The 72089-nt window shown below is 38.2% G+C and overlaps 1 protein-coding gene across 4 annotated transcripts; it reads right to left on the minus strand.

Moving 5' to 3' along the window:
- Nucleotides 1–17132: 17132 nt before the first annotated feature.
- Nucleotides 17133–45089, minus strand: EXO1 (exonuclease 1). 4 transcript variants are annotated; one of them, XM_036918424.2, is made up of 15 exons: nt 44842–45085; nt 44091–44557; nt 43001–43174; nt 40499–40618; nt 37876–37999; nt 36817–36954; nt 35581–35793; nt 34014–34201; nt 33257–33353; nt 28662–28887; nt 26159–26399; nt 23785–24343; nt 23069–23170; nt 20321–20514; nt 17133–17542 (listed from the first exon to the last, which is right to left on the minus strand). In XM_036918424.2, the coding sequence occupies exons 3-15, from the start codon at nt 43159–43161 to the stop codon at nt 17401–17403; spliced, it is 2505 nt and encodes an 834-aa protein (XP_036774319.2). In that variant the 5' UTR covers nt 43162–43174; nt 44091–44557; nt 44842–45085; the 3' UTR covers nt 17133–17400. The 4 variants fall into 4 exon arrangements, with proteins under 4 accessions (XP_036774319.2, XP_036774320.2, XP_036774318.2 ...); XM_036918425.2 differs by having other exon boundaries at nt 26159–26396; nt 44091–45089; XM_036918423.2 differs by having other exon boundaries at nt 44091–45085.
- Between the last annotated feature and the right edge of the window lie 27000 nt (nt 45090–72089).

The raw sequence follows: 72089 nt of genomic DNA on the forward strand, positions 1-72089 counted from the left end.
TTTGCCAACACCAACTGTTAAAGAGGCTGTCATTTCCCCATTGTATGTCCATGGCTCCTTTATTGTATATTAATTGACCATATATGTTTGGATTAATGTCTGGAGTCTCTATTCTGTTCCACTGGTCTGTCGGTTTGTTCTTGTGCCAGTACCAAATTGTCCTGATTACTGTGGCTTTGTAGTAGAGTTTGAAGTTGGGGAGTGAGATCTCCGCCCCCCTCCCCACAACTTTATTCTTCCTTCTCAGGATCGCTTTGGCTATTCAGCATTTTTGGTGGTTCCATAACTATATTTTTGTACTATATGTTGTTTTGGGAGGAGTTCTCTGTCTCTTCTCTCATGCCACCATCTTGAATCGATCTCTCTCCTCCTTTTTATAAGGATCCCAGTCCTATCAGGTGAGGGCCCCACCCCTATGACATCATTTAACCTTGAATACCTTCTTAAAGGCCCTGTCTCCAAACACAGTAACACTGGGAGTTTGGGCTCCAACATAGGAATTTTGGGGGCCACATTCAGTTCCTAACAGTGAGTTATGCTTTTTTTTTTTTGTCTTAAGAAATATTTGCCTAATATTTCACCTTTTTGTACCCTTGTATGTTGGAAAGTTATAGCACTTACATAGTTGGAAACTTTGTTGAGAAGTGTATACTATCCCCATTAAATTGCCTTGGTATCTCTGTTGGAAATCAATTGAATATAAACATGTCTGAAATACCAGTCTGGTTCTGAGTATTATCTCCAGGGCTTACATGGATCTCTTCACTGAGTTCCCATTAGCCAGCAGAGGACACAGAGCAAGGTGTGTGTACCCTAAAGATAAGATAATGCTGAGAATAAGCCATTGATGTTTAAGGAATGATGAGGGGAAGTCTGTTTATATTAACTTGATATTTATGAAGGCACTAAGCTTTATCAGTAGTATATTAAGTGACAGTGTATGTACATATTTTTAAAATATGGACAAACGAATTAGAGCATGAGAATAAAATTTTATTAATTTTGGGTATCCCAAAGTATGAGTTACGGCTGTAATAACATTTTATAATTTTATTAATTATTGAATAATACTATGCTTTGGAATCTCAATAGTAAACCCTGTACGGGTTTTCAAAAGTATTTTCCATGTCACCAGTTTCTAAACCCTTCAGTTTGATCAGAAGTGTGCTGTTACAGGGGTCAGTGTCGTTTCAGGATGTGACTGTGGGGCTCACCCAGGAGGAGTGGTGGCCCCGGGCCCTGCGCAGAGGACCCTGTACAGAGATGTCATGCCAGAGAACTGCAGCCACCTCCATCAGTGGGTGACAGGCCTTACTGTGTGGCACCCCCTAGACTGCAGTTCTGTTAGTTCTCTCGCTCTTGAGCGCTGCCTTTATCATGGGTCACACCCTGTTGTGTTTCTATGGTTGGCTTTCCTCGGCCTCATGTTTCTTCTTTGCATACTTAGTAATTTTTTATTGGATACTAGTTCTGAATTTTTCATTGTTGGGTAATGTATTTTGGGCATTTAAAAATATTTTGGGGCTTTCTCTAGAATAAAGTTATTTGGAAGTAGTTGGGTCCTCTCCAGGTATGCTTTTAAGTTTTTTTTCTGTTGGATTCAAAGCATTTTATTTATTCTAGGACTAGTTTTGCTCTTGTATTAAGACAGACTCCTTCAGGTTACTCTGCTGAATTCTCCCAGAATTAGAGATCTTACTACTCTGGCTGGTGGGATAACAGACTTCCCATCCCTCCCAGTAGTTCTTTCCCAGCCTCTGCTAGTTTCCTTCCATGCGTGCACAAGTCTGTACGCAGCCAAAGACCCAAAAAGACCCTTCTGCTAATCTGCACAGCTCTCACTTAGTGCAGCTCTTTCCTCCCAGTATTTCATCCTGCAAAGTCTAGTTGCCATGCATTCCTAAGCTCCTAACTCTGTCCTTTCAACTTACTGGGACTGTCAGGCTCACTTTAGTTTCTCCCTGCTGTGCTGTGGCCATGAGGTTTTCCAGACTGGCAGTCGTAGGGCTCACCGATTTCCTTTTTCATGAAAAGTTCCTGCACTGCCTGGGCTCCAATTTTGTGTGGTTTTTTATTTGTTTGACAGAAGGAAGTAAACTGGAAGTCCCCATGCAGTCCTTCCTACAAAACCCAACACACCTGGACCATATTTAGAATTTAATATTTTTATTCCTGAGCTTCATGGATTTAAGGAGATTCTTTGCTTTTGTCCCCACCTCAAAAATGAGGACCTCAAACAGGCACCTTCAAGCGTGCAGCTCCTGAAGCTATACCTTCCTTTACGTTCAGAAGTATTAAAGCCCATGCAGAAAATCCAAATCCTGAGTATTTTTTTCCACTTTCGAAGTATTGCTTTAAAAAGCTAGATGTGACCTTTAAGTTGGATGAAGAAGATCTGTGGTTCTTAGCGGATGACTTTCTAAACAGGAGCTTCCCAGGTAAGTTACTGAGTACTACCAGAGGTATATAGTGGGAATTAAATCCAAAGTGATCAGGTAGTGGTGGGAATTTTTAGAGGCCTTTGTCTTTGGAAGCCTACAAAGAATAGATCAGTATAATGTGAAAGATGAAGGTGTAACATTACCAATGCAGTGTAACCATGTTGATTTTCTCATCTTCAAAAGCTGGGAGCCCAAGTATATCATTTATAATTGACAAATCAACTTACAGATTTTTTATTTAATGATAATAAACTAAGAAACATTAGAAAAGGCACTAAAATTGGGGACTAAAGGATATAGAGAGAAAAAAACTAATTTCATCACTGGTTCTGAAACTCAGAATTATTAGATACTGTCTAAGTAAACAGATTAACAAAATACTTTTGTAGTTACAAAAGTATCTAGTAGAGCAAAACTATAACATGCCCAATTATTAGAAGGAAAATTAACAGAGCAGTGAAAACAGTATTACTAAAAAAGCTTTTCTACTTACAAAGACATAATCCAACATAAAGTGAAACAAATGTACCTGCAAATCACCTAATGTAAAGGCGTTAAAATTACTTACTGAAAGAAATGTCAGGTTGTACCAAAGAGATAGACTTAAAAAATAATGTAGAAAGTTTGGAATATAAAATAGTAAATTAGTAAGCCAATAATATACAACTAATTCTGGATTCATTTACATAGCTGCTCAAGTTTGAAGTCAGGAAAAATAAAAATAAATCCACATGATCCTACTATTTACGTAAGAGCACCCTATTCCATTTGGGAAAGAATCATTAGAGGGTATGTGTACCAGGAGGTAGGGGTCACCAGGGGCTACCCTGAAGGCTGGCTGTCACTGGAGTTATTTCCTCTGAGTTTCAGTTTCCTCTTCTGTAAAAATGGAGATGATTATTTTGGCTTCACAGCAATATAGTTAAATTCATTCACTCACTCAAAATAAGTTACTTATTAGATACCTACCCTATTATAGGCAAGTGGTGGGTGCTGAAGATACTGAGGGGAAAAGCTAGTCATTTCAGTTATGGTGTTATTGTCTATCTTCATGTAGCTTACCACCTACTGTGGAGCAAACAATAATAAACACACAAAGGAAAGCAAGCTCACAAGTGTGATGCGCATGAAGACAGTTACCTGTGGAATGGGGGTGAGTTTTCTGACTGGAGCTATATTCTGGCTACTAATTCTTGACCTACCCTCAATCCCCTCCCTTCCCTATCCACTCACATACAGTAAACAACTGGTCACTGTGAGACAGGGAATGTGGATGTAGTCAGAGTAGGGTGAGGGCCTCCGGATATTTGCAGTCAGAGCAATGTAACTACATGCAAGGAAACCCCCTTGCTAAAACTCTATGTTAAACATTGAGCTAGAATCATTCTTCAGTAAAATCAGTTAATGTTCCCCAGATAAAGAAGAGTAGTCCATGTTTTATTATGCTAATCATTTGTAACCATGTGTAAGATTTAATTTAGCATGCTAAAAGGCCCAGGCCTATGTGCTGTCTTTCCTCCTTCAGATCTGATGAAGTAATTTTGCAAACTGGGCAACTAATTTAGCAAGTAAGCCCAGGCATAAACAACACAGTAAAAGGCAGGAAGGATTCCACCTTAAAGATAAGATTGCATTTTAATACCCAAGAAGTTAAGATGTTAGAAATTCTTAACTTACTCTTTAGTAAACAATACCTCAGCCCACCTTGGGGGGCTGAGCAGGTGGCCTTGTTTCCTATGCCCCCAGACCAAGATGCCGGTATCTCAGGGAGAAATCATCAGAGGAAGTTGCTTGTGTTAAGTTAATTCTAAATATTCAGAGACCACTTAACAAGTCCACACCCCTAAGTTTTTTTCATGTTCTCGAAAAATCCTCAACTGTCTATAAAACCCCCTAGACAACGCACCACTACGGACTCTCTTGTCCCCTCCTGGCGTGAGCTGGGAGCTCTGTCCTTTCACTGTATCTCTAAATAAAAGCCTATACCTTGCTCTCCTACCTTGACTGTCATTCTTCAGCTCTGCAAACAAGAACCCCGGCATCAACTGGAACTTCAGAACGAGAAGGGAGACAGGGAGAGAGACTGGCTGTTCAGAAAAACTTCACTGCCTCTGCTGCCTGGAGGTCGAGCCCAAACTCCACTGAAGACCTTTTGCGGTCAGATTCCCATCCTGAATTTCCACCGTCATCCCTCTCCCTGCAGTGCAAACCCTTTGATCCCGTCCAGCTCGCCTCACTTCCCCGCTCTGTGCACCCTGGGCCCCACACTTTGACCAGAGTCCCCACACAGAACACACCCCTCCCCCCAATACCTCTTACCTACCTCCATCTCCAAGTTCTCATCCAAGCCCAGAAAGGTTCCAAACCCTAAGAGGTCCCAAAGAGGGGCTCAACCTTTTTTCAGGAATATTTGCTGTAGGTACAATTCATTTTACGTTAATATTATCAGACATGTTACGTTTAACTTTTCTTGTGTACATGAAATGTAAGTGGCTCATTCCCAGCAAACTCTTCCTTAGCCTTGAGGAGGATACAGAGATAAGTAACGGAGACGGCACGTGCCCTTGCAGAGTTGGCCACACTTGGTCATTCCTTTCTTGCTTCCATTCTCGGCATTGACAGGCACATTTGTTGCTTAGATATAATTCAGCCTAAGACAAAAACATACCTAGGAAACGCTGTAACAGAATGGTATCCCAGAACAATTTGCATTACAGAAGGCGGTTCACCTAAGTGAGTTCAAGAAAAGCTGTCAAATGTTTTCCCCTCTTTTAGTCCCTTTTCTGTGAATTGACTTCATGTATTTTTATGGCTAAGTAAAATTATTCAAAGATGCTTACTTTGGTTTAATAAATTAACTTTGAAATCTCAATTACCAGGGAATCTTGTGAGGCTCTTCACTTTTTTCACAAGTGTAATACCAAATATTCAAGGAAACATTGTTTGAATATTGGGAAAAAATCTAGAAGTCATTAAGAAATGAAGTATGGCACTAAATTTATTTATAATATGTAATAAAATATTTTATGACACTAAGAATAGTAATTAATAAGTTTATGTATGTTAACAGGAAATGTTCATATTGCATGTGGATTAAAGAAGTTTGTTGCAGAAATTATGTTTAAAAAAAACCATTTCATAGAAAATAAAATACCTGCTAACCTGGTAACAGGCAAGGGAATTAGGATTGGGAGTGCCAATCCAAAGAGACCTCAAGTTGGTCTGTAATGTTGGAATTTTTATAAAACTGAATGTATTTGTGCTCTACTTGTATAATTTTAAAAAGTACAAAAAAAATATTACATAAGTGGGTGAGTTTTTAAAACAGGTGCTTAGAATCTCTTTAGACATTGAGCAATGCGAAGGAGCTGCCCTCTTGTGGAGCTTCTGGAATAGTCTTTTTAAACGGTTAGTTTGGTTCACAGAATTTTGGAGCTGCCTTTTCTGAGTTACAGGTCAACTCATGTTTGTCTGTTGAAGAAAAAAGACAACAGTTAGTGGTTTATGCAAAGTCACTTAGAACAATAGGCAAGTCAAAATTACTGCTCAAGTCTTCTGATTCCTCACTGGAATTCTCTCACTCATTCTTCTGTCTCCCCTAAACCAGGAGTCAACAGTGCCAAACACGGAAATGTGCTTAGAAAGACTTCAGATGTTTTACAATATGCAGTACCTGGGAACTACACATCATTTGATAAGAATGTGGAACGTTGGCCATGTTGCCAAGATCTTGCTGGGATTAGGAAATGAAGGTGGATAATTCCTTACTATGCAGAGGACTGTAAAATCTAATAAAATCAGCACATTTAATAATGCAGACTGCATCTAGCCATTAGGCAGGCACCAAATAAGCAACAGCAGCCCAATGCTGGAAAGGAGCAAGGGCAGGGAGAGTGAGCCTTGGAGCCCAGGTGCATAAGGAAGGCTGACAGCTGAGGATGGAACAGGGATGCTGAAGAAAACAGTATCCCTGGCACCACTGCCCCACCCAACCCAAGGTGACACTAGAGGAATTTGAAGTCCTAGAGGTACCCTTCACTATGATCATAGTAACAAACCCAGCCCAGTCAAACTCTTGACTAGACTACCAAACGCCTCACACTAACCACCTGGTAGGAGAGGAGGCATGACCATATCTGGCCACAAATATTCTTTACTTGTCTCTACTGTTTGCTCTTTATCAGCATAGGTGGTGAAGCACTCAATCAAAATCTGACACACACGCACACACACAAACAAGAAAAATGACACTGTGAAAGACACAAGATCCAGAGCCAGATTCAGAGATGACCCAGATACTGAAAGTAACAGAAATTTAATATAACAATGGTTCATACGTTTTGATGGAAAAAGTGGGTAATATGAAGGAGCAGTTGAGGGAATGTCTGTCAAGAGATAGAAACTGTAAGAGTAAGGTGGAAATGTTAGAAACAAAAATAAAAGAGCAGAGATGAAGAGCCAAGGAAAGACCTGATAAACTTGAAAGTATGTCAGTAGAAATGACCCAAACTGGGAGTAAGAAGTCAGCATAGCAGTATGGAGAGCTGCAGGACAGGGTTGAGCAGCCCAAGCTGGTGTGACTGGAATCCCAACAGGAGAGAGAACGGGAGCCTGTGGGCATGGGGCCAGGACCACTCTTCAGAGTGCTTGACCTTTATCCTCCTCTCAGCACAGTGCCTCACTGGCCCCTCAGCTGTGCTGCATGTTTTTTAAGATCAGAGGCTGTCTGGGGACAAATGTTCTCAGAGTAAGCTTTTGCTCTTAGTTGCTTTTGTGCATGAGGGACAGGCTCTGTGGTGTCTGCTGCATTCCATCTACACTAAATATACACTGTAACACTTTTGAATATAGCGTCTTAGAGTTGATGGAGTGTCAATGATTTTTTTTTCTTTTAAAAACAAAATGGTGCATTGATGAAATACAGTACTGTTACCCACAAAACAGCTAAACAGCATAAGAAGTTATAAGGGTAACACCTTACTTTATGACACGGACAGCTTAATAAGCTATTATGTTATTAGAAGACAAACTCTGTCATGAAATACACCACCCAGTGTATTTTAATCAAATAAAACTTTGCCAGCTACTCTTAGAAACACTTCCATGTATTTATCCTAGTATCAATGCCCTCCAGCATTGGAGGAACCACCATCCTGAATTTTGGTTATCACTTCCTGTGTATTTATATTGTTTTATCAACAAAATGTGCATCCCTAAATGATCTAGTTTGGTTTCGTCCACTTTTTGATATGGAATTTCTGTCTCCGTTTCTTTCCCTTCAATTTACCTGTTGAAAGTCTCAGGGCATTTGACCTGTAGTTTCTCCTGTCCTGTATTTCATGGGCTTTGGCGGCAGCTGGACCTGAGGCGGGATCAGACTCATCTCCAGTCTCTTGGCAAGGGTAGAGGATGTTGAGTTCTTTTATTAAAAGGCATAACATGTCTGGTTGTCTCTTTTTTGTGATATTAACAGCAGCTGGAAAAGTCTACATCCATTAATCCACTGGCAGTTGCAAAATGTTATCTTCTTTTTCACTATTAGACCACTAAAAATATTTTCCCCCCTCCTTCTGCTGTTTGGTTACCCAGTGGTAGAGTTCAGAAAAATGCACAGAAGATGCTTTCTCCTTTCCCCCACATTTTCAAGATAATGAATTGATAGTCTTACCATCCTCAAAGTGAACAATTATCTTCATGATGGCTTATCTTTCACATTTCCTTCCAGACTTATTTTCAAGCAGCTCTGGTTTCTTTTAGTGAAAAATGGTGTTTTAAGACTACAAGCTGAGTACAGGGAGTTTACTGGTACTGGATTGGCTAATTTTTTCTAGGTCTCTTAAATGTGTGTGTATATAAAGCATTACATACAATTGTATATACTCTTAAGTTTCTGTTAGTACTTCAGATCTCAAATTCAAAACTACAGGGATTTAAAAAAATTAACCTGTTCTATGTCACATTTGTACCTCCTTTTCCCCATACTAGGAATCCTGGTTCCTAAGAAAATGGGAATGAATTAAAATACCCTGTACATTGGTTCTACCGTACATTATACATAAAACAATCCTAAAATAACACTACCAGTCTACCACCAGCTAACCCAAATGCTTCTTCATATGCTCGCTCTCCCCTTTTTTCAGTTGTACTACCATGTCCTCTGGACATATAGTCACTGCATACCACTCTCCCTTGTAAGTCTAATTGTTAATTACACAAGTTAGTCTATGTTTAATGCTCACCACCAGTCTTTATGGTGCTATTTCTCTATATTGGTTATCAAATGGAGCTCATTTTTTGATAGATTCCTTAGGAAGAGTTTAAGGGAACGCTATTTCCGAAATTCCTTTATGCTGGATAAATCTGTGCCCTTTATACTTGAAAGTCAATTTTGTTGGAAATAAAATCCTCTTGTTTATATTTTTCCTTGAGTGTCTTCAAAATGTTACTCCACTTTCTTCAGGCATAAAGGCTAATTGTGGCAGTGATAACCATCTATTTCTTTCTTACATGTCACCTGCTGTTGTTACCAACTCAAAGGATTTTTTTTTAAAGTAACGTTATTACTTATGTCTTGATATTGCTGTTTTGGATCAATAATCTTAGGTACAAGAGTGCACTTTAAAAATAGTTTCAATTTTTAAACCTAGTTTCCTGAAATTATAATTTCCCCTTTAATCTATTATCTGTATATTGGACTTTTGTCCCTTGTCTTCAGTATCTGTCACTTCCCAATCACTTTATATTTTGTTTTTTTCTATTTATGGCATTATTTATGGTGTTTATTTCCTTGCATTTTAGTTTTGCCTTCATTTCTGAAATGTTTATTTTTAATGCTTTCCTGAGCTTACCTTATTTCTGAGTTTTTCTAATTCTTAAGTTTCCCTCATATCTTCTATCACTTTCTTAATTTTGTTAACATTAATCTACAATTACATGCAGAACATTATGTTTACTAGACTCCCCCTATTATCAGATCCCCCCCAACATACCCCTTCACAGTCACTGTCCATCTGCATAGTAAGATGCTGTAGAGCCACTACTTGTCTTCTGTGTTGTACAGCCCTCCCTATGGCCCCCCACCGCCGCATTATACATGCTAATCATAATGCTCCCTTTCTTTTTCCCTGCCCTTATCCCTCCCTTCCCACCCATCCTACCCAGTCGCTTTCCCTTTGGTAACTGTTAGTCCATTCTTGGGTTCTGTGATTCTGCTGCCATTTTGTTCCTTCAGTTTTTCTTTGTTCTTATACTCCACATATGAGTGAAATCATTTGGTACTTGTCTTTCTCCGCCTGGCTTATTTCACTGAGCATAAGGCCCTCTAGCTCCATCCATGTTGTTGCAAATAGTAGGATTTGTTTACTTCTTATGGCTGAATAATATTCCATTGTGTTTATGTACCACATCTTCTTTATCCACTCACCTACTGATGGACACTTAGGTTGCTTCTTGCTTCCATTTCTTGGCTATGGTAAATAGTGCTGTGATAAACATAGGGGTGCATCTGTCTTTCTCAAACTGGGCTACTGCATCCTTAGGGTTAACTCCTAGAAGTGGAATTCCTGGGTGAAATGGTATTTCTGTTTTGGGCTTGTTGAGGAACCTCCATACTGCTTTCCACAATGGTTGAACTAATTTACATTCCCACCAGCAGTGTAGGAGGGTTCCCCTTTCTCCGCATCCTCACCAACATTTGTTGTTGTTTGTCTTTTGGATGGTGGCGATCCTTACTGGTGTGAGGTGATATCTCATTGTGGATTTAATTTGCATTTCTCTGATGAGTAGCGATGTGGAGTATCTTTTCAATTTTCATAAAATTCCTAGGTATTTTATGTGTCTGTTGGCCATCTGAATTTCTTCTTTGGAGAACTGTCTGTTCAGCGGCTATGCCCATTTTTTAATTGGATTATTTTTTTTTTGTTTGTTGAGGTGCGTGAGCTCTTCATATATTTTGGATGTCAACCCTTTATCGGCTCTGTCATTTATGAATATATTCTCTCATAATGTAGGATACCTTTTTGTTCTATTGATGGTGTCCTTTGCTGTACAGAAGCTTTTTAGCTTGATATAGTCCCACTTGTTAATTTTTGCTTTTGTTTCCCTTGCCCAGGGAGATATGTTCATGAAGAAGTCACTCAAGTTTATGTCCATGAGATTTTTGCCTATGTTTTTTCTAAGAGTTTTATGGCTTCATGACTTACATTCAGGTCTTTGATCCATTTCAAATTTACTTTTGTGTATGGGGTTAGACAGTGATCCAGTTTCATTCTCTTACATGTAGCTGTCCAGTTTTGCCAACACCAACTGTTGAAGAGGCTGTCATTTCCCCATTGTATGTCCATGGCTCCTTTATCGTATATTAATTGACCATATATGTTTGGGTTAATGTCTGGAGTCTCTATTCTGTTCCACTGGTCTGTGGGTCTGTTCTTGTGCCAGTACCAAATTGTCTTGATTACTGTGGCTTTGTAGTAGAGCTTGAAACTGGGGAGCGAGATCCCCCTCACTTTATTCTTCCTTCTCAGGATTGCTTTGGCTATTCGGGGTTTTTGGTGTTTCCATATGAATTTTTGAACTATTTGTTCCAGGTCGTTGAAGAATGAATGCTGTTGGTAATTTGACAGGGATTGCATCAAATCTGTATATTGCTTTGGGCAGGATGGCCATTATGATGATATTAATTCTTCCCAGCCAAGAGCATGGGATGAGTTTCCATCTGTTAGTGTCCCCTTTAATTTCTCTTAAGAGTGTCTTATAGTTTTCAGGGTATAGGTCTTTCACTTCCTTGGTTAGGTTTATTCCTAGGTATTTTATTTTTTTTGATGCAACTGTGAATGGAATTGTTTCCTGATTTCTCTATTAATTCGTTGTTAGTGTATAGAAAAGCCACAGATTTCTGTGTGTTAATTTTGTGTCCTGTAACTTTGCTGTATTCTGATATTAGTTCTAGTAGTTTTGGAGTGGAGTCTTTAGGGTTTTTTATGTACAATATCATGTCATCTGCAAATAGTGAGTTTAACTTCTTCTTTACCAATCTGGATTCCTTGTATTTCTTTGTTTTGTCTAATTGCCATGGCTAGGACCTCCAATACTATGTTAAATAACAGTGGGGAGAGTGGGCATCCCTGTCTTGTACCCAATCTCAGAGGAAAAGCTTTCAGCTTCTCGCTGTTCAGTATGACGTTGGCTGTGGGTTTATCATATATGGCCTTTATTATGTTGAGGTACTTGCCCTCTATGCCCATTTTGTTGACAGTTTTATCATGAATGGTTGTTGAATTTTGTCAAATGCTTTTTCAGCATCTATGCAGATGATCATGTTTGCTTTTGTCCTTTTTATTTATATGGTGGACGATGTTGATGGATTTTCAAATGTTGTACCATCCTTGCATCCCTGGGATGAATCCCATTTGGTCATGGTGCATGGTCCTTTTGATGTATTTTTGAATTCAGTTTGCTAGTATTTTGTTGAGCATTTTTGCATCTATGTTCATCAGGGATACTGGTCTGTAATTTTCTTTCTTGGTGGGGGGGGTCTTTGCCTGGTTTTGGTATTAGGGTGGCTTCATAGAATGAGTTTGGGAGTATTCCCTCCTCTTCTATGTTTTGGAAAACTTTAAGAATGGGTATTATATCTGTATATCTGATAAAATTCCAAGGTAAATCCATCTGTCCCTGGGTTTTGTTCTTGGGCAGTTTTTTTTATTACCAATCCAATTTCTTTGCTGGTAATTGGTTTGTTTAGATTTTGTGTTTCTTCCTTGGTCAGTTTTGGAAGGTCGTATTTTTCTAGGAAGTTGTCCATTTCTTCTAGGTTTTCCAGCTTATTAGCATACAGGTTTTCATAGTATTCTCTAATAATTCTTTGTATTTCTATGGGGTCTGTCGTGATTTTTCCTTTCTCGTTTCTGACTCTGTTGATGTGTGTTCTCTTTTTCTTTTAATAAGTCTGGCTAGAGGCTTATCTATTTTGTTTATTTTCTCAAAGAACCAGCTCTTGGTTTCACCGATTTTTTCTATTGTTTTATTCTTCTGAATTATATTTATTTCTTCTCTGATCTTATGTCCCTCCGTCTGCTGACTTTAGGCCTCATTTGTTCTTTTTCCAGTTTCGATAATTGTGACGTTAGACTATTCATTTGGGACTGTTCTTCCTTCTTTAAATATGCTTGAATTGCCATATACTTTCCTCTTCAGACTGCTTTCGCTGTGTCCCACAGAAGTTGGAGCTTTGTGTTGTTGTTGTCATTTGTTTCCATATATTACTTGATCTCTATTTTGATTTGGTCGATCCATTGATAATTTAGGAGCATGTTGTTAAGCCTCCATGTGTTTGTGGGCCTTTTTATTTTATTTGTACAATTTATTTCTAGTTTTATAACTTTGTTGTCTGAAAAGTTGGTTGGTAGAATTTCAATCTTTTTTAATTTACTGAGGCTCTTTTTGTGGCCCAGTATGTGGTCTATTCTGGAGAATGTTCCATGTGCAGTTGAGAAGAATGTGTATCCTGTTGCTTTTGATGTAGAGTTCTACAGATGTCTATTAGGTCCATCTGTTCTAGTGTGTTGTTCAGTGCCTCTGTGTCCTCACTTATTTTCTGTCTGGTGGATCTATCCTTTGGAGTGAGTGGTGTGTTGGTCTCCCAAAATGAGTGCACTGCATTCTATTTCCTCCTTTAATTCTGTTAGTATTTGTTTCACATATGCTGGTGCTCCTGTGTTGGGTGCATATATATTTAGAATGGTTATATCCTCTTGTTGGACTGAGCCCTTTATCATTATGTAATGCCTTTTTGTCTCTTGTTACTTTCTTTATTTTGAAGTCTATTTTGTCTGATACTAGTACTGCAACACCTGCTTTTTTCTCGTTTGCATGAAATATTTTTTTCCATCCCTTGACTTTTAGTCTGTGCATGTCTTTGGGCTTGAGGTGAATCTCTTGTAAGCAGCATATAGATGGGTCTTGCTTTTTTATCCATTCTACTACTCTGTCTTTTGATTGGTGCATTCAGTCCATTACATTTAGGGTGATTATTGAAAGATATGTACTTATTGCCATTGCAGGCTTTAGATTCGTGGTTACCAAAGGTTCAAGGTTAGCTTCTTTAATATCTTTCTAACTTAACTTGCGTATTGAGCTATATAAAGACTGTCTGATGATTCTTTATTTCTCTCCCTTCTTATTCCTCCTCCTCCATTCTTTATATGTTGGGTATTTTATTATGTGCTTTTTTGTGTTTCCTTTGACTGCTTTTGTGGGTAGGTGATTTTATTTTCTCTGGTGACATCTGCTTAGGAGTGCTGCCACCTAGAGCAGTCCCTCTAAAATACCCCGTAGAGGTGGTTTGTAGGAGGCAAATTCCCCCAACTTTTGCTTGTCTGGGAATTGCTTACTCCCTCCTTCATATTTAAATGGCAATCGCGCTGGATACAGTATTCTTGGTTCAAGGCCCTTCTGTTTCATTGCATTAAATATATCATGCCATTCTCTTCTGGCCTGTAAGGTTTCTGTTGAGAAGTCTGATAATAGACTGATGGGTTTTCCTTTGTAAGGTGTCCTTTTTCCTCTCTCTAGCTGCCTTTAAAATTCTGTCCTTGTCCTTGAGCTTTGCCATTTTAATTATCATGTGTCTTGGTGTTGTCCTCTTTGGGTCCCTTCTGCTGGGGGTTCTGTGTACTTCTGTGGTCTGAGCATCTATTTCCTCCCCCAGTTTGGGGAATTTTTCAGCAATTGTTTCTTCATGTACACTTTCTATCCCTTTTTCTCTCTTCTTCTTCTCGTACACCTATAATGCAGATATTGTTCCTTTTGGTCACACAGTTCTCTTAATATTCTTTCATTCCTGGAGATCCTTTTATCTCTCTCTGTGTCAGCTTCTATGCATTCCTGTTCTCTGCTTTCTAACCCATCAATGGCCTCTTGCATCTCATCCATTCTGCTTTTAAATCCTTCCAGAGATTGCTTTATTTCTGTATTCTCCCTCCTTAGCTCTTGCATATTTTTCTGCAAGCCATCAGCATGGTTATGACCTTAGTTTTAAATTCTTTTTCAGGAAGATTGGTTAGGTCTACCTCCCCAGATTCGTTTTCAGGGGAGACTGTATGGGTTAATCTGGTCTGTATCAAATTCTTCTGCCTTTTCATGGTGACAGAGATAGTCGTGGGCACATGTCAGCTTGGAGTATGTCCCTTCTTGCTAGTTTGTGGCCTTTCTTTCCTGGGAGAACAGCGCCCTCTAGTGGCTTGTGCTGGGCAGTTGCACGCAGATGGGGTTTCTGATTCTTGCTTGGCCACTGTGAAGGAAGCTCCGCATGTGGTTGCTATGGCGGTCCATGCCGGAGCAGGAACGGGCGGGAGGCTGTTTATCGCAGTGAGAGTCCTCGGAGCTGTGCTGCTACCCAGGTAGTTAGGGTGCCTAGAGTTCCCCAGGTTCCCAGCTGCTGAGCTGATTGTGCCAGGACACCTCCGTCCAGCTGAGGTCCCTGTCCCTTTAAGACTTTCAAAAAACACTCTGTTTTGTTTGTCCCAGGGGCGCCGGCTGCGGGGACCCACTTGCAGGTTTTACTGTCCCGTTTCCATAGTATCCAGCACACCACGCACTGTGTGTCTCTGCTCCTGGTGTGGATGACTAGGGCTGGGTATTTAGCAGTCCTGGACTCCCTCTCCCTTCCTGCTCCAACTCCTCTCCTCCTGCAGGGAGCTGGGGTGAGGGTGCTCAGATCCAGCTGGGCCGTGGCATGTATTTACCCCCTTTGTGCAGCCCTGGGTTCCTGCAGATGCAGATGTAGCCTGGCTGTTGTCCTGCGTGTTCTGGTCTCTTTTTAGAATAGTTGTTAAGTATGTTTTTGGGAGATTTCCGCTGCTCTACTCACATCGCTATCTTGGCTCCACCTCTTCTATCATTTTCTTAACTTTTATTTCCAAATGGGCTGGTTTTGGTTTGTACATTATCTGTAAAGTCGTGCTCTTGATTCTTTTAACTTTGTAAGAGATGGATCTAAACATTTTTGTTTCCTTTTTAAAGTAAAGTTGGTTTTCTTAATATTTGAGAAGGAAGCATCATTTATGGGAGCTTCTTAAACTTTAGTTGTATGTTCAAAAAAAGGGTATTGTATGATTCATCAGTTCCTTCTTCCACTTGTACATAACCTTCCTTTTGTCTTTACTGTCCCTCTCCTGCTCAGTTTTGGTTTTACTCCCAGCAGCTTCTCTCCTGTGGGGGAATCTGCCTTAGAAGGGAGCCTTGGCAAATCAGTTTCCACAGTTCGTGTGGACTAGACTGCGTCTGTCTTTCAGCCATTAGAGGCCTCTCACTCATGTACCATTAGAGTGAAGTTTCCAATGCTGTTTCCAGCCTTAACTGCTTGCGTTTCAAGTTAATCCAAGGTTCTGTTCTTAAGATGTTTCAGATCCCTGCTTACCTTCCTCTGCTTCCCCGGAATAGATACCAGAACCATCCTGTGGTCTTATGGCTGCTGGTGGCTTATTGTCATCCACTTAGACTTTGGGATTTAAGGATATCTTATCACCTAAATTTGTTGTAATGTTGTTCATAGGTTTTAGATTTTGCTATCCAGTTTGTTATGTGGGGACTGGAGAACTGAAAGATGATGGTACTGCTGTCCTCCTCCCCTTATACTGTTTTTAAAGGTTTTCGATCAGTTCCATTTTCAGTCTTATCTCAAGCCCTTGGTAACCAGCATGTCTGCATTTATTGAGCTTGTCTAAACTTTTACCTCGTTGGCTTCCGCCACTGGATAAATGAATCATTTTGTTGCTAAGTTACGAATTCCATTTTCTGGCCTGATGTCTTTTCTTCTGTTAAACCTTGTGGATTTATAGTACGTCCTATTCCTTTTCTATTATTTAAGTGGCATTCTAAATGGGTGAGGAGATAAACATTGCAGATATTGATTCACATTCTTAGTTTGTTCTGTAACAGGAAACGTTCATACAGAATTCAAATTTGCTTTTGTTCTTTGGATTTGATCTCTGCAGGCTGGTTTTTATTTTTGCTTGTTCAAATTTTATGCTGTTTCTTACAACTTTATGCTTTTTGTTTCATTCTGACCTTTTTATCTAAGAGTCTTCTAAGTCTCATTTAAAAATAAAAATGCTCTGTTCCCTTTCCTTTATCCTCTATTATCTCAGATACATTAATAATTCCTTACTTCCTGCTACTGACTTCAGATCTTCACGTGCAAAGCGGGTTTTCTTTCCAGGTATCTTCCTACATCTTTGCAGAGTGTACATATCATAGACCCTGCGGTGTTAGAACTTTACATTGCATCTACCACACTAGTTTTAAATATATGTCACAAAATTTTTTTAGCCCACACTTCAAAAAAGACATATTAAGAAAATCTGAGGCTATTTTGAAGTTTAAGAATATTAATGACATAAGTAGTTCCTTTTACATGAGACTAAAATCAGCTTTCCTTCACTGTTAATCTGCAACCCGAACTCTTCAGGGATGACAGAGCACAACGTTTCACTTGTGCAATGATCTTTAACCCTTCCAACTAACCATCCCATCCCAGCAACTTTATTTTAACTAACCCTGAAAGACAGACAGGAAAGGCAGGTGACAATTTTAAAGCTTGGAGAAATAAAGTGATTTCACCTAGGATGAAATAATAAAGACTTGTGGTTTTCATTTGTCATCCTTAAACTTGACAACACTACAGAAATCTTTAAAGTAGATTTTTATAAATTCCAAGGGACTTGTCCAATTAACACTGAAACTTCCAAAAACTATCAAAGATAAAATTATTTCTCTAGTTAGCTTCTTACGAAAATATAAAAAGCTGAACAAAAGAAACAATTACATAATTAATATACAAAATGTGCATTAAAAATGTTATAGATCTAAGAATAAATCTTAGAGAACTGCCTCATTCCCTAATAGAACTTCAAATTGATAGAGGCTTTCTTGCAGGCAATGGCCTCACAGCTCCTCGTTACTGGAATATTGCTCTCTGGACACGTGTACATTCAGATTTGTTAAATATATCCTCTTCTGTTTCTGGAGTCAGCTGGATGTTATCTTTGACTGGAGACAGGGGTTCTGGCTTCTTACAAGAAGGAAGTTTTTCAGCATCTCTGCAAAATATAATACATAAATTTGCTATTTTTGAGGGTACTGATTATCACAGAAATACTACCTAGACATAAAAGAGGTGTAAGAAGAGGATAAGACCCTTTATTGTACAATTTGTCTCAATTCGTTATATGACAAATTCAGGTTCTCCTCTGAATCTGCCTAATAAAATTCAAATTTGGCTTCTTAGTTCCCCTTCCTGCTTCCTACATCACTTTTCAAAGAAGGTGCTAGACCAGTACTAATGTATGCCTGCTAAGGCAGGATGAGTCCCATAGAGAAACTTCAGTTCCTCTCTTTTTAGCGCCCCTCAAGTCTAAGAACTAACATTAGTGAAAATGAAGCACAAACAAATGTTTAACCGCTATCTTTTACCTCCCCCCCAACATTTTTTTCTGGAAGGGAGCTCTGTCTGTAAAAATTCATCCTATTATGCACAAAAGAAAGATAATTGTCATCCGTTAGCAAAAATTCAACACCAGGAAGTCTTATATTCCACAGGCATTTAAAAATACTACCGCACCCTTAATTCTCTCTCGTAGCAGTTCTCAAAGTATGGTCTCTGAACTCCTAAACATTTCTAAGACCTTTTCAGCAAGTTTGCAAGATCAAAACTACTTTCACAGCCATATTTAGACTTTATCTCTTTTCCCCTGTGCTGATATTTGTACTGATAGTCCACAAGCAAAACTGAGTAAAGCTGCTGGCAACTTAGCATCAGGACAACACCAAGCTGTACAGGAAATACTAATAGTTCCATATACTGGCAGTTAAAAAAAAAGTCTCACTTAACATTCTTAACGAAGTAGTAAAAAATCATTAATTTTATTAAATCTCAACCCTCTCAACTTCTTAACATTCTGTAACAAAATGGGAAAAATAAATAAGGCACTTTCATTGCATAGTGAAGTATGATGGTTATCTCCAGTAAAAATTCACTTGTGACACTGTGGTTATTCTAATTTAGGTATTTGGCAAAGGGCTTCTCTAAAACAAACAGAGAACTTGTTTGTTACTTCAACAAAACAACTAATGGTATTTGTTGCCAATGATAAAATTCAAGCTTTCAAGTGAAAATAAGAATTCAAATTTTATCTGTCATCTAATACTCAAAGACTTTGCTGATGATATCATGCTCTTTAAATATTATTTAAAATGAAATGTGTCAACATTTCAAAGACCAGCACAATTCAGTAAACTGACATTTTCCAAATGAGCAATGCATGATGTTATCAAATCATGCATGAGCAAAATATGGACTCAAAGTAGAATATGGACCAATGATCTGTAATGTAAGAGTATGAAAAGTCAATTGACATGGTTTCATACTCTACATTGTAACTAATCTTTAAGAAACTATAGCTTGTTGAATTTTGGTATGATATCAAAGAAGAAAATTCACACTTAAATAAAAAGGCTAGCAAATAGTGACTGTGGCATCTTACTATACTGTTGGGCAGTGACTGCAATGGAGCATGGGGAGGACACAATAACATGGATGAATGTAGTAACCACATTGTTTTTTCATGTGAAACCTTCATAAGAGTGTATATCAATAATACCTTAATAAAATAAATATATAAAAATATATGAAATAAATAAATGAAAATAAAATTAAAAGGTTACTAAAATATACTAGTAAGTGTGGGGCCAGATCGTATTCATATACTTTATCCAAAGCAACATATCATAATAGGTCAAAGACAGAAAGATATAATTATCCTGCTCAGTTTTATTAAACCAAACAGTAAACATTTGCAAAAATTTAAAACAATGTCACTCATCTCACTTTTTTTTTTTTTGGAAAACATGGTCAGTTTTGTAAAAATATTAACTGATTTTAACATGTAATGGGATTATTACTACTTAAAAATAAATAAATAAATATTTTTAAAATGTCCATTTTAATTTTTAAGATGGCTAAATGTTGATATAAGCCAAAGTATTTTTGGGCCGACAATAATTTTTAAGGGTATAAAGTGTTCCTCAAGGCAGAAAGTTTGATAACTGTTATTTGATTTAATCCTAGACTTCACACAATGTTAAAATATATATATAGCATTTATTTATTTATAAAGTGTTTCTACTCATACCATCTTATCTGATTGTTATGACATTTCTATTAGCAAAGAATAATCCTATTGCCCTATATGACTTTTCTTTTAAAAAATTTTTTATTCTGAGCAATTTGCTTAATTGACAACAAGAAAATTAATTAAAAATTGATGCTGCTCTGTGATAATTTTGTACTCTAAGAGAAGGAAGTCTTAATGGTTCAAAAAACACAGATTATATAGAGGGTCAATTCTTTTAAAGCACTGTTTCCCACACACGTTGGAAGTCTGGCAAATTGATCGTAGATATTCAATGATTCTCCTCATTTTAGATGTGATAGAGAAACAAATTGCCTTATATCAAGTAGTATGATACAGTATTACCTTCTCACCACCAAGTCTAAAGCAACTTTATTCTTATTACAATCCTGAGAGATAAGAAGGAAAAAAAACATGAGACATTAAGGCCTGGAAAGGGTACCTGGCTATTAACAGAGACCCCAAAGCCAGATTAAGAAATGAGGATTACTTTGCCATCTTTTCACTAAAAGAAAATGTAGAAGTTGGAGTTAAATAAACTGACAAAGAGTCAGCTAAAGGGGACAGAGGAAAAGAACTAGAGTTAGAGAAGAAAAAATTGATTCATGAGAAAATAAGAGTTGGGAGAACTGAAACTACAGAAAAAATAACTTATCCTATCATAGAGTAAGTTACAAGCCAACTCACTTTTTAAATCCAAAATTTTTCCAGAGCTCATTGATTTTTATTTGCAATCCTGGCTTGTTCTCAGCATTATGATGATTTCTCTTCTGGATATTTGATGGTTTCTTGCTCAGCCCACTGACTCTGGCAGGTACTAGAGGTTTGATCTTGGTTGTAGAAAGATTATCCATAGAACTAGATTTATACAGCCCAGGAACCTGAAGATTAAATGCCTGCTTTAATACTATTCTGTTAGAGCAACTATCTTTAGTTAACTTCCAATTATTCTTTACATGTATATACACTGGAAAAGAAAAATCATCTATAAACAATGTATTATAAAAAGGTACTCTTTACAAATGTCAACTATAGAAATTACTGTATTTTTTAACAAACAATACATGTAACTGGTGCTAAACTCAAGAGTTAGACTAGAGAGAGGAGTGGGCCTCCCTCACTGTCACTTCTCTAGGGATTGCTGTAACGACTTTCCTGTGTCTCCACTAAATCCATTTACACACACACACACACACACACACATGTGAGCACGCACAACAGGCAGCATATTACACACTTGTGTGCTTTGTATTTTTCACTTAATATATCTTGATTCTACTTAATAATATATCTTGGAGACTTTTCCTCTTCCCATGTAGAATTGAATTTTGTTTTGAATAGGTTGCCTGTTTTCCCACTGTGTAAATGTGCCATAATTTACTTAAACAGATCTCTACTGACATTTAGCTTGTTTCCACTGAAGGGCTGACTTTTACACTGTAGGAAATGTGTAGCCATTAGAGTTTTGTTTTTTTTTTGAATGATAAGAGTAAGGTATATAAAACAAGGCTTTAAAATGGATGAATCTGACAGAGGGTGTATAAATGATGGAAAGGTTCACATGTAAAGATGAAATCTTAAATTGAGGTGTTAGTGATGGAAAAATGGAGGGCAAGAAACAAGACCCAGAAATATTAGGATCTGGATGGCATAGTTTTTGGTGTTTTTCTTCACTCCTTGTAGAAGGGCTGAGAAAAAGGATAATCACATGATTTCTAAACTAAATGACAAAGAGAATAATATAATTTTATTTAACAGATAAAAATAAAAATGTTCTGAGAATAATGGTTAGAGGTAAGAAAAAGATGATTTTTTAAAAAAGATATTAAGTATGGACATTGGGGAGCAAGGAGGAAGTTCATCTGGGGAGGAGTTTTCACCAAAAGAGAAGTGATAATTAAAAATTCTTGACAATGCAAATCTCTGAGAGCAAAAATAATAGTGATAAAAAGACAATGATTTAATGTCCAGACATAACTCCTTTTAGTTAAATACTTTTTAATATGTCTAGTCCTGTATGTCACTGCAAATAATTTTGGTATCTTTAGCAGACTTTTACTATGATTATATAAACACAAACATGTATACATGAGTATTTAAAAAATTTTTAACTATGCTATACATATTGTTTAATAACATGTTTTTCCTTTTCACTCAAAAATAATATGGACATCTTCCCAAGACAGTATGTTTGAAAAAAACTTTCTCACTCATAGATTTAAAAAATAGCCTTATTTACATATTTTACACTTATATCTTAATATATTGGGTACTTATATTTGTATAGTATGAGATGGGGCTCTTCTTTCAAATGGACATACAGGCCATTTTATCGAAATTTTTAGTTTTTATGCATTAGAAAAATAATATATGTTCACTACGGAAAAACACAAGTAAAGAAAGAACAGAAAATTCACGTATATTTCCACTACTTAATAACTAAAACGAATAATGTATTTAATAATTCACTCCCTTATTTGTAGATATTTAGGTTATTTCCTATTTTTTACTACTGTAAGCAATGCGGGATTAGATGGTCTTATACCTAAACTCTCATTATTTCCTTAAGCTTAAGTCTAGAATACATTTAACTGGGTTAAATTATTTGAACTCTTTTAATTGCTTTTCAAAAATGGCAGAACAATTGACACTTTCTTAATGTGATTATTCATTTCATATTCTCATAAAAATTGAATACAATTTAAAGTATTTTTTTGAAATCTGAAAGGAAGAAATCATATTCATTCTTTTAATTTGCACTATTTGATTACTAGTGATATTAAACATGCTTTTATATGTTAATCAACCATTTGTACTTCTGTGATTTCTGTTCATGTGCCTTGCTCATTTTTAAGTTAGGAATTAAGTGTTTTCACATTGATGGGTAAGAACACAAGTGTAAAATATACTTTAATTTGTAAGTTTTCACTAGGCAAATATTTATATATTTTGATCAAAACAAAACTGGTTCATCAGACACAGCTTTTAGAGGTCTTTTGGCAGTGTATCTCAAAGTTCAAATCACACATGCCTTTGGACCAGAAATATCACTCATGGACTTCATCCTACCAAACAATTGTGAATGGTGTTCAAATATTTATCCACAAGATGTTGATTGCAGCACTGTGTGCTATAGTAAAACATTCTTAGGATAAATGACAAGAGGATTAGCTAAACTCATACAATGGTATGTTACAGAGTCCTTATAGATAATACTATATAAGTATATGGAAGAAAATCTTTATACTGCAAGAGAATATAACAGGTTTCACAGCCTAAACAGCCACAATAAAGTACAAACATGGTCCTGGAAGGTTAGAAAGTGGACATTTTTGTGTGAATAAGAATATATGCATTTCAATTTTATTTATATTTCTCATTTTCTGGTAATAACCATGCACTGCTTCTGAAACTTAAAAAGAAAAATTGTTTTACCTTGTTCTTTAGAAGTGTGTCTTTTTTCAAAAAATGAGATAAATGTAGCTTGAATTTCTGATTATCTTGATTATCAAATGACTTTAAATTGCAATCAGATTCCTAGGTTCCCCAGGATCAAAAAGTAACATAAAATTAGATTTTTACTACAGAATTTGTATGACTAGTCAATATTCAACAAAATATAAAACAAGTAAAATGAGAACATCATATAAACAAAAAAATTTCTCAGAAAATATAAAAAGCATGGAGTAGTATAAAAGAAAATGAATCTAATGTGGAAAGAATGATGTTCACCAGTTTCACTTTAAGTATCACTGAAAAAACTAACCATCACATTAAGAAGGCCATTTTCTTACAAGGTTTCAAATGTTATCTGGATTCAAGAGTATGTAAAGGATTTAAATATTAAATTTATAATAATTTCTCATTTCATAGTTTATCATTCTGCTTAGATCCTAACGGTTCCACAACTTGAGACATGTATCAATGAATACTTAATGATTCTGGAAATGCAGTTAGATTAAATGTACAAGAATTTAAAACAGGAAAGATGCAGACAAGTCCTTAAAGGAATAAAATCTGAACTTTCTACACAGTAAGATCTAGAATGAAAAATTTCCACAATGTAGGCAAAATTTACCAAACTATCTGATTAAGAACCTGTTTTCTCTTACATAAGAATTTGAAAACAGAGGCTTCATAACATGACTTACCTCTGAATCTGAATCCTTGTTAGAAAGCTGAGAAAGTTTTGATGCATTTAAATTGTGTGGCGATAATTCTAGGCTTTCCTGAGACTGTGAAGACCAGCCCCCTTCATGTGGAGAATGGGATTCATCACCTGACTCATTGCTCTTTAACTGAGTCACAGCAGACAGCTCGTTCATTCCCAGTGGAGAGCAGGGAGAGCCACTCTTTCTACGGAACTGCTGCAGTGCTGTGCTTGGAGATGGGCTTGGCGTTCTTGCAAAATCTTCAAGACTTCCAGACCAACTGAAACAGCTTTTTGGTGTTCCCAAAGTGGGTGGTGAAACAGTCCTCATGAATTTGCTGTTCTCGAAAGATGGAGACACTTCATCAGCAGTCACAGTTACGTCATCTGGAATATGGTCACTTGAATTATGTACATTCGCAGCAACCAGCTTCTTGCCATCTAGACAATCAGATTCATTTAGATTGTCTTCTGTATTGGTGATAGCAGCTTTATCTAGAAGCTGACTGCTTGCTTCCTTTGAAACACAGTCAGCAGAATCCAGAGAACTGCAAAAAAACCTAACAGAAAAAAATGACAGAATGCGTAAGTATTTTAGAGTTTTCTCAGGAAGGTGACAAGATTCAATGGGAAAATGGACCAGTTTCTTTAAAGAAAAGTCTCATATATACATAATTTCATAAATAAAGGCAAAATAGATTTTGAAGGTTTACATTTTGATTTTGCCAACATTCTCACCCTGAGAAATTTATTTATACAATGAATTTTTAGGACTTTCTAAAAGCAGTCATCTCCATATACATGTATTTGGAGCTTGAGTATTTTATCTATACTTTATCATCATAATCTTCTTTCCCCAACCTTTTTCTCCAAGACTACAAGTTCCTGGGGGACAGGCCCTGTCTGTGCCTTTCTATCCTCCTCAGTACCTAAAACAGTGGCTCACAGGTGGCAGAAAGTCAAATATTTGAACAGAAATGAAATACGTAACAGGAAAGTCAGTCTATAACTACTGCCTCATATTTTCTTGAAAGCAAAATGAAAGAAATAAGCTGTTTATCCTTCATTTTAGCTTAATTCTAGTAGCACAACACTGGGGAACTTGTAATGCACTAATCTACCAGCTTTTTACACACCCTATAAACTTGTACACTATTTTGAATACTGAGGCTAAGACTTTTAAATCAATCTCCAAATTCTATATTACTAAAGTGGTATTACTTATTCAGCACAGCCACTTGAAAAAAATGGAAAAAATAATGCCAATCCCGACTATTTCATAATATTGTTGTGAGGAATAAAAGAACATATAAAAGAACCTTGAAGATTAGCCAAGAAAACTAATTTAATAATATCTAGTTAGTTTAGATGTTGTTATGTAATCCAGATCAGAAAATTATACATCAGACTTACTATTTCACCATAAGCTGGAGAAAAAAATTTCTCCAAGCACCTCTGAATAATTTATTAGTGAAACATCTAACATAAATATATAAAACAGCTATGCACAGCCTCAACAGCATTAAGCTTCTACAATGACTAAACAGGCAAAACCTAGAGACACACAATGCTGTTCTCATTAGCTATCTCCAAAGAGTTCAGCATTAAAGGCAGAAAAGAGAAATTCTATTTTCACCCACACAGGAAAATCAAACACAAGTTCCAAAAACTTCTCCAAATAAAAGAAGTCAACTTTCTACAACTTACTAATCAGCATGTATCATCCAGAGCCCTCTTTTCCATCACCCCACAGTTAACAAGCAACTTTCATTAGGTGAGTGGCTTGGAGGAATAAAAAAATCCTTTGTCTTGTGAACACTTCCTTGAGAAGACTCGATGGGAGAAGGGCCTGAAACACGACCTGAATTGAGGCTGAGGGTTTATCAGAGGCTCACCCCCCTACACCTGCCTCCCACTGCCAGAGACAAAACTGGCCACAGCCTGGTTTATTAAACTTGAAAAACAAAAAAAATATTCTAAGTTTTCTAGAGAAACACTGGACTGATTAATTAATTCTCTTGAGTTACTATATTATGCCTAAATAACTTCTGACACTTCGTTGTCACAGGGACTATGGTTAACAGCCAACTGATCTTTCTGTTCCACTTACGGCCCTTGAGAGTCTGTTATTCACAGAGTGCTCAGAGTGGTCTATCTAAGCCAGGAATCAAATTGCACCCCTTCCCTGATTAAAACCCTCTAAATGTTTCCCATTACCTCTAAAGACTAAAAGCTCCTTAGCTTGGCTTATAAGCCTTCCACCTTCCACAATGTTTACTGTGGATTATTCCTGTTCATTGTTTACTCAAGACAATTAAAGATCAATAGAGTATACAATACAATAGAAGCACAACATTCTGTAGCTAAAACTATACCTGCTTCTGGTCCCTGGAACCACAACCGCACCAGTATCTTTTTTTCTCTGTAAAAATGTTGCAAATTTATTTCTTGTCGTAGGTGGTGTACTTAAGTGTTTAATAGTAGTTCCATCTACCAGGTCAGGCATGAATACTGCAGCAGAGTTCAATGATTTATTACCTTCACAGCTATTTTTCTTGGTCTTCTTTGTAAATGAAAGGGCATATTGACTCAATATATCATCTTCTGACAGCTCTTCTAAATAAAAACAAAGTTATCTGTAAGTCTGTTTTGTGTGTAGTTAAGAGACTGGGCCTTATCTTCCCAAAGCATGTCTCATTGTCCCAAGGAAGAAGTCTTATGTTTTTTAAACTATGCCTTACAAAAGGAAATTCAAGGATGACTCAAGAAAATAAATTCCCTTAACCTTGTTTTAATTTCACAAATAACCCCAAATTTAATGTCAGTTACTTGTATATGAAGTTACCCAAGCCAAAACTTCAGTATATATCAATTCTGTAAGGCTACCTATTATACTAAGGGCCTAATTTTAAATGTTAAAAAGTTTTTAAGATAATTTACATGTAAATGTATGATTAATGTATGATTTTAAAAACATTCCAATAAAACTTGTAGCTATTTATACACATCACCTTTATGTTACAGTTTTTGAGGTGTGTATACACACACACACACACACATATGGTTGTCATGTAGTCAAAAGTAATTTGTGCTCTAGTTGTGATCCTTATTACTTAGCTTTGGGGCTAGATAGAGGACTGCTGTGTGGCAGATGCATTCTATGGAATCAGAACAATCATTAAGATGAAATAATACAAAGTATTAAAGGTAAGGACATAGAAATAGCTCTAAGGTGCTTTAAATTAGTCTAATTAAGTCTCAGTCCGAATGGCCTTCACTCACATAAGAGTAAATGCTTACTAGGTACAATTATAGGGGTACCAAAATACTGGAGACAAGAAGATGACATCTCAAATTTTAAAATGCATGATTAAAAAAAAAAGTTTAGATCAGTAAACTTTATTTTGATCCTGGCAAAAGCCTAAATCTGTTTTACTACGTAGGGAATTGTGTGCCCTCAAAGAAGAGGAAAACACAAATATAGCCTGCCTTAATGGTAGCAGAAGGGAAGGAAGAAACTAACATAATATACTATACCTGCTGTTTGCTAGGGGCTTGTATATCTTACCTTAAATAAAATATATACAGATTTGTGAAATAGGCAATTTTAGAAGAGGAAACAAAGGTTCAGAGATAGTACTGTGAAAAAAACTTAGGTTCATAAAAAATTAGGACACTTTGGCCCAACATGAATAATTTGTACTTAAATTAAAAAAAGAAAAAAAGCATAAACTTCAAGTTTACAAAGGTTTTTGTTTTGTTTTTGTCATTAGACTTTTGTTCATTCATTCATGTAGACATCTGAGGGAAAGGAGGGGGAGAAGGAACAGAATACAATTATTCCCTACTTTTTAAACATGTTCTACAATGAGAAAAACAACAACAACAACCCCTTTTCCAGTACCTAGTGTTCCATTTCAGCACTTCTGTTCAATATTGTACTGGAGGTTTCAGCAGGCAAGAAAAAGAAATAAAAGGCATCCAGACTGGAGAAGGAGAAGCAAGACTGTCTTTATTTGCGGGTGATATTATTATCTATACAGAAAATCCTACAGAGTCTACAAAAGAGATACTAAAACTAATGTATGAATTTAGTAAAGTTATCAAATATAAGATTAATATACAAAAGTCAATTGCATTTCTATATATTAGCAACGAATATTTGAAATTAAGAATATCATTTATAATAGTATCAAAAGTGTGAAATAGAGGGATGAATTTGATAACAGATATACAAGACCTACACACTGAATATTACAAAGTTATTACTCAAAACTTAAAGAGGACTTAAATAGATCAGAAAACTCACTATTGTTAAGATACCAGTTCTCCCCAAACTGATCTATAGAGTAAATCCCCAAATCTCAGCAGCCCTTTTTTTTTTTAGAAACTGACAGATTGATTCTAAAATTGTTATGGAAATGTAAAGAGTACAGAATAGCCAAAACGACTCTTCAAAAGAAGAATTTATGGGACTCATACCACTTGATTTCAAGATTTACCATAAAGCTCCAAGGCAGTGTGTCAGGCATAAGGAAAGGAAGAGACCAAGGGTACATAAATAGAGTCCAGAAAGAGACTCATATATACACTCAATTAACTGTCAACCAATGTGCCAAGGCAATCTCATGGGGAAAGGATAATCTTTTTAACACATAGTGCAGGAACAACTAGTCTAACATATACCAAAAAAAGTACACCTTGACTCATACCATACAAAAAAATTAATTCAAAATGGATCGAAGGCCTAAATATAAGAGTTGAAACTGTAAAACTTCTAGAAGAAAACAGGAGAAAACTTTAATGCCCTTGGGTTTAGCAAAAACTTCTTAAATGTGACCAATACTCACTAGTATTTCACAAAAACAAAATACATACCACTTCTTGGTCTTTTCACAATGGATGACTTCCTTGGAAGATTTAACCTTTTAGTACTAACCACTTGTTCAATGGCCACAGTACTTGGATTTTCCTTCAGTCTTGTGGTATCTGAAACCTTATCCAGCTCAGATTTACGGCAGCAATTCCTACGCCAAATGCTACTCACAGTAGATGAATTTTGACATGTTTTGTCACCCCAACTATGACTTCTAGATTGGGCGGGCTAAAATAGTAAAAGGAAAAAGGTTACTTGAAGAAGGAAAACTGTCAAATCATTTCCTTCTGTATCAACATAAATGATAAGGAAATAATTAAATTAACCTTTTGAACAGCTTTTGATGAAACAGCTGTTCTTTAATGATATTTCTACTTTGCTGGTCCTATACTTTTCCATAAAGTATGGAACTTGTCTTTCTAGGTCTGTTTCTCTTCTAATAAGGGTCAAGCAACCATGTTAGCTCATTGCTAAGAAATAAAAAATGAACTTAAGATGAACAGTGCAAGAAGCAAAACTGCACTTGAAGAAATGAGGCCAGAAAAAAAGTACTTCTAAAATTTCAGTATTATTCCAACACATGGTGTTAGATTATTAATTTAATATTCATCTGGCAACAAGCATCTAAATAATCATTTATGTACTCTTTACAAAACATCTGAAAGTCAAAACCATAAAATCATATATTTAAAGTAATCAACTATCCCATCTCTAGAAACTGGTTGAGTTCAAAATGAAAGAATCTAGTTTACAAAGCACTAGTTTTCTATTAGACCCACACTTGGTTCATCTTTAGTGGACAATACAGGGACCCAGCTACTTTGGTCTACACTGACTCTTGCATAAAACTTTCTCTGAGAGTTAATTGCTAAGTACTGGTAAGCAATCATTTTTAATGCTAATACAAGTTATTCACAGTTACAATATTGGATGCCAATGATCTGCTAAGAGGATGCCAGTGATGTTCTAACAGAGTAGGTAGGAGAGGCAAAGGGAAAAATTAACCAAGGCACAAAAAATGCTGGTGCTTAGGGCATGACTTCCATTTGAAAAAATCCCATCTGAACTTGGAATCTAATCTAAGTCTTTCACTTAAAGAAAGGATAAAATAAATAAGATAAGGTGATATTATCCAGGATACACTTTGAGAATTAGCAAAGGTGGCAATTCAGAATATTGAGGAATAGGTATAAAAAAACAGCTTAAATAGAATGGCCCATGGCATTAGATCTCACTGATGGCCTACAGAAATTTCTCTATGAAAAACAGAAAGATCTGATAATGATTTGGGACTATGAAGGTTGGCCATCTTAGCCACAACATTCCCAGCAATATCTAGACACATTCAATGCAACCAACTATATGTGAGTTTCTGAGACAAAGGAAAAACTTAAGAATCATTCCTGATGAAGTCATAATATCAAAAATTCAAGTGTATAAAGAAGATAGCAGAATAAGCACTTATTTTTCATCCCTTTCTTTCAATAATCATCCCCCAAAACATTAAGAACAAGAAATAAACACAAACTCCATCTGCAATAAAATTAGAAGATACCTGTAACTTCCTAACCATAGTGAAGGCAGTATAGATGGAGGAATTCAAACAACCTGGCAGAAGACACATCAAACCCATGTCTGCAGAAGAGAATACCAATGAGAAGTCTACTCTACCTACAAAAAGCTCAGGAATTTAAGGCACCAAGTACCTTTCAGGCCACAGGTACAGGGAGGGCTGAGAGGAGGGGGCTTAGTGACCTCTGGGCCCTCATCTTCAACCTGACCATGCAGCCAATTCACAGCCACCTGCCTTCAGAACAGGGGCAATTGGACATTCAAAACCTAGAAACAGTAACAAAAAACAGTATACACTTCAGAAAGTGGGAAGATCTATTTGTGTAAAAACAGAGATCAGTTGAAAGGCTAATTACTGAATGGTGAAGGATTGCTCTTGTCCCTTCCTGGCCTACCCCACTCACTCTCCCTATCCTGCTCTGGAATGCAAACACCCACATTTATATTACTAGGTAGAGATTGGAGGATCTCTTTTTGGAAACATGGAGCTGTACAGAAAACATGTTGGGACAATTAAGAGTTTGTAAAACAAAACCAGTTTCTTGCCAGCCAGATTGCCTGAGAGTAAAGCCCAAGAAGGCCACCCAAAGCTTCTCAAGCTTCTCGGTGCCTTTCAACAAGGAACAAGTGGACAAGAAGTTCCAGTAATTTGAAGAAAGTCTCTCCTATGAAAGAGAAAAGGCCAAAACAAAGAGAAAAACAAAAAAACAAAAAAACAAATTCAGAAGAGATAATGCAGTGAGCAGAAGAACACGTCAAAAAAAAACAAACCCACAAAATTAACATTCTTAGAGAGACACACACACGAGAAAGAGGAAAGATTACACTCCTTAAAAAGAATTTACTTTAAGAAAGCACAATTAAAGAAGAGCCCTTAGGCATGAAAATGATAGCAGCAATAAAAAATCCACAGAATTTTCTGTGATAGACATGTTCTATGCTGTCCAATATGGTGGCTACTGGCCACTAAGTTCTTGGAGGGTGCCAATGCAACTGAAGAATGAAAATTTACATTTATTGTTGATTAAATAGCCACATGTGGCTAGTGGCTATTGTACTAGATAGTGCAAATTGTTAGATTAAAAAAGAATTGGCACAGAGAACAAAAGATATGAACAAGAGAAAAGTCCAAAATTTGAAGATTAGGAAACCCAACATCTAATTAATAGAAGTTTCAGAGAACAAAGAAAACAGAGAAACAACTAGCAGCCTGACTATAAGGTTCACATGACTTGAGTTCAGGAACATGACATGCTTTCTTTGCATCATTACATAGTTGTGCTTTGGGCACGTGTGCTACATTTCAGCTGACTGTAACGATGTCTTGTCAAGGCTCAGTTGGTCACTGGCTTGTCAGTGGCCACGTTCTCCAGACTCATCCATTTTCCTTTCTCAAGGTACTCTGCTTCCTTTACATGGTAAACACTGAGACATTCTTGACTAGAGTTCCCTTAACAAGTCACCATCTTCCACACATGCTGTTTGCTTCAGCCTGGAATTGCTCACCCATCCTGATAATCCCCCCTGGTCTCTGCACACCCACACGCACATCAGTCTCTGAGGTAGCAGAGAGCTTGGCCTGGAATCATAGCTCCCCTATTTATCAAAGGTGTGACCTGGGGAAGTTACCTATCTTCCTTCTCATTGCTTCATCTGTCAAGTGGGAATAATGGTACTAACCTCAGGGCTTGTTGAAGAGTAAATGACTTAGTGTGTGTTATGTGCTTATTATAATAGTGCTTAGAACACAGTAAATGCCCAATAAATGTTTGTTATTATTACTATGAACATGCTCTCCTTAGTGGAGTTAGATGAACATCCTTTTTTTCCCATGGAGCTTGAACAAACCTCCATTATAGCACTTACCACATTTTATACATACAATCACATCTCCCTCCCCTATACAATAGGTACCTTCCAAGCAAGGATTTTAGTTATTTTCACATTCAAGAACACTAGCAAACCTATGTTTGTTATAGTGCTTAATTAATAAATATTTAATGAAGGACTGATTTAGTGAGCAAGAGTAGAATGACCTAGATTAGACTGGAAGCTGTGAGAAAGAAGAAACCATCAACCAGAAAGACAACTAGAACCAAGAGGACTCACAGTGAGAGCCAAGGCCTATTTCCAAGTTTTCTAGACTGAGAGAATGAAAGAAAATATCTAACTGACACTCACCAGGTAAACGTGCCAACATAATAGCAGTGAAAATCATAAAATCCTGCCTTTATAAAGATTACATTTTGTTGGAAAGAATCCGAAAATAAACAAGAGACATGATTTATGTAGTAATAAGTGCTAAAAAGAAAAAGATGTTATTAGGGAAATCTGAAGGGAATGAAGAGTCTGCTTCTGATTTAAGGTTACAGGAAATCATGGAGAGATCAAAGAGCCATGCAGAACTACATGGTTGATGCACAGACTACAGAACAGGTTAGATGTACAAATTCTCTGCAACAGTGAGATAATTAAAGACAGAAGAACTCACTGAAGGAATAAATAAAAACAGAAAAGAGAACAGAGCCTGAATGAAAACGTGAACAGAAAGGAGAGAATGGCGGGGGAGGGTGGCATAAGGGATATAGGGAAAAAGAAGCGGGGAAGGGCTCACACACGGCAGAGATGCTCCATAAATATTCGCTGAATTGTGAATGAGAGAAAAAGCAGCTTTTATTTCCAAGGACAGTTAGTTCCTAGGTCGGGGTCTTCAACAGTGCCAGATGTCAGGGGCTGAATGAAGCGAGAGAAAAAAGGCACTGGTATATATTTAAATGAGATGTTCAAAACTAAAGGTTTGGGAATATATGTGGTCACTTTTTAATTTAAGGAAATTAACATGCCTACTTATGTCCTAAAAGATTTAATTTCTCTAGCATCAGGTTGTTTTCAGTCTACACTCTGCACAGTGCCTGGATATAGAAATGCTTTAAAGATATTTATTAAATGAAGATTTGCCTTTAATCACAGTTCCTACAACATAATTAAAATGTGCTCTTTTAGAAAGAAACCATTAAAATGTTACCGCAGCTGTGTCTGGGTTGTAGTCATCGATCTGTTCAAAAGTATTTATGTCTTTATTTCCAAGTGCTATTTGCAGAGCTACAGAATCATCAACATACCTAGGTTGGTAATATTAAGGAAAAATGCTTTTATTAACAACCAAACAAATGTACCGTATTAAGATAGAAAAGCATTTTCTATTGTTACAGAAAACCTTCAGGTTTATGACATCAATGGCTCCTACTTCCATTCTATATTCAGCATTACTGAACCCACAGGCATTGTTTACTTGTCTCTATTTGTCCCTGCAGGAATTGGCTGTTTGCCAAAGCAAAGCGCCATCACCACCTCCCGTGAGTTGGGGTCTGCAGGACACTGAGTGCATGTGGCTGTAGCTGTGGAGAGGGCATCTTCAGCAGGCATGCCCATGTGCCCTGAATGCTCCTCCCCACAAATCGAGCTTGCTCGCCTCAAAGGGTTCTCAAGGGCCACCTTTGGAATATGTATCTTGAGTGACTGACTCAGTACGTGTTTCAGTCAAGTCAATTTAAGTATTAAGCACAGTATAGCCAAGGAGCCTCAAGTTTACAAACAAAAAGTTGTTGCAAATTTCCACTGGCATGGTAATTTAAATAAATAAAACACAGATTTCACTATAAAAAAGAAAGCAAAAAATAATTTGCAAGCTTTTTGCTGAATGTCTTACTAAAAATATCACCATAAAAGTATGGGAGAAGTAAGAAATGCCAAATTCAACCATTCTGGATCAGAAAGGATACCGCCCAGCATAGCTTAATGTTTCAGGATCAATGTCATCTTCATAAGCATTTAGAGGGATGAGTTTTCTTTCAATGGGATCAAAAACTAGCTGATAAAGGAAGGTATTATTGGCTCGAATAAATCCTTTGATGTAATCTTCTGGTACTGTTATATTCATTTTGAGATAATGTCCAATTTTCTTGATAACCTAACAATGGATGTAAAAATATTTACAAGTTATCTGCAAAAAGACCAACTGGTTAGCATTAGAGGAGCATTAGGAGGGACAGAAAAATCAACTGCTTTTATCTACATGAAAAACCTCTACCAGCAAACACAACCATATCATATCACTTGAAATTCTAAGTCTCTGTAACAATATTTTCTTTCGTTTTTCTATTATTAATCCAAAGAATGAAAAACTCAGTTACACATTGTGTTTAAATTCCTAGGTGTTAAGTTTAAGATAAGCTCTTCACCTTCAAAAGTCCCTTTATCCAAAAATAAACATACAAAACCTGAGAATTAAAAAAATAGAAATATTCTTAGACCATATTTTTAGAACCAAGCTGACATGCTAACTTCTGTTAGAGTCATGGATGACTACAACTGGAAAGGGAAGGGTCTTAAATACTTAGAGCAAATTCAAAGTCTCTGAAGGGAAGGCCCAGGGTACTGAAGTGATCCTAGAGTAATAGGCTGGTTGGGGCATGTTGCTCTCTTCCCACTGTTATCTCCCAATATAGGAATTTTCCCATTATACTACATCATCCTTAGCCCTTATACTCTCACACCTTGTACTCTAGGAAACAGAAATTGGGAATTCTGTTCTGCAAACTCTAAGGGCTTTAAAGAACTACTCAAAGTGGGGGAAATGAGCTCCCCTAATCTGTGCTTATTTCTTAAGGTAAAGACATCAAAGCAGTAATGTACAGTGTCTCAGAGTTTGTTCTAATGGACACGTGATATTCAAAAGACTGTAAAAGAGACTATGATAATCCAGCTGTCTTCTATTAAACTACATTAAAGAGATTTACATAAAGGTGCAATTCCTCTCTTGATTTTCATTTCTTTTAGAAGAGATGACTGTTTTTCATAAAAATACGCTATTTATGTTAACATGTTATCAATTTGAAGTGAACTAATAAACACTTAAATTTTTGGTTTTAATTTCTAATTCAGTAAATATCAACAGCTATAACAAATATAAAAAATAATTATTGCTACAAAGAACTTTTGAATGTAAAGGGCTCATCAATCCAAAAAGTTTGAGAACCACTACTACAGAGCAGTATGACAGAAAAAAAGGTTGTGCACTTTAACATTAATTCCACCTGACAATATTTTGCCCTAAGTCCCTTTATATTAATCTTCATTTTAAAAATTACTATTTTTGTCAATTGCTGAAACAATGGTTCATCAGTTGTCCAAAGCGATGTTTTTATCAATTATCTTAGTCAATTTCTCTTCTGAAAGATACAATAAAGGCTATTGACATAATAGAATATTTAAAATCCATATTCTGAGTGTGTATCTATTAAGAAATGTTTCAGAAAGTGAATATGACCCTTGGTAAATCACTCTTACTTTTACAATATCTGGATTGTTGGCTAGTCTCAGTACTTTGCAGGCCTTTGCTAATCCAATCCCACGCAGTGATGAGAGATAGTCGCAGCCTGAAAGAATGCACATATAACGGAACTTCTCTTCTGTGAACACATCCCCAAGCTGTCTGCACATTCCTAGACGAACCTGATCAATTTCTAGTCCATTTCCAAAGTGGTCCATTTTTAAAATCACCTTCAAAAGGAAGGGAAAATGTTAGCACATATTAGGGACATTTTTATGTTTCATTATCTAATCCACTGCAACATGTCTAAGAAATCTTTCTTGCTTTTCATCATAACACTGAGAGAGGAGAGATAGGTGGGCTAGTTAATTATTGTGATGTTTGCAATTAAATGATACTGAAGCATGAGCTATGCCAAGGTCATAACAAGAACTGGACAGCCATGGCTCAGAATGCCCTTTCCGCATCTCTTTATTTCCTACTTACATTATAAGGTTGTCATGGTGATCAAAGAGCAATTCATACAAATAACATTTTCTCCTTACCTTCCACTTTTACATTTTAAAATAACTTTTTTTATTAAAGTAATACATATTCATTGCAGAAAATTTAAACATAGAAAACACAGAAATTCAGGAAGATGAAAATGGAAGTTGCTCCAAATCTCTCATCTATCACAGGTACCCAGAACTAACCTTTTGGCATAGATTCTTCAAATCACTGATGAGGAATACAGAGAAGATAAATAATAGAAGTATTAACAAAAATGAGATCACCCTATAGTTTTGTATCTTAATTTCTCCCCTTACTCTATCATGATAAAATTTTCCATTGAACAGTTTTATACACAATTCTAAATAACTAAAGAGCATGTCATTAGTAGATAAGTTAGTTTCTTTATCTAACCCAATTGAAAAATATAAAGTACATAAGTTATGATTATTAAACAAAATAAGACTAATAAGTCTACATGCTATTAAAGAATTTGGACAAAACAAAATGCTTTAACTTCACGGCTTTACTCTAACAGCTGGAAAAGCTCCCAGATTACACAAATGCCAAGCAGCAAAACCCTTCTCTTCATGTTAAATAAAATAAGTATTGACTTTGTAAGTACATATTCACTGCAGGTAGTATATAAAATAAATAATTATTCCTGAAGAAGAAAAACTTTAGCTCCTCAATTTATACTTGCTATGCTTATGATGCCCACCTACGTGGAAAAGCAGTATGCAGTAGTTGTGCTTAAGTACCTTTTTACAGCCAAAAGCGAGAAGGTCAGAATCCTCTGTGATTATGGCTTGTACAATACCAGCTTTGTTAAGATAGGCCAGCTGTGCATCCGCTTCATATGGGGCCACGAGACAATCCACTCCCTGGGACCGAGCAGCCTGTGAAAAAGGATCACAGTCCACCTCCAGAGTAGCATCTGGGAAGCACTGAATGACTCCATTTCAAGCCCATTTCATTACCAGCCTCAACATACCCACACTAATAACATTTTCAGAAACCATTTCCTCTGAAGTTTTTCTACTTTTAATCCTAGTGTATATTGAACTAATCATATAGCTACTAAGAAATCTTTTTTTGAAAATCAATTTATAAATTTGGAGAAAAAAAATACTGCTATACATTTCGGGCTGGGTATGGGTGGGAGGTGACTACAAGCTACAAAACTTCATTATTTCAAATTACAGAACCCTTCCATTTTAAAAATGGTTATGCTCCAAAGTATACAAGACATTTATCTGCAGCCTAGAATACATTTTCCCCAAAAGTCAGATTTTGCTTGACTACTTAAGTCTGTATGACAGTATATTAATAAAACTATTGAATCTAATCGCTAAATTTATTTTCCCATTTGTTTATCAAGTAGTTTGATCACAGGCCCAAGAAAGGGGAAGTGAAGGCTGGGATTGTGGGCATGTTGACAGTAAGATATAGGGTGAGAAGGAAAGTAGATTCTAAGCAGAAACAGATTAAGGAGACTAGAAGTCTGAGAACTTCTGGGGCTGGATCAATAGGTATCTGATGGACACTCCAGAGCATTGAAGACTATGAATGTGTGATGACACTGAACCTCCAGGAAATAGTTCCTTCTCTCTTTCTGGAACAACATGTGGATGGAGCTCATCCAAGTGACTTCCGTTGAAAGGGAGAGCGTCACTTCTTAGAATTTCCCCCTTGGAAACTGTGGGAACCTTCTCCTGTCTAAAGACACTGCTTCCTTCTTCTGACATCTGCCCCTTCCTTAAGGTTAGGCTTAGAATAATTTCTCTCGTTACCCTGGCTTTATTTCTCACTTAGCTTACTTTGATCACTCTGTGGGCCATAGCATGTGTGACATTGACAGAACGGGTAAAACATTCTTTGGCCTCTGAGACCTTCCCTTCACGCAGAAGCTGCTTTCCCTTAAGAAGATTGGCTTGTCGTCTTCTGCAAGGGAAAAAAAAATTAAAGGGTTGACACAAAAAGTACAAATAAAACTGTAATTCAAGAAATTGTCCTAGAATATAAAGAGTTGACTCATTTGAAAGTGCAAACCAGATCCCTGAGAATATTAATTCTGATCTTTTGGGCTTCTAGGCTAAAAGAACAAGTGATTTATAATGCACATACTTTCAAGCTATTGCCAGACTTTTCCACAGCAATACTTAAGTCATGAGAAAATGGAGCAACTGAGACACTTAAGAAAATGTGACTCAAGGCTTTTATACCATCCAAATTTTCAAGTTTTAAAATGTGCAACTTTATCAACATACAGGACACTTAAGAAATACTGTTTTTGTGAGCTTTTCTATAGAATCTACTAGAAAACAAACTTCAGAAAAAACACAAGAGACATCAGTGTAAGGACAGGTAATAACCATCAAATATATAATAATTTATAGAATTAACACTAAATAGGGTCAGAGAGGGAGAGATCACTAGTTATGTGCTCTGATGATGTAGAACCACTATTTTTAAAATAGGGAGAGAAAGAGCATTACATGAAAAAAGAAGAAAAAGAAAGAAAATTCAACTTTTCAATAATATTAATATTTTACTCTGAATCTATTGTGAGTAAAAGGTGGAATAAAATAAGTGAGTAATTAAGATGTTCTAATTTATCATCCTGTCCCCTGTCCCCTTGAAAACAAGGATGCTCAGTATGGAGATAAACATGCAGTGCAGAAGTCAAGTGCTAAGAACCCTGGAGTCCTGAATTTAAATTAGGATGTCAGTCTGGACTCCTGAGGTTTTATTTTTAAGTAAGTGTGCATGTACACACACACACACACACACATTTCCCAGCTCCACTTTTAGGCTGGGCTCCACAGATAAAGAGACTTTGTAGAAGGAGTTGAAGTCCCCCTTCCACTGCTACAGCAGCACAGAACAGCTGATCCTACAGAGATAAGACAGAAAGAGCCCTTAGATCACAGATAGATGAAACATTTTTACTATTCTGGTGATTAGCAAAACAAACTGAATAACTATCTGTAATTAGAATGAAGGACAGGGTAGGGGACGCCTGCTGGGATATGGTTTGGACTAGTCCTTTAGTCACACTGGTTTAGAGTTGTCACCATTATGTCAGTTGTTAGAACTAACCTGGAACTAATGAACTTTTTCTTAAAAGTCTGTTTCATAAACTGTATATTATTTGTATTAGAATGTGGGCTCAAATGGTCTCAGTAAATCCTTTAATAAACTTTATGAACTTCTTGATAAGCATCAGAGCCCTGTAAATACAGCTAGATTAAAAAACCTAGACCTGATGAACCCTGTGTGATTCTAAGCCCCAAGAGGCCCAAACCAGGCCCCCCTCACAGAAGGTTCCCTTGGGTCTTTCCTATACAACACAATGACTCCAGGACACAAAAAAACTAATAAAGGGGAAAAACAAGAACAGAGGGATGTAGTTGCTTCACTAAAATACATAAATTCTTTCTCCGATCTATTATAAAATTACTAGATTCTGTTAAATATGCTTGGTAAAATTTCTAGTATAATTACTGAAAGAATAGAAATACAGCACATCACTTTTTAACTAGAAAACAAGGCACAATAGAAGAAGAGTGGAAGAAGACAATTCAGAGGTCAAGCAAGGTAGTCATTACCAAAAAAAAAAATGCTAGCAGGACAAATGTAAAATCTCAAGTAAAAGAAACAATGAATCAAAATCTATTAGTAACTAGATCTTAGAATCATCAAGAATTGCAAAAATCTAGAGATAAAGTTCTCCCACCATACTGGAATATTCAAAGAAAGGCTACTAGCAATGAAAAACTAGTAGTCTTCAATACAAAAGGACTAAAACTCCTCATTTAAAAGATTTTTTTAAATGGCAAAGATCGACAGAATGGATTTAAAAAAAGAGTGATGTGTTCTTTATAGGAGGCAAACCTAAAAACCAGTGACATAGTAAGGTACTAAGGTAAACAGATATTAGCATCAGATGGACCAGACTTTAGAACAAAAACGGACAACTAGAGGCTAAATGACTCACTACATGTTTCAATTTACCACAAAAATATAACAAATTTTAAACTTGGAATACAACTAATACAAGAGTCTCAAAACAAAGCAAAAAAAAAATGTACAGAACTACAGGGTGACTGACAAATCCACTATCACAGTGAAGTTTTATTATGTTTTCTCAGTAATTAATGGATTAAGTAGACATACAAAAACAAAAGCCAGTAAGGGTATGGAAAACTTGAATAATAGAATCAATAAGCTTGATTTATTGAACAGGCATAAAATCTTCCACTAAATAACTGGAGAATACACATTCTTTTCTACCACACATGGAATATTTCAGGAAATTTGTTCATGTACTGGGTTATAAATAAGCCGCAACAAGTTAAAATAAAAAACACTGGTATCACACAGACCACACATCAGACCTTAATGCAACTAATTAAGTTAGAGATTAGAGAATCAACTTACTCTCTCCGAGACGTCTCCACTTCCTTTTTAGAAGGTAAAGTACATCCATCAAATACAAGAACAGGCTTGATCCCATTAGACAGTAACATATTTACAAATTTCATACAAAATCCTACGTACCTATGAAAATAATGAAAAATGTACTTCAGTGCTTTCATCTTGTAAAGTAACACTTTTGTTCCTTTTAAAATCAGATGAGACATATTATGGGAAAAAGATGTTTATATTTTGCTTTTTTAAGCAAATGTTTTCATTGGAAATGGAAACTCTAAGTAAGACTTGGGTTCAAATCCTACGGGCCATTATATGTGATACTTGCTCTGACTCTCCAAGCCTTGCTTTCCTCATCCATAGATTAAAAGGCTTTGCTACCCCTTCATTTCTGACATTTTGTGGTTCTAAATCTTGCCTTTCTCTTCCACTGCCTTTTTTTCTGTCTTGAAAAATGTCAAATCTATTGAAAAGTTGAAAGAATAGTACAACAAATACCTGAATCCTCCAACAACACCATTATCATACCCAGAAAATTTAATAGTAATAAAATATCATCTAAAATACAATCTATGTTAAAATGCGTCTAATTGTCCCAATAATGTTTCTTATAACCACCTGTGGCCTGATAAATGTTTAACAACCAGTTCTGCGGGAAGGGGTGCCTGATTAGTAGCATTTTCCAATTTTCCTGATTTGAATGGTTTTCTACAATGGCAGGTAAACTACCCATGAATGCTGAGTTTGGAGGAGATGGTGTATAGCAAGCTTGTAATGAATGAGCTGGTGCCAGCACAGCATTGCTACAGTTTTTTTCTCATTCCAGGACCAACCAAGGATCACACATTGCATTTAGTTTTTTATCCTGCCAAGGCAATTAACAAAAATAGCTATACTTAAAACTTTCATTATTTCATAAAGAAAAGGATATCTTAACTCAAAAAATAGGAATAGAAAGACATAATCTTAAAAGATCTTTTAGATAAAATATATTCAGCTTAATAAAAGACTCACTATGTTGTCCTTATTTTTCTTTTAGTTGTAAACTAGCGACAACAGGCCTGCACCGATTTACAGAACGATGATTGGGATCTATGGATTAAATATCCAATATAAATAGGAGAAAGCAAGCATGATTTATAATCAATTTCAAAGGAAATTTATTTACTTTTTAACTAGACAAAATACAAATATATCAGACACCTGGTGCCGTCATTTTACACGTATTTCCAGGTCAGCACATATAACATATATATCTACTTCATTCTTTATAATGGTCATAAAAGTTTATCATAAGTTCATCTACATTTTCTGACCATTTCTGGGTAATACCCTGATTCCAAAGGTGGACAAGAAAAGGAAAATAAACACTATCAGATGCTACTTATTAGTTGCTATGAGGAAAAAAAATTAAATACACTTCATTTGTTTGAAGTCCTGAAATATTTAAGTCCAATAAACATTTACTAAGCACCTACTATATGCAGGTGCAGTTCATCACTGACATCTCTAACAATGAAGAATATTCCCTGGATTTTGGACTTTTTAATGAGTCAAAAAATCTCAGAATCATCACGAATTACAAAAATCTAGAGATAAAGTTCTCCCACCATAATGGAATATTCAAAGAAAGGCTACTAGCAGTGAAAAACTAGTAGTCTTCAACTACAGTTGCAACTGTCCAAATTTAGTTGTGGAAAGAAATTGCTTACAAAAAATGATCCTATCAGGGGGAATGGCAGAGTGCTGAGGCTCCTTCAATTATTACAGGTCACCTTGGGTCAAATTAACTTGATAGGCCTGAGAAACATCCACCATTCAATAATGACATTTCCCTCCTCTAGGAAACAAACAGGATTAACACATTTTACCTACTGTCTATTGTTCCTAAGTTAATAACATAAGATCTGTGACTTTTCCTCTAGGAGACAAATTATTTATTACAAAAGAAAGTATGTAATAGTGATCAAATTCCTCTGACAAATCCGTCCTGAAATTATACTTATTTTTCTAATGTTTCTATTTAAGAAACAGGGAAGACAGTCCATTGAACTAGCCTTAAATGAGAGTATCACTTAAGCCTTAAATGACTGGATATCAACATGACCAACATTTTTGGTCCCAACTGAAGTAAAAGGAAGTCAGAACCCTTGTCCCTCTGAAGTGCTTTGTTTTGCTAACAGGGCTTGGCAGTGCGTTGTCTATACCCAAAAAGTGGGCATCTGAAATCACCACGGATTTTCAGAATATTGTTTTAAAGTTTATCTTAGATAAAAGAGACATAATTGGTTTATGTCCACTGGTGTCCTGATACTCTGGCTTATAACAAAGAATAAAAAATAGGCCTATATCTAGAGGGAAGTCATTCCTTCTCTCAACATTCTAAAACATTCACTCTCACTTGATAAATCTGGAATTGAATGAAAATGATTCCTTTCTGGAAAAAAAAAAAAAAGGCATTGTAAGTCCCATTCTTAATTGGCAAAGAATTAACAACAGGTTCAGACTTACTTATCGGTAGGTTCACCTTTGGCTAGTTTGTCAGCACAAGCGATAGCTCCTTTGTGAAGCCAGCAATATGTGTCCACAGCTACTGCCTGCCCTTTATACTTCCTCACGTGGATGGGTTCAGAAGCTTCTTTGATGAATTGCAATAATCCGTGTATCCCCATAGTGCCAAGTTAACTACATGATATGAAAAGAGGAAGGGAAAATGACCATATTTAAAGCAAAATACATCTACCCAAAAGTTTTATAAGCATGAAGAAAAAGAGCTTGGAAACTGACATAACTGTTACTATTTAGATATTTGAGCATCACTACTCTTTAATATTTTAACTGGGCTACTTTACTCCCTGCCAATTTCCATAGTCTTGAATATTTAGACTAATCACTAATGCTGTCCTTAATGCCACTAGACAATTCCTTAATGCTTATTCTTTCCAAAGTGCTTTCTTACTTGGAATAATAATGTATGCTCTAAGCCCCTAACAGTACTAGGCACACAGGAGGTTCTAAAAAAAGTATGTTTCTCTTCTTCAAAAAGGCATTATTAAAATCTATGGCATCACATTGCCTCTCCCACATGCGTTGTAAGAGCTAACATGCAAATCAGCATAGTAGTGGAAACTCGAAAATTTGTAGGCATTTCACTGAAAAACAAAACAAACAGAATTACAGAACTAGATCTGCTTGTTTTTAGGCCTGAAATTCACTGCCACCAGAATGCATTATTCCAGCAATGAGCATTCTGTTATATAAGCAGTGAGGGGGTGGTGCCTAGAGGCAACTCCACACTCTCTGCAGGCTACCCCGTGAGATGAGAACCGGTGTCTGCAGAGCAAACACAGCTTCAAGACGAATGCTTTAACTTCCCACCCTCTTCCACCCAGATTGCAGCCTCTGAGCCCTATTTATACAAAAAATTGTGGCGCTGCCACGGTCCTTTCCCAGACCACTACACCTCGCCCACACCACTTCCCATGATAAAAGCAAAAGCGTGGGCGCTGAGCAGTTGCTTAGCATTTCCTAACATTGAATCTCTCCCACCAAGCATTAGGTTTGGGAGGAAAGAAAGTGCAGGGTCAGAAGTCAGCCTTACCCTGTTGACACTCTGATGCTCTCGTCCAGCGGTTCTCAAATTTCAGAACTTGGAAGATTTTCAACTCCTCTCCTAGTGACTATGATTCACTAGTTGTGGAGTGAGGAGGATTCTGAATTGCACACACCACAGGTAACGTCGATGTAGGCGGTCCTCAAGCCAGCTTGAGTAAAACAGTCTCCGACCTCTCGGATAGCGTCCCTAAACAGTTTCCTTTCACTCTGGGGAGAACTGGTACAGTACACATGTCGAGAAACTTGTATGTTTCTTCTAGGCTAGGTAAGTATCCTGGAATAAGTACGCCCTCTGCAGCACAGCTGGAGCGACCGGGTGCCGCGCTGCACGTCGCATCTCCGGGAGCGCCAGGCCCGCGAGCTACCAGCGGCCGCGGCGTCGCCGCCCTATTCCAGTCCCATCGGTAGGAGGAGAGGCCCGCAAGCCCTGTCCAGAGACACACTTCCTTCGGCCTGCACGACAGTAAGACAGCAGTGTACTTGTTAACGCCTCAACGTTGGCGGATTGCCTGCAAAAACGGGGCCGGTAGCGTCTGCTGACAGCAGAGCACTCGGGCGGCCCGGGCGCGCCCCACCCGGCGGCCCTTTGGCGGCCGCCCCGGCCCTCCACGGGATCTGCCGCGAGGTCGGGACCCAGCAAGACGGCCCAGGCCTCGGCGCGGCCCGCTCCGCTCCCTCTCCGGGGAGGGCTCTCCCCGTGCTCCCCCGGGCCGCAGGATAAGGTCTACGAGACTCACCGAGGCGGGCGGCGCAGAACGCGAGGAGCCGGGCTGCAGCCGCGCGCCCAATGCAGGGTAGACCTTTCAATTTGCGCGGGAGCTCACTCGGCCCGCCCGGCGGAAGTGACGCCAGCACGCCGCCGACTGCGCTTTTCGTGGCCGCCGCTTCCGGTTTCTTAGCCCGCGGCTGGCAGACGCGACGGCGGCTCGCGGCTCTGCCATTCGGCCGCCGCTACCCGCCTGACCCCTGGGCGGCCTCCTGATGGCGCGCGGAACCCGGAGCCGTGAGCCGATGGGAAACGGTGTTCCGGAAGTTGGGCGTTCTCGCTCTCGTCGGGACTGCTGGGAGTAGTAGTTCTCTCCCAGCCGAAGCCGCTGAAATTTAAAGAGCGCCGCTGCCGTTTCGGTGTGGGGGTTTTTAAACCTGAAAAAGTGTCGCTGCGAGAATTAGGGTCTCCGTGGTCGTATTGTGCTGCTAACCGCAAGGCTTTTCAGAGTTACAGCATTCTTTGGACCCTTTCTGTGGACTCTGGGAAGGGAGACGGGCGCTTAGTAAACAATTTAACCGTTAAGTGACAAAAATTATCTCCATGACCAAACTAGCCATACTCCGGTGAGCCCTCTGCCCTGCTGGGCCTAAACCTTGTACTCTGGAGACTTGATCAAACACTAACATGGTTTCTAACCGCTCAAGGCCACGTTCCTAGAATGACCCTGGGTCTGTTAAAGTGCCTGCCTTGGAAAACGGAAGACTGCCCCAAGAACGTACTGCTTCTACTCTTTCCAGCCAACTTTGAAGATAGGGTGCCTCCCAGCCTCTGGGGAAGCATAGGGTGCTAACCTCTATAAGCGCTAGTTAGCAATTATACATACTCCCTGATTTTTTTTTTTCGGTTCCCTGAATCTACGGAGCCCCAATTCACTCCTCTCTACCTTTCTCTTTAACCTCCCCTACCCCCGACCCCAGTCACTTCAATACAAAACAAAGTTGGGAGCTGGACTTCTTCCTATTACAGTAGTATATTACTGATTAAAATCTGTCCTTACCATTGTACCTAGTGTCCACCTTTATAAATCTTTGACATAAATCAGGGGAAACTTTATAACCATATAATCAAGAAAATGGGCCTAATAATGTTGCACAGACATTAAAGGCATTTTGGACCTTGGTGGCCACTTGGGGTGAGGCTTCCAGTCCTTAAAACACTCTAGGCTTGGTTGCTGTCTTCTTCTCTTAGGGGTATTGTGGTAAAAAAAAAAAAAAAAAAATTGGAAAGAGTTTTGATTAGGCCAGACCACAAAGTATGTTCTGGGCCCAGAGGTGGGCAGGAATAATGATCCAGATTCAGTTTAAGGAGTTGAAGGGAAAGAACCACACTTTAAAGAATGCTCCCCATTTGATTACCTTGTCTACACATTTCTTGCATGGTTCTTGTAGTTTTTTCGTGATCCGTCTAACTTAGACCTCATGCAATATATTACCTTAGAAATTATTGATAAAAGCTGCCACTTTGGGGGAATGTGCTCAGCAGAAACAGGGCTGCATCCTGTCTAGTTCTTGCCTTTAGGGCTGAGGCTAGGAGAGGAGGTCAGAAAAGTTATCTTCCCTTGCACTTCAACAGCTATGGTAGACATCAGTAGGGGAAGGAGGGGGCAGTTCCAAACTGCAGTAGGTTAAAGGGGAGCTTAAGTGTGGGTGGGGTGTGTTTGCAGAGAAGTGTTCTTACAGTCATTGGACTACAGCTGTAGTAATCAAATCCAGCCAAGATTTGTTACCAGTGGGGGGTCTTAGGAAGGAACAAAAAGATGCCCATTGCAACCACATTGAATCCATGGTGAAATTAACACAGGAGGTTGCTGCATTACATACAGCCCACAATTCACTACTAATTTATGACTCCCAAGTTCCAGACTAGATTCTTGGCTGTAACATTTGAAGACTGAAATTAAAGAGGAAGACATCAATTAAAAATGATTTCACTGAACAGAGTGATTTACTGTTTGAAAGGAGAAGACCATTTGAATCAATTCATGCAGTAATTTACTACATATCTTAAGTATGCCTGTCAGTACCAGGATGGGGAGCACAAGGAAATGGCCCCTGTCTTCAATCAACTTAGGATCTAGTTCTGGAGACTAAACATATATGCATCAAAAAGGTAAATAACAAATCATGATGGTGTGTTATTAAATTCAATGAGTGGTACTGCTCATAAATTATCAGCAGAGGACTGAGATGTAATTGTTACCAGCACCCTGACATCTTTGCCATGCGCCCAAACACCCTGGGAAGATACCCCTTGCCCTGGCACTTGTTATACTCTCTCTTGCTATATCATTTTAATTGACTCAGTCGCCCAGATTTAGCAAATAATACAGGCCTAGTCAAATTTGAACTTCTAATAAACAATAGATACATACTTAATGTAGATTCAATATTAGATATATTTTAGTATGTCTAATGCAGTATTTGGGACATATCCAAAAAAATCCATATTTATCTGAAATTCAGATTTAACTGGGCATTCTGTATTTTTATCTGGAAACCTTACCTTGGGGGTAGGGATTATATATACTAATTTTCATATCTCTGCAGTCCAGTACTAGTGTTGATAAAAAATGTGTGAATTTGTGGGCTAATAAATGAATGTCCTAGGTATAGCACTACACATTCTGGATTTTCTGGGCACCCGTGAAAGTACCCTGACTTTTAATTTGGAAAGTAGTGCCTCTATTGTTTTGAATCAGTGTTTTTCTAAAATGTGGAGTGGGGAGATGATTTGGAGCCTGAGGACTCAGTGGGCATTGGGGGCCCCTCTGGGATGCTCTCCTACCTTTGCCTAGTTTCAGACAACGTTGCTACAGCCACAGGTGAGCAGCACCAATCCCCCAGCACACACCCCAGCACTTTTCAACCAGAGATGTGGGAGTGGGGATGCTCAGTTGGCACGAAGGGAAGGCTTTTCCTCAAAGCTAAATTTCCCTCTAAGTCAGGGAGACACGGACCTGGGGACAACCTCAAGTGCTGGGCGAGTCAGCATCCTTTTGGTCATAGAGTTGTGTGGACTGTGTTTTGATTTTGTTCCTCTGTTGAATTCAGTATGAGGAAGTGTTAAAACAGAATACTTAAAGTGTAATGGTGAAGATGATTATGAAACAGCAAACAGTGGTAGTGATGGTTATGCAGACATGGAACAGAATGCCCTTTTCCCCTGATCATTAGGAGCTCTAGTTTGCTGATTGAAGAACTTATTCTTAGATAATCATTTTTGCAGCTCATTTTGACTGATTTTTACTTACATTTACTTGTTTTTACATCTTTAAATTATTTTAATTGAATGACTTGTTTTCATGGTATTTTTATAGTTACTTCTATTATGGCAAGTCATAATATGGAATTTGCATTTTAAATAAAACCTAAGTTAAAAATGAGTCAATTTAAAGAAACCTGCTAAGTAAGTAAGAGGCAAATATGAGTAAGTGGAGTTTCCAAAACAGTCATTTCTCCCATCTTTAAAATATTCCTTTGACTATTGTCCCATATCTCAGCTCCCCTCATGATAAAATTTCTTGAAAGAATTGTCTGAAAAAAAGAGCTTTGTCAAGTTCTTATTATCTCAGATTCTTCCATTCACTACTGTATATTTTTTCTTTTTAAAAGTTGATGTATAATGTATACAGAAAGGTGCACAAATGCTAAGAGATTACCACAAAATGAATACAACATATTACATCCACTCAGCCCTCCCAGAAGACCCCTTCTACCCTCTTCCCAATGATAAATATCTCTGCTCTCCTCAAAGGTAACTATAGTCTGTCTTCTAACTGCATGTATTAGTTTTGCCTTTTTTGTAAAGTTTATATAAACAGAGTCATGCAGTTTTTATTATAAAGCAGTTACCTTCTTTTCCCTACCATGTGTTTGAGATTCATCCATACTATTGGGAGAACCTGTAGTCTTTATTCTTTCTCATTTTTTATGTACAGTTACATTATGTAGTTATAATTTATCCATTCTAGTACTGATAGATACTTATGTTGATTTCAGGTTTTGGCTATTATTAATAAAACTTCTATGAACATTCTTATGACTTCATGTGCATGTGACTTCACCTCCTACTATCCTTGCTTTTTGAGCCACATTAGCTTCCTTGTCTTTCTTTAAACATTCCAGGTACATGCCCACCTCTAGGCCCTTGCACAGGCTGTTCCCTTCTTCCTAAAATGCTCTTCCACTAGATATCCACATGACTTTCTCCTACATTTCTCTTAGGCTTTTGCTAATAGGTTCCCTCTAAGTGAGGCATTCTCTTACAATGCCACATTAAATTGTAATTCATATCCCTACCCTGGACATCTAATTTTCCTGGCTCATAGTAGATTCCTAGTAAAATCCTAGTTGAATAAATGATTGAATGAATATTGAAATTAGCTACTAGCCTGGATACAAAATAGTCACTGACATTTTTAGAGCTTTGGATAATACAGCTATTTGCAAAGCTGTTTTACAATTCAGTTAAACAATCAAGAAGTTATCAACATGAAATCAGGAAGACAATAGACACAATCCTAACTGAGAATTTCTGGGTGCACAGATTCCTTTTTCTGACTTTGGCCCTCAAAGCTGCTTTCGCTGCTGAGCACTAGGTAAATGGGTGGGACAGGGCCTCTGCCATCACAGCCAGGCTGATTATTCTTTCTCTTGTGAGGTCTTTTGTAAGTCACATGTTCTGGGCCTAGGGGGGCCTAGGGGCTCAGACTAAGGGAGCTCCTTTGTCCACTGTTGGGGCTGCAGTTGATCACTAATGATCCCTGGTGTTACTACAACTTTGTCATGGCCCCAGGTTATTTTCTCTTCTCAACGCCTCAGCTTTTGGTATCAGTTTTGTTTTGGAAAAAATTCAAAGTGCAGAATGTTCAGGGAATGCTACCCACTTTTCTGGTGAGTTTGGGATCTGTCATACCATAGACACAAAATGGATATTGTTCTTTGGACTTTAGTGAGAAGGTGTGACATGCATCGGGATATCAGGGTAATAGTTGCAAGTTGTCAGCTGATGGAGGACATTCATTCACCAGGTAGCTAGAAGGGACACTTTTGAAAAACTCAGTGAAATACAACCTGGAACAATGAGACAGACATCAGTACATCAGTAGAGTGAGAACAACAGCCAGAACAGCCTGCTTAGTGAGGAGAAACCCAAGATGGAGAGGCTCAGCTTGAGCAAAGGAGTCACGTTGATCATAAGGCAGAGTGGTCCTTGGATGCTGACAGCCAGATTCTGCATGAGGCGGCTGCTCTCAGAATGAGAGAGTAATGAATTCCTGTCCAATGACTGGGCTTTCAGCCTCCACGGCGCTTTCTCAGCCAGCAGTCCTGTTTTCAGAGGCAGAGGATAAACACGTGCTTCAGTCTCATCATTTAAAACCCAATAAAAGCTTTTACCAAACATCTGGGGCCACTTTTTCTATTGTTCTTTAGTGTATCTATATGCAAATTTGTATCTCTGTAAATGTCTTCTGTTAAAAGCTTAAGCTCTGGACATACATGGATTCAAATCTGGACTACATGACTTATTAGCTGATAATTATCTGAGTTTGGAAACATTTCTTTGTCTTTTTCAATTTCCTTATCTGAAAACTAGGATGAATAATAGAACTAACTGAACTGCTTCATGGAATTGTGAAGATTAAATGAGGGAACATATATATAGTGAACACTGTGTCTAAACATCGGTTAGGAGGGAAAAAGCCCACAATACTTAACTTTGTATAGAGATCTATAGCTTGCCAGGAGGTTTTACTCACATTTTTCATCTGGTCTTCACAATTACGCAGTGAGGCAGTCTGGGTTTGTCCTTTTTGCACTCCAGCTCTGTTTAGGGGCTCGCCAGTATCAGAAAGAAAGTGGTAGTCAGATTTTTTTTCCCAAATAGGTATTTTCATCCTTAGATTGATATTCTTTTCAAATATTCATAATACTTGTCTTTGAAATGAAATTGCTATTCTTTTTGTAGTTGATTTGGCTAGCTTCATTCATAACAGTGCAAAGTTAGAGCCCAGGTTCTCCTGCCCTGCCTTATCCTGAGCCTCTGGTTTCCCTTTAAGAACTAACTACTCAGAAGGAACTGAATTGACCAAATAAAAATTATGCCTGTACATATCACCAACCATTTCTGGAAACATGCTGGGACTTAAAAGAATATTTAGTTACTGAATGGAAGGGTACATATTTACTGAGCAGAAGAAGTCTTTTGGTTGTAAATGATAAGAACCTAACTTAAATTAGCTCTTGTAAAAGGGAATTTATTCCCTCTATTTCGGGTTGAATTTTGTCTTCCTAAAAAAAGATACTTCGAAGTTCTAGCCCCCAGTAACTCAGAATATGACCTTGTTTGCAGATAGGATTATTTCAGAGGTGATTAAGTTAAAATGAGGTTATCGGGAGGCCCCTAATCCAGTGTGACTGATGTCCTCATAAAAAGAAGAATTTGAACACAGAGATGTTCCCAGGGGAAAGAAAATATGAAGATACAGGGAGAAGACGGCTGTCTTCAAGCCAAGGAGGGAGACTCCCTCCTGGTTCTCAGAAGGAACCACCAGCTGACAACTTGATTTTGCACTCTAGCCTCCAGAACTGTCAGACAATAAGTTGCTATTGTTTAAGCCACTCTGTGGTGCTTTGTTACAGCAGTTTAAGGAGAATTTGAACCTGAGAAGTTCAGGATTAGCTCAAGGATTTAGGCATGGGTGGATCTAAGAGATCGAATGATGGCATTGAGCCTCTCTATACATCTCTTCCTTTCTTTTCCTCTGTGCTGCTTTTACTCTGTTCAATAAATGCTAAAGTGCACGTTTTTCCTCTCATTTTCATATGTATGTGAAATCAACATTTATCTTACAATTTCTTCATTATTGGTGGAACATAAAATAATGGAGTGTCTTACAATGAATGGCATTTCAGGAAACTGTAGAAATAGTGTTTGCAGACAGGCTGTGCATGTGGACAAAGCTTAATATCTAAGTCACTTAGCAACCTCCATGGAACAAGAGAGTCTTTTCCCAACTGTTTCAGCAATAGGCAGAAAGCAAATATTCACCGACTCTCATTGATCTGGCTTTCGTTATGCCCAAGCCTAGAAAGCAGGTGGTCTCTACACCACTGATATCACATGACCTAAGATAGTAAAGAAGTGATTTCCCAAAGGGAAATTAATTGCTTTTTTCAGGAGAAGGAGGGCTGAATGTGCAGAGGCTTGTGTCCCCACAAGTACCTGCCTGTACCAAGCTCTGTCACATTGCTCTTGCTTAATTGTCCCACCCAGTTCACTAATCAGGACACTGAGGTTCAGAGTCTTAGACCCGTCAGCAGAGCTGCTGAATATTACCAGATACTTACAGAGTGCTTACAATGTGTGAGACATTCTTCTAAGGACTGCAAACACGAGGATGCATATTGTCCTTGTGTCTAAGGCGCTCAGAGACCAATGGGGAGGTAAGCACTAAACAGCCTACCCAAATTAAAGGGAGCCACACAGCAGCAGGAACATTGTACTATGAAAATCATTAAATCTGCCTTGACAGGAAGGGGGTCTAGTGTGGAATGGAGGTTGGGAAATGTTCTTTTCATACTTAAAGAAAATATCTTAAAATTGTGGCTGATTATGTCATGAGAGCACTGGGAAGCACTGATACTCTGGATCCCTGTAGAGCCTGGGACATGGAAAGCACCAGGTATTAAATATTTATGGAATGAGTGACTGAAAGAGTGAAATGGGCCTCATTTGAAGAAGCTAAATGTCATTTGGAGCTGATGTTGCTTACAAGCTCTCAGGCTTTCGCCCCATGGGTATTTCTGGGGCCAGTCATTACATCCAAGGGTTCCGTCTTTCCCACTTCCATCAGATTTGCATATAGGGGACTTGAAGGTTGCACTGTCTTTTCCTCTGAATTTTGAACAATTTTCTTATGTTCTTTTTAGCTATTTCATTATGAAACATCTCCCATATTAATAGAATTTTTTCACCTGAACATTTGTTTCATTTAGCTTTTGAGAAAACCTCACCAGGTCATGATGCAGCACACTACTGCTCTGCTTGATTAGTTTTCAGAAATTAAAAAGTGTGATGACTTTATAAAATATGTGGGCCTCCATAAATCTTTGGGTCTCTGTCTTATCACTGTAATAAGGTGATACGTATTTTTCATTTCTCTTCTGATGATTTTTGATGATCACATTTTCACAAAGACAAGTAAGGGTAACTGACTTGTTCCCACATTAGTGCCCTTCAAGTTCCTAGCTCTTGTCTTCATTCTGGAATCACTTTTCCCACATCTGACATGCTCACTACTCTTGTCCAGTGTCCTTCCCTATAGGACCATGCCCACGATCAATGTTGGTAATCCCAGTTACCTTTTCAGAATTAAGATTTGAGTTCATTGACTCTCAGAATTATATAGGAAAATCTTTTCTTTTCTATACATAATATGTACAGCTGGTCTCCAGTCTGAGGTACCCTGCTCACTAGAGATGAGATCATCAGTTATTGAGGGTTAGCTCAGGGAGTATCTGAGTTATCACAGTAAACTCACCATATTCCACTGTGAGTCTGTTTCCATGAGGCATGGACTTAGGTTTTCTGCATCAAAATTCCTGTAAGCTGGGTAGAATCTGTAAATATTTTTGGCAAAAGCAATTTTGGATTTTCACAACCCAGATATAATACCCTAATCTCCATCCATTTTATCTTTTTTTTTTTGTAGATAATAATTTTTTTATTGAAGGGTAGTTGACACACGGTATTACATTACATTAGTTTCAGGTGTACAACATAGTGATTCAACATTTATATACATGACAATTCTAGGCACCAGCTATCACCATACCAAGCTGTTACAATATCTTGACTATATTCATTACATCCTGGTTACTTATTATTTTACCATTGGAAGTGTATACTCTTTTTTTTTTTTTTGTGAGGGCATCTCTCATAGTTATTGATCAAATGGTTGTTAACAACAATAAAATTCTGTATAGGGGAGTCGATGCTCAATGCACAATCATTAATCCACCCCAAGCCTAATTTTCATCAGTCTCCAATCTTCTGAGGCATAACAAATAAGTTCTTACATGGAGAACAAATTCTTACATAGTGAATAAGTTCTTACATGATGAACAGTACAAGGGCAGCCATCACAGAAACCTTCGGTTTTGCTCATGCATTATGAACTATAAACAGTCAGTTCAAATATGAATATTCATTTGATTTTTATACTTGATTTATATGTGGATACCACATTTCTCTCTTTATTATTATTATTTTTAATAAAATGCTGAAGTGGTAGGTAGATACGAGATAAAGGTAGAAAACAGAGTTTAGTGTTGTAAGAGAGCAAATGTAGATGATCAGGTGTGTGCCTGTAGACTATGTGTTAATCCAAGCTAGACAAGGGCAATAAAACATCCACATATGCAGAAGATTTCTCTCAGAACGGGGGGGTGAGGTTCTAAGCCTCACCTCTGTTGATCCCCAATTTCTCACCTGATGACCCCCCTGCGACTGTGCCTGTCTTAGGTTGTTCCTCCCTTGAGGAATCTTACCCGTCTCTGGCTAACCAGTCATCTTCCGGGGCCATACAGGGAAATGTAAAGTTGGTAAGTGAGAGAGAAGCCTTATTGTTTGAAATGGTTAGCTTTTTATTTCTTTGCATATTTATGCCCTGTAGCTTCTATGCCCAGCATTTGTCTTGAGGTATCTTTACCACTTGGAAGAATTATGATACTCGGTAAATTTGATATGAGGCACGAATTCTATTTAAGGGTTGTAATTAGGAAGGAAGAAGAAAAGCTATAGAAGTAGCAGGCGGCAGAAAACATGGGAAGATTGATTATTTCTTTGACATATCTTCTTGTAGAGTAACTTCAGCATGTATAGGTTTTAAGCTACTACTTAAATTGCGCACACACATTAACATAATAGGAGTATAGTTACATAACCAAAGCATACCTGTAATTACCAGCCATCTCCAGTGAAACCAAGAAAACCAGTTAGGCACCTTAGGCATTTGTGAAAACTTATCTATGATATGGTGGATATTGTCCAACTGAACTTGAACAGTCTGAGAGAAATCAGACAAATTAAAACAACCCATTCCTGGGGAATGTTCACATCCCTTATGTTCTTTTAACAGTAAATAGTCTGTAGTTGTAAGATTTTGGAGCGCTACAATTTGCACTTCTCCTAATTCTTGGTTGAGTTCCAACAGTATAGATCCAGCCAAATTTGTTGTTTTACTGTATGCACAGGCCAGCTTAGATATCTCCTTCCTCCTTCCCATGGCAAGTCCAGGAACTGGTGGGATGAATGCAGCTACAGCTGTAGCAGTGCGTGGATCTTTGTTGGGGATTTTTGATGATCATCTTCTGGCATGAGTCTTCCAGAGAGTGCTGATTTTGGAAGTTCTTTTTCATATCATATCTTAGTTCATTTTCAGGGTAGCCCATTAGGCTTTGATTCTCTGTATAAACACAAACAGACCCTTTGCCTACACTTTTATATGCCTTTTATACTCTTGTGTAGAACTCATTGGAGGTTACCACACAGGAACTGCCCCCTTTTTTTTTTTGGTATCACTAATCTACACTTACATGACGAATATTATGTTTACAAGGCTCACCCCTATACCAGGTCCCCCCTATACACCCCTTTACAGTCACTGCCCATCAGCATAGCAAAATGTTGTAGAATCCCTACTTGCCTTCTCTGTGTTGTACAGTCCTCCCTTTTCTCCTACCCCCCCATGCATGCTAATCTTAATACCCCCCTACTTCTCCCCCGCCCTTATGCCTCCCTACCCACCCATCCTCCCCAGTCCCTTTCCCTTTGGTACCTGTTAGTCCATTCTTGAGTTCTGTGATTCTGCTGCTGTTTTGTTCCTTCAGTTTTTCCTTTGTTCTTATATTCCACAGATAAGTGAAATCATTTGGTATTTCTCTTTCTCCGCTTGGCTTGTTTCACTGAGCATAATACTCTCCAGCTCCATCCATGTTGCTGCAAATGGTTGGATTTGCCCTTTTCTTATGGCTGAGTAGTATTCCATTGTGTATATGTACCACATCTTCTTTATCCATTCATCTATCGATGGACATTTAGGTTGCTTCCAATTCTTGGCTATTATAAATAGTGCTGCAATAAACATAGGGGTGCACTGATCTTTCTCATACTTGATTGCTGCATTCTTAGGGTAAATTCCTAGGAGTGCAATTCCTGGGTCAAATGGTAGGTCTGTTTTGAACATTTTGATGTACCTCCATACTGCTTTCCACAATGGTTGAACTAACTTACATTCCCACCAGCAGTGTAGGAGGGTTCCCCTTTCTCCACAGCCTCACCAACATTTGTTGTTCTCTGTCTTTTGGATGGCAGCCATCCTTACTGGTGTGAGGTGATACCTCATTGTAGTTTTAATTTGCATTTCTCTGATAATTAGCGATGTGGAGCATCTTTTCATGTGTCTGTTGGCCATCTGTATTTCTTTTTTGGAGAACTGTCTGTTCAGTTCCTCTGCCCATTTTTTAATTGGGTTATTTGTTTTTTGTTTGTTGAGGCGTGTGAGCTCTTTATATATTCTGGACGTCAAGCCTTTATCGGATGTGTCATTTTCAAATATATTCTCCCATACTGTAGGGTTCCTTTTTGTTCTATTGATGGTGTCTTTTGCTGTACAGAAGCTTTTCAGCTTAATATAGTCCCACTTGTTCATTTTTGCTGTGGTTTTCCTTGCCCGGGGAGATATGTTCAAGAAGAGGTCACTCATGTTTATGTCTAAGAGGTTTTTGCCTATGTTTTCTTCCAAGAGTTTAATGGTTTCATGACTTACATTCAGGTCTTTGATCCATTTTGAGTTTACTTTTGTATATGGGGTTAGACAATGGTCTAGTTTCATTCTCCTACATGTAGCTGTCCAGTTTTGCCAGCACCATCTGTTGAAGAGACTGTCATTTCGCCATTGTATGTCCATGGCTCCTTTATCAAATATTAATTGACCATATATGTCTGGGTTAATGTCTGGATTCTCTAGTCTGTTCCATTGGTCTGTGGCTCTGCTCTTGTGCCAGTACCAAATTGTCTTGATTACTATGGCTTTATAGTAGAGCTTGAAGTTGGGGAGTGAGATCCCCCCTACTTTATTCTTCTTTCTCAGGATTGCTTTGGCTATTCGGGGTCTTTGGTGTTTCCATATGAATTTTTGAATTATTTGTTCCAGTTCATTGAAGAATGTTGCTGGTAGTTTCATAGGGATTGCATCAAATCTGTCTATTGCTTTGGGCAAGATGGCCATTTTGACAATATTAATTCTTCCTAGCCATGAGCATGGGATGAGTTTCCATCTGTTAGTGTCCCCTTTAATTTCTCTTAAGAGTGACTTGTAGTTTTCAGAGTATAAGTCTTTCACTTCCTTGGTTAGGTTTATTCCTAGGTATTTTTTTTTTGATGCAATTGTGAATGGAGTTGTTTTCCTGATTTCTCTTTCTGTTGGTTCATTGTTAGTGTATAGGAAAGCCACAGATTTCTGTGTGTTGATTTTGTATCCTGCAACTTTGCTGTATTCCGATATCAGTTCTAGTAGTTTTGGGGTGGAGTCTTTAGGATTTTTTATGTACAGTATCATGTCATCTGCAAATAGTGACAGTTTAACTTCTTCTTTACCAATCTGGATTCCTTGTATTTCTTTGTTTTGTCTGATTGCCGTGGCTAGGACCTCCAGTACTATGTTAAATAACAGTGGAGAGAGTGGGCATCCCTGTCTTGTTCCCGATCTCAGAGGAAATGCTTTCAGCTTCTTGCTGTTCAATATAATGTTGACTGTGGGTTTATCATAGATGGCCTTTATTATGTTGAGGTACTTGCCCTCTATTCCCATTTTGCTGAGAGTTTTTATCATGAATGGATGTTGAACTTTGTCAAATGCTTTTTCAGCATCTATGGAGATGATCATGTGGCTTTTGTCTTTCTTTTTGTTGATGTGGTGGATGATGTTGATGGACTTTCGAATGTTGTACCATCCTTGCATCCCTGGGATGAATTCCCCTTGTCATGGTGTATGATCCTTTTGATGTATTTTTGAATTCGGTTTGCTAATATTTTGTTGAGTATTTTTGCATCTACGTTCATCTGGGATATTGATCTGTAGTTTTCTTTTTTGGTGGTGTCTTTGCCTGGTTTTGGTATTAGGGTGATGTTAGCTTCATAGAATGAGTTTGGGAGTATCCCCTCCTCTTCTATTTTTTGGAAAACTTTAAGGAGAATGGGTATTATGTCTTCCCTGTATGTCTGATAAAATTCCGAGGTAAATCCATCTGGCCCGGGGGTTTTGTTCTTTGGTAGTTTTTTGATTACCGCTTCAATTTCGTTGCTGGTAATTGATCTGTTTAGATTTTCTGTTTCTTTCTGGGTCAGTCTTGGGAGGCTGTATTTTCCTAGGAAGTTGTCCATTTCTCCTAGGTTTCCCAGCTTGTTAGCATATAGGTATTCATAGTATTCTCTAATAATTCTTTGTATTTCTGTGGGGTCCGTCGTGATTTTTCCTTTCTCGTTTCTGATACTGTTGATTTGTGTTGACTCTCTTTTCTTCTTAATAAGTCTGGCTAGAGGCTTATCTATTTTGTTTATTTTCTCGAAGAACCAGCTCTTGGTTTCATTGATTTTTGCTATTGTTTTATTCTTCTCAATTTTATTTATTTCTTCTCTGATCTTTATTATGTCCCTCCTTCTGCTGACCTTAGGCCTCATCTGTTCTTCTTTTTCCAATTTCGATAATTGTGACATTAGATCATTCATTTGGGATTGTTCTCCCTTTTTTAAATATGCTTGGATTGCTATATACTTTCCTCTTAAGACTGCTTTTGCTGTGTCCCACAGAAGTTGGGGCTTAGTGTTGTTGTTGTCATTTGTTTCCATATATTGCTGGATCTCCATTTTGATTTGGTCACTGATCCATTGATTATTTAGCAGCATGTTGTTAAGCCTCCATGAGTTTGTGAGCCTCTTTGCTTTCTTTGTACAGTTTATTTCTAGTTTTATGCCTTTGTGGTCTGAAAAGTTGGTTGGTAGGATTTCAATCTTTTGGAATTTTCTGAGGCTCTTTTTGTGGCCTAGTATGTGGTCTATTCTGGAGAATGTTCCAAGTGCACTTGAGAAGAATTTATATCCTGTTGCTTTTGGATGTAGAGTTCTATAGATGTCTATTAGGTCCATCTGCTCTACTATGTTGTTCAGTGCTTCCGTGTCCTTACTTATTTTCTGCCCAGTGGATCTATCCTTTGGGGTGAGTGGTGTGTTGAAGTCTCCTAGAATGAATGCATTGCAGTCTATTTCCCCCTTTAGTTCTGTTAGTATTTGTTTCACATATGCTGGTGCTCCTGTGTTGGGTGCATATATATTTTGAATGGTTATATCCTCTTGTTGGACTGAGACCTTTATCATTATGAGTGTCCTTCTTTATCTCTTGTTACTTTCTTTGTTTTGAAGTCTATTTTGTCTGATATTAGTACTGCAACCCCTGCTTTCTTCTCGCTGTTGTTTGCTTGAAATATGTTTTTCCATCCCTTGACTTTTAGTCTGTACATGTCTTTGGGTTTGAGGTGAGTTTCTTGTAAGCAGCATATAGATGGATCTTGCTTTTTTATCCATTCTATTACTCTATGTCTTTTGATTGGTGCATTCAGCCCATTAACATTTAGGGTGACTATTGAAAGATATGTACTTATTGCCATTGCAGGCTTTAAATTCGTGGTTACCAAAGGTTCAAGGTTAGCCTCTTTAGTATCTTACCGCCTAACTTAGCTCGCTTATTGAGCTGTTATATACACTGTCTGGAGATTCTTTTCTTCTCTCCCTTCTTACTCCTCCTCCTCGATTCTTCATATGTTGGGTGTTTTGTGCTGTGCTCTTTCTAGGAGTGCTCCCATCTAGAGCAGTCCCTGTAAGATGTTCTGTAGAGGTGGTTTGTGGAAAGCAAATTCCCTCAGCTTTTGTTTGTCTGGGAATTGTTTAATCCCACCATCATATTTGAATGATAGTCGTGCTGGATACAGTATCCTTGGTTCAAGGCCCTTCTGTTTCATTGTATTAAATATATCATGCCATTCTCTTCTGGCCTGTAGGGTTTCTGTCGAGAAGTCTGATGTTAGCCTGATGGGTTTTCCTTTATAGGTGACCTTTTTCTCTCTAGCTGCCTTTAAAACTCTTTCCTTGTCCTTGATCTTTGCCATTTTAATTATTATGTGTCTTGGTGTTGTCCTCCTTGGATCCTTTCTGTTGGGGATTCTGTGTATTTCCGTGGTCTGTTCGATCATTTCCTCCCCCAGTTTGGGGGAGTTTTCAGCAATTATTTCTTCTAAGATACTTTCCATCTCTTTTCCTCTCTCTTCTTCTTCTGGGACCCCTATAATATGGATATTGTTCCTTTTGGATTGGTCACACAGTTCTCTTAACATTGTTTCATTCCTGGAGATCCTTTTATCTCTCTTTATGTCAGCTTCTATGCGTTCCTGTTCTCTGGTTTCAATTCCATCACTGGCCTCTTGCATCCTATCCATTCTGCTTATAAACCCTTCCAGAGTTTGTTTCATTTCTGCAATCTCCTTTCTGGCATCTGTGATCTCCCTCTGGACTTCATTCCATTTCTCTTGTGTATTTCTCTGCATCTCTGTCAGCATGTTTATGATTCTTATTTTGAATTCTTTGTCAGGAAGACTGGTTAGGTCTGTCTCCTTCTCTGGTGTTGTCTCTGTGATCTTTGCTTGTAGCTTTGCCTTTTCATGGTGATAGGAATAGTTTGCAGAGCTGGGAAGAGTGACGGCTGGAAGAACTTCCCTTATTGTTGGTTTGTGGCCCTCCTCTCCAGGGAGAATAGCGATCTCTAGTGGCTTGTGCTGGGCAGCTGCGCACAGACAGGGCTTCTGCTTCCTGCCCGGCTGCTATGGAGTTTATCTCCGCTGTTGCTGTGGGTGTGGCCTGGTTCGGGCCTCTGCTCCAAAGTGGTGGAGTCGCGTTGGAGGGGGAGCTGCCTGGAGGCTATTTATCTCTGTAAGGGGCCTCCCTGCTCCCTGCAGCCCAGGGGTTAGGGTGCCCAGAGATCCCCGGATTCCCTACCCCTGGATTAAGTGTCCCACCCTGCCCCTTTAAGACTTCCAAAAAGCACCCACCAAAACAAAACAACGACCAAAAAAAAAAAAAAAAAGTTTAAATTAAAAAAAAAAAAAGAAAGTGGCCGCTCGTTTTTCTTTATTTTCCGGCGCCAGCCTCAGGCATCTGCTCACCGGTCTTGCTGCCCTGTTTCCCTAGTATTGGGGTCCCTATCCCTTTAAGACTTCCAAAAAGCACTCGCCAGAACAAAACAGTAAAAAGAAAAAAAAATGGTCGTGCACTTTTCTTATGTCCTCCGGCACTCGGCCTCCAGTGCCCGCTCGCTGTTCTTGCTGCCCTGTTTCCCTAGCATCCAGGGCCCCCTGGGCATGTACTGTGTCTGCACTCTGGCCCGGATGGCTGGGGCTGGGTGTTCGGCAGTCCTGGGCTCCGTCTCCCTCCCGCTCTGCCTGTTCTCCTGCCAGGAGCTGGGGGGAGGGGAGCTTGGCTCCCGCCGGGCCGGGGCTTGTATCTTACCCCCTTTGCAAGGCGCTGGGTTCTCTCAGGTGCGGATGTGGTCTGGATATTGTCCTGTGTCCTCTGGTCTTTATTCTAGGAAGAGTTGTCTTTGTTATATTTTCATAGATATATGTGGTTTTGGGAGGAGATTTCCGCTTCTCTACTCACGCCGCCATCTTCCGCCCCTCCATTCCATTTTATCTTTATAAGGCTGTCTTCAGTGACTCATCAAATGATATAATTATTTTTTCTGAAATGTTGGGTTTGCAGGTATATCTATAACTGATACTTGTAAAATGCTGGTAGGTAGCTTCCTGGAAATTATCAGAACGACCTAGATATCCATTTGGGGTGGAAACTGTAATAATATAAACTACTACTACTACTACTAATAGGGCACTGGCTCTATTCATAAAAAATTCCTGGGTTGGTGGTCTTTTTTTTTGTTGTTGTTATCATTAATCTACAATTACATAAAGAACATTATGTTTACTAGACTCCCCCTTCACCAAATCCCCTCCCCACACCCCACTACAGTCACTGTCCATCAGCATAGTAAGATGCTGTAGAATCACTGCTTGTCTTCACTGTGTTGCACAGCCCTCCCCATGCCCCCCCTATATTATACATGCTAATCGTAATGCCCCCTTTCTTTTTCCCCACCCTTATCCCTTCCTTCCCACCCATCCTCCCCAGTCCCTTTCCCTTTGGTAACTGTTAGTCCATTCGTGGGTTCTGTGATTCTGCTGCTGTTTTGTTCCTTCAGTTTTTCTTTGTTCTTATACTCCACATATGAGTGAAATCATTTGATACTTGTCTTTCTCCACCTGGCTTATTTCACTGAGCTAGGTACTCTCTAGCTCCATCCATATTGTTGCAAATGGTAGGATTTGTTTTCTTCTCATGGATGAATAATATTCCATTGTGTATATGTACCACATCTTCTTTATCCATTCACCTATTGATGGACATTTAGGTTGCTTCCATTTCTCGGCTACTGTAAATGGTGCTGCGATAAACATAGGGGTGCATCTGTCTTTTTCAAACAGGGCTGCTGCATTCTTAGGGTAAATTCCTAGAAGTGGAATTCCTGGGTCAAGTGGTATTTCTATTTTGAGCTTTTTGAGGAACCTCCTTACTGCTTTCCATAATGGTTGAACTAGTTTACATTCCCACCAGCAGTGTAGGAGGGTTCCCCTTTCTCCACAACCTCACAAACATTTGTTGTTGTTTGTCTTTTGGTTGGTGGCAATCCTTGCTGGTGTGAGGTGATATCTCATTGTGGTTTTAATTTGAATTTCTCTGATGACAAGCGATGTGGAGCATCTTTTCATGTGTCTGTTGGCCATCTGAATTTCTTCTTTGGAGAACTGTCTGTTCAGCTCCTCTGACCACTTTTTAATTGGATTATTTGCTTTTTGTTTGTTGAGGTGCATGAGCTCTTTATATATTTTGGATGTCAACCCTTTATTGGATCTGTCATTTATGAATATATTCTCCCATACTGTAGGGTACCTTTTTGTTCTATTGATGGTGTCCTTTGCTGTACAGAAGTTTTCAGCTTGATATAGTCCCACTTGTTCATTTTTGCTTTTGTTTCCCTAGCCTGGAGAGATATGTTCATGAAGAAGTCACTCATGTTTATGTCCAAGAGATTTTTGCCTATGTTTTTTTCTAGGAGTTTAATGGTTTCATGACCTACATTCAGGTCTTTGATCCATTTCGATTTTATTTTTGTGTATGGGGTTAGGCATTGATCCAGTTTCATTCTCTTACATGTAGCTGTCCAGTTTTGCCAGCACCATCTGTTGAAGAGACTGTCATTTCCCCATTGCATGTCCATGGCTCCTTTATCGTATATTAATTGACCACATATGTTTTGGTTAATGTTTGGAGTCTCTATTCTGTTCCACTGGTCTGTGTCTCTGTTCTTGTGCCAGTACCAAATTGTCTTGATTACTGTGGCTTTGTAGTAGAGCTTGAAGTTGGGGAGTGAGATCCCCCCCACTTTATTCTTCCTTCTCAGGATTGCTTTGGCTATTCGGGGTCTTTGGTGTTTCCATATGAATTTTTGAACTATTTGTTCAAGGTCATTGAAGAATGCTGTTGGTATTTTGATAGGGATTGCCTCAAATCTTTATATTGCTTTGGGCAAGATGGCCATTTTGTCGATATTAATTCTTCCTAGCCAAGAGTATGGGATGAATTTCCATTTGTTAGTGTCCTCTTTAATTTCTTTAAGAGTGTCTTATAGTTTTGAGGGTATAGGTCTTTCACTTCCTTGGTTAGGTTTATTCTTAGGTATTTTATTCTTTCTGATGCAATTGTGAATGGAATTGTTTTCCTGATTTCTCTTTCTATTAGTTCATTGTTAGTGTATAGGAAAGCCACAGATTTCTGTGTGTTGATTTTGTATCCTGCAACTCTGCTGTATTCCAATATTAGTTGTAGTAGTTTTGGAGTGGAGTCTTTAGGGTTTTTTATGTACAGTATCATGTCATCTGCAAATAGTGACAGTTTAACTTCTTCTTTACCAATCTGATTCCTTGTATTTTTTTGTTTTGTCTGATTGCTGTGGCTAGGACCTCCAGTACTATGTTGAATAACAGTGGGGAGAGTGGGCATCCCTGTCTTGTTCCCGATCTCAGAGGAAAAGCTTTCAGCTTCTCACTGTTCAGTATGATGTTGGCTGTGGGTTTATCATAGATGGCCTTTATTATGTTGAGTTACTTGCCCTGCATATCCATTTTGCTGAGAGTTTTTATCATGAATGGATGTTGAATTTTGTTGAATGCTTTTTTAGCATCTATGGAGGTGATCATGTGGTTTTTGTCTTTCTTTTTGTTGATGTGGTGGATGATGTTGATGGATTTTCGAACGTTGTACCATCCTTGCATCCCTGGGATGAATCCCACTTGGTTATGGTGTATGATCCTTTTGATATATTTTTGAATTCGGTTTGCTAATATTTTGTTGAGTATTTTTGCATCTATGTTCATCAGGGATATTGGTCTGTAATTTTCTTTTTTTGTGGTGTCTTTGCCTTGTTTTGGCATTAGGGAAATGTTGACTTCATAGAATGAGTTTGGGAGTATTCCCTTCTCTTCTATTTTTTGGAAAACTTTAAGGAGAATGGGTATTATGTCTTCTCTGTATGTCTGATAAAATTCTGAGGTAAATCCATCTGGTCTGGGGGTTTTGTTCCTGGGTAGTCTTTTGATTACCACTTCAATTTCTTTGCTTGTAATTGGTTTGTTTAGATTTTGGGTTTCTTCCTTGGTCAGTCTTGGAAGGTTGTATTTTTCTAAGAAGCTGTGCATTTCTTCTAGGTTTTCCAGCTTGTTAGCATATAGGTTTTCATTGTATTCTCTAATAATTCTTTGTATTTCTATGGGGTCTGTCATGATTTTTCCTTTCTCATTTCTGATTCTGTTGATGTGTGTTGATTCTCTTTTTCTCTTAATAAGTCTGGATAGAGGCTTATCTATTTTGTTTATTTTCTCAAAGAACCAGCTCTTGGTTTCATCAATTTTTTCTACTGTTTTATTCTTCTCAATTTTATTTATTTCTTCTCTGCTCTTTATTATGTCCCTCCTTCTGCTGACTTTAGGCCTCATTTGTTCTTCTTTTTCCAATTTTGATAATTGTGACATTAGGCTATTCATTTGGGATTGTTCTTCCTTCTTGAAATAGGCCTGGATTGCTATATGCTTTCCTCTTAATTCTGCTTTTGCTGTGTCCCAAAGAAGTTGGGACTTTGTGTTGTTGTTGTCATTTGCTTCCATATATTGTTTGATCTCTATTTTAATTTGGTCATTGATCCATTGATTATTTAGGAGCATGTTGTTAAGCCTCCATGTATTTGTGGGCCTTTTTGCTTTCTTTGTACAATTTAGTTCTAGTTTTATTCCTTTGTGGTCTGAAAAGGTGGTTGATAGAATTTCAATGTTTTGGAATTTACTGAGGCTCTTTTTGTGGCCTAGTATGTGATCTATTCTGGAGAATGTTCCATGTGCACTTGAGAAGAATGTGTAACCTGCTGCTTTTGGATGTAGAGTTCTATAGATGTCTATTAGGTCCATCTGTTCTAGTGTGCTGTTCAGTGCCTCTGTGTCCTTACTTATTTTCTGCCCAGTGGATCTATCCTTTGGAGTGAGTGGTGTGTTGAATTCTTCTAAAATGAATGCATTGCATTCTATTTTCTCCTTTAGTTCTGTTAGTATTTGTTTCACATATGCTGGTGCTCCTGTGTTATGTGCATATATATTTATAATGGTTATATCCTCTTGTTGGACTGACCCCTTTATCATTATGTAATGTCCTTCTTTATCTCTTGTTACTTTCTTTGTTTTGAAGTCTATTTTGTCTGATACTAGTACTGCAACACCTGCTTCTTTCTCCCTGTTGCTTGCATGGAATATCTTTTTCCATCCCTTGACTTTTAGTCTGTGCATGTCTTTGGGTTTGAGATGGGTCTCTTGTAAGCAGCATATAGATGGGTCTTGCTTTTTTATCCATTCTATTACTGTGTGTCTTTTGATGGGTGCATTCAGTCCATTTACATTTAGGGTGATTATTGAAAGATATGTACTTATTGCCATTGCAGGCTTTAGATTCGTGATTATCAAAGGTTCAAGGTTAGCTTCTTTAGTATCTTACTGCCTAACTTAACTCACCTATTGAGCTATTATAAACACTGTCTGGTGATTCTTTATTTCTCTCCCTTCTTATTCCTGCTCCTCTGTTCTTTATATGTTGGGTATTTTATTCTGTGCTCTTTTGTGTTTCCTTTAACTGCTCTTGTGGATAGTTGATTTTATTTTTTTGCCTTTAGTTAGTATTTGGTTGGTCTGCTTTCTTTGCTGTGATTTTATTTTCTCTGGTGACTTCTGTTTAGCCTTAGGATTGCTCCCATCTAGAGCAGTCCCTCTAAAATACCATGTAGAGGTGTTTTGTGAGAGGCAAATTCCCTCAACTTTTGCTTGTCTGGGAATTGTTTAATCCCTCCTTCATATTTAAATGATAGTCATGCTGGATACAGTATTCTTGGTTCAAGGCTCTTCTGTTTCATTGCATTAAATATATCATGCCATTCTCTTCTAGCCTGTAAGGTTTGTATTGAGAAGTCTGATGATAGCCTGATGGGTTTTCCTTTGTAGGTGACCTTTTTCCTCTCTCTAGCTGCCTTTAAAACTCTGTCCTTGTCTTTGATATTTGCCATTTTAATTATTATGTGTCTTGGTGTTGTCCTCCTTGCGTCCCTTCTGTTGGGAGTTCTGTGTACTTCCGTGGTCTGAATGATTATTTCCTCCCCCAGTTTGGGGAACTTTTCAGCAATTATTTCTTCAAGTACACTTTCTATCCCTTTTTCTCTTTCTTCTTCTTCTGGTACCCCTATAATGTGGATATTCATCCTTTTGGATTGGTCACACAGTTCTTTTAATATTGTTTCATTCCTGGAGATCCTTTTATCTCTCTCTGTGTCAGCTTCTATGTGTTCCTGTTCTCTGGTTTCTATTCCATCAATGGCCTCTTGCATCTTATCCATTCTGTTTATAAATCCTTCCAGAGATTGTTTCATTTCTGTAATCTGCTTCCGGACTTCATCCCTTAACTCTTGCATATTTCTCTGCAGGTACATCAGCATGGTTATGACCTTTATTTTGAATTATTTTTCAGGGAGATTGGTTAGGTCTATCTCCCCAGATTCCTTCTCAGGGGAGATGTCTGGGTTAGTCTGGTCTGTATCAAATTCTTCTGCCTTTTCATGGCGATAGAGGTAGTTGTGGGGAGCTGGTGTGTGTGTTGGCTGGGAGAACGTCCCTTCTTGCTTGTTTATGGCCTTCCTTTCCTGGGAGAACGGTGACGCATATTGGCTTGTGCTGGGCAGCTATACGCAGACGGGGTCTCTGATCCTTGCCTGGCCGCTGTGGAGTTAAGCTCCGTGGTTGCTGTGGGCATGGCCGGCCTCAGGCTGCTGCCGCACTATGGTGGAACGGCATTGGAGGGGAAACAGGTGGGAGGCTGTTTATCTCCATGAAGGGCCTTGAGCTGCGCTGCCGCTCAGGGGGTTAGGATGCCCGGAGTTCCGCAGGATTCCCAGCTGCTGGGCTAAGTGTCCCAGGACGTTTCCCTCCAGCTGTGGGGTCCCTGTCCCTTTAAGTCTTTCAAAAAGCACTCGCTTTTCCTTGTCTCAGTGGCACCAGCTGCGGAGAGCCACTCACAGGTTTTACTGTTCTGTTTTCCTAGTACCAAGCACACTGCACAGTGTGTGTCTTCCCTCCTGGTATGGATGGCTGGGGCTGGGTGTTTAGCAGTCCTGGGCTCCCTCTCCCTCCCTGCTCCGACTCCTCTCCTCCCGCCGGGAGCTGGGGTGAGGGGCGCTTGGGTCCCACCAGGCCACAGCTTGTATCTTACCCCCTTCGGGAGGCACTGGGTTCTCGCAGGTGTAGATGTAGCCTGGCTGTTGTCCTGTATCTTCTGGTCTTTCTTTGAGGGATAGTTGTATTTGTTGTATTTTCAAAAATATATATGGTTTTGGGAGGAGATTTCCACTGCTCTACTCACAGCGCCATCTTGGCTCCTGGGACTGGGTGGCCTTTTGATATTGAACATGAGTGGACCACAGACCATCTCTTGCTGTTTTACTCTGCACATCAGAGCTCCTCTAAATGATCTGGATGTAGCAGTGGGAATACTAATATGGACCCCAAGTCCTGCACACCTTTTTTTTATTGTATATTTTGTAAAGTTCTGGCACTTAAAGAGCAGCAACTACAGCAATGCTCCTGGCAATTATTTTGTCCTCCTTAGGTAGTATTTCTGCTTACACCAAATGTCACGTCCTTCTTCCTCAGACAACCTGTTCATCACAGGTCAGGATGTCCCCAGGCCTCCAAAAATCAATGCTCATTTTATAAATAATAGAAATACATATTTTTGTAGTGGCCTCAGGTAAATACGGAAATGTATGGAGAAGGTAACAGGAATCCCCAGTAGTACTGTAATATTACTATTTAGTGATAATTACTATTAACATTTTATGTATTTCCTGGTCCTGTGTATATGTATATGCATATATAATCTTGTGTTGTTCTCATATATTTCATGAGCATCTTCCTGTGCAGTAAATATTTTTGAACACATATTCCTTCATTATGAACATATCATAATGATTTAACTCTTTACCTGTTGTTGTATGTTTAGCTTGCTTTTATTTTTAATTGTAAATGATGGACATATTTACATATTTATCCTCTTATCCAGTGATCTACTTAGGATAAATTCCTTGGAGAGGAATTGCAGAATTAAGGGTTTATGTTTTTTTTTTTTCAAACTTAAAAACACTTTTTATAATGAAAAATTTCAAGCATTTACAAATAAGAAAACTTATAAAACAAAAAGTTTTAATAAAAAAAGTATTGTATGAATCCAAAAACACATGTTTAATAACACCTCTGGTTGTTCACTGCGCTGGTCTAAGCACTGCCTCCCCCTCCCCCTGGCTTTTCAAAGTGTGTTCCTGATCCAGGAACATCATCACTTGGGAGCTGGCTGAAAATGCTGAATCTCAGGCCCCACACCAGACCTACTCAAATAGACGGTGGATTTTAATGAGATTCCCAGCTAATTCAATGTAAATATTAAGGCTTGAGAAGCACTGCTCTAGGCCTTTTTGCCTAGGCAAGTTTTATCACTCCTTCCTGATAGGTCTTCCTGCCGTGAAGTTCACACTTTTCTATTGATTGATTAGAATTGGAATTCTCAACACCCTAAAGCTCAGATCTGGCTCTGGATAATTTGGTAGAGGGAGGGATTTTCTTTAGGAAGCCTTGGTTTCATTACACAATAAAACTGACAGTGTTCACACTGGTCTTACCCTCTTCAGGGTCCTGAACTCTTAAGGGTTTGATTATCTTTATCCTCATTCTTCTTGATACATACTGCCAGATGGCCCTTCTGGGAAAGATTAGTAATTTAAACTGCCAGCTCTTTATGAGTGCCTCTTTGAATATTCCCCCCAAAATGTAGGATCTTTTCATTAAAATGTTTTGATTGTGTGACAAGTGAAAGCTGTTATCACTCTCTTCTTTTACATCTTTTTTCTTTGGATACTGAGAAATTGAACATTGTTTCTCATGTGTTTTTTCCTTATTCGCATTTATTTTGTGTGTTCATTCTGTATGTCCTTTTCCCATTTCTTCCTACTAATACCTGAATGTTCAACCTTTCAGTGAAAAGATAGTTGAACCAATTCTGGTTATAGACCACCTTCAGCCAGTTAAACTCAGAGTGAAGGACATTTAATTATCTGGGAAGAAATACACTGTACTGAGTGAAGAAGTCAGGGAGCAGAGGAATGTATATTTATAAACAATCTTAGTTTTATCATTCCCATGGAGAAGAAAGGTTGACAGAATACACCAGGATTGGCACAGGCTGACTTGAATTGTGGGATTATTAGGTTTTTATTTCTTTTTCATGCTTTTCTGTGTTTTCTGAATGTTCTATGATGAGTTGATTATGTAATAATAAAATACACATTTGGCAGAAAAAAAAGAGTTAATGATAGTCCTCTTTTTGTGGACATTATTACATTGCTTCCTTTTATGATTCCTAATTACCATTTTACTGCTTCTCCTGTGCCCCAGGCAACCTACCTAGTGTATTCAGTGAATATCCTTTCAATTTTATAAGTTGTAAAGTGTGTACCATTGTAAGCAAGTATTTTAAATTGACATAAATCAAATGATATTGTGTATTGCATTTACTTCTCCTTCTTACTTTCACTTAGCACAATTTAAAAGATCCACCAGTGTTGCTCTGTGTCTGTCTAGTACTTCTAACTGCTGCAAAATACTACATGGTGAGGGAGGGTTTCCGCTGTGTTTGCCTAGGTGCATCTCCAATGCAGGTAACCAGATTGCTCCCAGATTTCCTCTCTCCCTGGGCCACTGTGAACAGTGCTACAATAAACATCTTCCTACATACGTACCCCTTTCAAGCTTGTGTGAAAATTGCTTTGGAATATATATTTGTACTTATACATATATACATACACATACAGGAGTGGGATTGCTGGATTGTACCAAATTTGACTAACTGTGCTTGTTCTCCAGATGGCTATTCCAGTCTAAACTCCCACCAACAGTGCATGAAAATTCCTCAGCCCCTACCTTCTTCCCATACTTAACTGTCCACTCTAACCAGTAGAAGTGAAAAGTTATTGTTGTTTAATCTGCATATATGTGATTGCCAATGAATTTGAGTATCTTATTTTGGGGTTTCTATTGTGTATGTTGCCTAATCATAGCCTTTGCTCATACAGTTTTGGTGTGTTTCCTTTTTTTTTCCTTGTTTTCCATGTATACAGACACAGCATATGAAAACGCCACCATTTAAAATGTTTTCTGTCTTAATTTTTAAGACACACACTAAGAATCTACTAAAAAAGTTAAGCCGTATAACTTAACTTCATTGTACATAGAACCATTATTGATAGAATAAACATCTGGGTACAGATTAAAGATGAAGTATATTTTAAAATAATCAGGGAGAAAGAGAATTTACCAGGAAAAAAAAAAAGGTAAGCTCTTGGCAGTCATTAAGAAAATTAGAAAACCTAGTTAACAAATACATATAATGAACATAATTAACATTATGGACACCAACAGCTGTTAAGTCTTTTATATTATGGCACCTATGGTGAACTTTAGGCTAAACTTGCGGCTGACAGGGTCAGGTCATTGGCCATGTGACCCATTCATTGACTGTGACCCAGTCAGGGACTGTTAGTAGGAGATGACCACCCTGTTGCTACCAGGGTGGGGAATGCTGAGCATCTCATCACTGGTGAGAAAAGTCACCTTCTTTTATGAACTGAGCAGTTTGCTTCTCTCTTTTAGGAGCCCTTCCTCGCTGAGCTGGCTTACTTTAAGTTGACCTGGCTGCATTGGCTGGCAGCCTGCTTCCTCCCTCCTGAAAAACTGTTTGGATTCAAGCCACAATTCACTAATTTATTTAACATCTAAAAAATTGAATACTAAATCTGTCTGTCTGCTAAGTAAATTTTATGTGCATTTAAGCTTTCTTTTAGGCAGTCCAATAAATTCTCCAGACTTCTTTTTATTCAGACTTAGAGATAACCAACTAGGCAGAGGAAAGACAGACAGGTACTGGTTATGGAGCTGTAGTTCCATGAAGGGGCTTGTACGTTCTGACCTTCCCTTCTCACTTCAGCAATCCATTTTGACTTTTGATGTCAGTGATATGTAATACTAAATGTAACTCTTTTTTTTTATTGAAGTAGAGTTGGCATATTAGTTTCAGGCATACAGCACAGTGATTTGACATGTAACTCACTTTTAGTGACTTAAAATTACACTGTATGGATATACTATAACTTAATTAACCAATTAATTACTGATGGAAATTTGGGTTCTCTCAATTTCCTCCCTTTATATTTACTGCCTTTAACTTAGGGTAGCCAGAATGAGAAGGATAGATATACCGGAATGTGAGTTTCACCCAGAGCAGGAGCACTTTCTCAGGAAGCCGTGTCCACTCTGTGGTAGCTGGAATCGGCAGAGAGCCGCCAAGGGTCGTCGGCATTTGGAT

Source organism: Manis pentadactyla, chromosome 9 (assembly GCF_030020395.1).
Source record: "Manis pentadactyla isolate mManPen7 chromosome 9, mManPen7.hap1, whole genome shotgun sequence".
NCBI lineage: Eukaryota > Metazoa > Chordata > Mammalia > Pholidota > Manidae > Manis > Manis pentadactyla.

Coding starts and splice junctions, on each gene's coding strand:
- EXO1 (XM_036918424.2), bottom strand. CDS start 43,161: ATGGGGATACACGGATTATTGCAATTCATCAAAGAAGCTTCTGAACCC. Junction 38,000..40,498: donor GTGGAGACGTCTCGGAGAGA/GTAAGTTGATTC, acceptor TTTCCCTTGCAG/AAGACGACAAGCCAATCTTC. Junction 17,543..20,320: donor AAAAATTTTGGATTTAAAAA/GTGAGTTGGCTT, acceptor TATATTTTGCAG/AGATGCTGAAAAACTTCCTT.